Raw genomic sequence first — 72,089 nt, 5'->3', positions numbered from 1 at the left:
TATCCCCCCCCCCCCCCCTACAGCCTGTAATATCATCTCCCAGACACCAGAGGGCAGCTTCACCATGGTGATACCCCAGCAGCACAGGAACTGCAGCTTCTCCATCATCTACCCCGTGGAGATCAAGATCGCTGAGCTCAGCCTGGGACACCTCAACGACTTCCCCATCAAGGTGAGCCCTGAGCAGGGACATCACCACACAGAACAGAGCTACTCACATCTGAGTCTGGAGGTCTGCAGCACTGTTGGTTTTCTTTTCTCCCCGGTAGTTATTTGGTTGATTAATGCCACTCACTGATTGGCCAGAGATTCCACTCACCATGCGTCACAGGTCTGAATGAAACAGTTCCTGATTGGAGGCTTCAAGGTCCAGATTTGAGTAAAGGGGGCTTAGATGTTTAGGGAGTTGTAAGGGAGGTGGTTTAGTGAACTACATTTACATTTTACATTTTAGTAATTTAGCAGACGCTCTTATCCAGAGCGACTTTACAGTTAGTGAGTGCATACATTTTTTATTTTTTTTCATAACTACCCTTCCAAAGACCTAAAGACTTGTGTTAGCTCCTAGTGATGATGAGGGGATGCTTTGAGTCAGAAAAAATAAGGGTAGGAAGGGAAGTAAAAATGCTTGTTAATCCACTGAGCTGGTCTCTTTCTCTCCAAAAGTCCATGCCAGGCTGTGCGGGAGCAGGGGACTTTGTGGAGCTTCTGGGAGGGAACGGGATGGACCCGTCTAAGATGTTCCCAGTAGCTGACCTCTGCTACAACATCAATGGCCCCGGTGAGCAACACCCACACCCACATCCACACCATCACCATCACCCAAATCCACACCATCACCAACACCATCAGCATCACCACCACCATCACCATGCTAACTAGAGTAGATCTTTACTACCCACACCATCACCATCCTAACTAGAGTAGATATTTACTACCCACACCATCACCATCCTAACTAGAGTAGATATTTACTACCCACACCATCACCATCCTAACTAGAGTAGATATTTACTACCCACACCATCAACATCCTAACTAGAGTAGATATTTACTACCCACACCATCAACATCCTAACTAGAGTAGATATTTACTACCCACACCATTACCATCCTAACTAGAGTAGATATTTACTACCCACACCATCACCATCCTAACTAGAGTAGATATTTACTACCCACACCATCAACATCCTAAATAGAGTAGATATTTACTACCCACGCCATTACCATCCTAACTAGAGTAGATATTTACTACCCACACCATCACCATCCTAACTAGAGTAGATATTTACTACCCACACCATCAACATCCTAACTAGAGTAGATATTTACTACCCACACCATCACCATCCTAACTAGAGTAGATATTTACTACCCACACCATCACCATCCTAACTAGAGTAGATATTTACTACCCACAGCATCACCATCCTAACTAGAGTAGATATTTACTACCCACACCATTTCCATCCTAACTAGAGTAGATATTTACTACCCACACCATCACCATCCTAACTAGAGTAGATATTTACTACCCACACCATCACCATCCTAACTAGAGTAGATATTTACTACCCACACCATCACCATCCTAACTAGAGTAGATATTTACTACCCACACCATCACCATCCTAACTAGAGTAGATATGTACTACCCACACCATCAACATCCTAACTAGAGTAGATATTTACTACCCACACCATCACCATCCTAACTATAGTAGATATTTACTACCCACACCATCACCATCCTAACTATAGTAGATATTTACCACCCACACCATCACCATCCTAATACTGTATGTTTAAGCCTACACAGGCAGCCAATTCTGATCTTTTTTCCCCCACTAATTGGTCTTTTGACCAATCACATCAGATCTTTTCACAACAGATATTTTTCAGAGCTGATCTGATTGGTCAAAAGACCAATTAGTGAAAAAATATCAGAATAGGGTTGCCTGTCTAAACGCAGCCTAAGAGTAAATCTTTATGATCCATTGTTGAATGGAAAGTATTATTTTTGCTGACACACTCTCCAACCCCGCTGATACAAACCTGTTATTCATGTCTGACAGTTATTTATTTTTTCTTTCCTTTCCTCATCCTCCAGCCCAGATGAAGATAGGTTGTGACAACACTGTGGTGAGGATGGTGTCCAGCGGCAGGTTTGTCAACCGGGTGGTGTTCCAGTACCGGCTGTTGGACCGGCAGGAGCTGCAGAGGATCAAGGTGAACAGTGTGGAGGATTTCTGCTTCTCTGGCTGAGCTCTCTCTATCTATCTCTCCTACTCCTTTATCTACCACCTAGCTAATGGGGACCACCCATCACTGGCTGCCAAATCTACCATGAGACTGATTACAGAAAATAAATCTTGAGGGTTGCCATAACGTTCTGTTCTGTACTCCATTTTGAATTTAAAGAGATTTATTTATTTTTTACATCGTTTGTTTTTTAATTCACTATATGTTAAATGAATTGTGGCTGGCACTCAAGCTTAATAAAGTGTTATTTTGTGTTTGTGGGCATTTCTGCTATTGGTTTGATTTCATATTTATGTTGTCTAAGTTGTGTGATTATATAAATGACAGTGAAATTAGAACAGTGAGGGTGCTAGCAGGGTGTTTTAGTTCACATTCCTTACAAGGAAGGGTGTTGAAAAACGGAATGTTTCCTTCTATTTATTTTGTGAGACGATGTGTGTTGTTACAGGACTGTGGCAGGAGGCAAGTGTTCAATAGAGTATGTTAAATACATGTTCATTGCTGTTATCTAAATTTATTTGTATCAAACTATTTTTTTGTAATAAAACTGAGCCGCATGAGAAAGCACTCATTGGAGCTGATAATTCATTTAATTTTCTAATCAGTTAAATTATACAGAACTAAACAGGGTTTGTTGTCAGGGAGGATGCTAGGGTGATGGTGGGGGTGGGGGTGGGGTAGGGGGACACACGATGAAGAGAAGTGGACTATGTCAACATCAGTCACGTCTCAACCTAACAAGAAAACCCTCTCCAGTTCACCATTACACAGAATACAAACACTGAAATATCCATACATTGATATTGACTTTAATTAGATGTCAATAAGAGTTGATGACTTGAGTTCCCAGAAATAACACTGTAATATCAAAGTCATTCCATATCTTGAAGAGCAATCCATCCAGTTCATGATTACATTTAGATTATAATGTATTAATACTTTAAATTATTCATACATTGATTTGGAGTATTATCCCACATCGCACATCAAATTATTTTGATGAGCCACTTTTAGAAGCAGGCTACTTTGGATATCTAGGGTCCAAGGTTAAAAGCTTTATTGTTCATTTAGGGTTGTGTGTGTCTGTATGCATACATATTTCTCAGAAGAGAGCTGCTCTTATACATTTTTCAGAGCGAGTTCAACAAGAATGCTTTGACTGTCGCTGTTGGACAGAGAGTTGAGATGAGCTGCAAGACAACCCTATGTTATGAAGCTACATATCACTGTCATAACAGTGACATAACAAACATCATAAACAGTTATAACCTCTCATATCATTATTATGGAAGAGAATAAGGAGAGGACGAGGGAGGTGAAGAGAGAAGAGAAGAAGGAGAGGACAAGGGAGGTGAAGAGAGAAGAGAAGGAGAGGATAAGGGAGGTGAAGAGAGCAGAACAGAGGAAAGGTGAAGAGCAGGAAAGGAAAAGAGAAGAGAGGGAAGGAAGGAAAACAGATGAGAGAAGGAGGAGAGGATCGGAGAGGAGGATGAGTGGGAAAGAGAACAGGAGAAAGGAAGTGGGGATATAGTTACTTTTAGCTGTTCTGGCGGAAAAGCTGCAATTACCAGCTTAGTCATACATCACAGTTTAACCTTGTCTGTGTGTGTGTGTGTGTGTATGTGTGTGTGTGTGTGTATGTGTGTGTGTGTGTGTGTGTGTGTGTGTGTGTGTGTATGTGTGTGTGTGTGTGTGTGTGTGTGATTACGTGCGTGCCTATAGTGAGGACAGCGGAACATGGTGTTGCTGACAAGCGCTGGCTTGATTAAAAGTCGGAGTGTGTATTATCACGGTGAGACACCTGGCGCACCGCACCACCCCAATGAGTAGCACAGGTAATCACCCTGGGAGGGAGTGTGTGTGTGTGTATGTGTGTGTGTATGTGTGTGTGTGGCAGTGTTTGTGCACACAGCTGTTTGAAGATTCCTGCAGTGATGTCACGACTGTAAATCATCTTCAACTGGAAATTGGTCTCACACTGACTCACATCAATGGCTAAACAAGTAGAACAGAGAAAAGGAGCGATGAGTGTGTTGAGGGGGGGGGGGGGGGGGGGGGTATGTGATGGAAGCTCTGAGGCAATTGTGGGGTATGTTTACATCTGGCTGTCCTGAGAGGAAAAAAGTGGATCTGTCAGTCAACTGTCACTATGGGCTCTATTTTCGGCACAATTATTAAATGTAATTTCGACCTCTTAAAGCAGGTGCTCTGCTATTTTCAAACCCTTGCACCAGGGTTGGTAATTCACCTGTCTTATATCAGCTTGCTTGCGCTGAGGTGAGAGGGGTGGAAATATTTGAGGTGTGTCCTTCAAATCGTGCGCCAAAGTGCCAATTTCAGTCAGTGCTGTGGGGATATTTAAGACCAACCAAAAGCTGGTCTTAGCGGTAGGGCAGTTGTCTATGGCATGGATTTTGCCAGCGGAGGCGCACAGTATCCTAATCAATAGAATAGCATATCACCAATTGTAACATTCAAATATCACTTTTGGGAGCAGCAAAACAGTCAACACTCTTTTCTAATTATATTGGATAATATTTATGTCCAGCTCCTGTGAAAATGTTTAGACATGTGCGATGTCCATTGAATGAACAATGTCAGCAAGCCTACAGTGAGGGAAAAAAGTATTTGATCCCCTGCTGATTTTGTACGTTTGCCCACTGACAAAGAAATTATCAGTCTATAATTTTAATAGTAGAAATATTTGAACAGTGAGAGACAGAATAACAACAACAAAATTAAGTATTAAGTATTTGACCCCTCTCAATCAGAAAGATTTCTGGCTCCCAGGTGTCTTTTATACAGGCAACGAGCTGAGATTAGGAGGACACTCTTAAAGGGAGTGCTCCTAATCTCAGCTTGCTACCTGTATAAAAGACACCTGTCCACAGAAGCAATCAATCAATCAGATTCCAAACTCTCCACCATGGCCAAGACCAAAGAGCTCTCCAAGGATGTCAGGGACAATATTGTAGACCTACACAAGGCTGGAATGGGCTACCAGACCATCGCCAAGCAGCTTGGTGAGAAGGTGACAACACTTGGTGCGATTATTCGCAAATGGAAGAAACACAAAATAACTGTCAATCTCCCTCGGCCTGGGGCTCCATGCAAGATCTCACCTCGTGGATCGCACTGTTGGTTAAGGGCTGTAAGTAAGCATTTCACTGTAATGTCTGCACCTGTTGTATTCGGCGCATGTGACCAATAAAATTTGATTTGATTTGATTTGATTTGAGTTGCAATGATCATGAGAACGGTGAGGAATCAGCTCAGAACTACACGGGAGGATCTTGTCAATGATCTCAAGGCAGCTGGGACCATAGTCACCAAGAAAAAAATTGGTAACACATTACGCCGTGAAGGACTGAAATCCTGCAGCGCCCGCAAGGTCCCCCTGCTCAAGAAAGCACATATACATGGCCGTCTGAAGTTTGTCAATGAACATATGAATGATTCAGAGGAGAACTGGGTGAAAGTGTTGTGGTCAGATGAGACCAAAATCGAGCTCTTTGGCATCAACTCAACTCGCCGTGTTTGGAGGAGGAGGAATGCTGCCTATGACCCCAAGAACACCATCCCCAACTTCACCGCATCAAAGGGACGATGGACGGGGCCATGTACCGTCAAATCTTGGGTGATAACCTCCTTCCCTCAGCCAGGGCATTGAAAATGGGTCGTGGATGGGTATTCCAGCATGACAATGACCCAAAACACACGGCCAAGGCAACAAAGGAGTGGCTCAAGAAGGAGCACATTAAGGTCCTGGAGTGGCCTAGCCAGTCTCCAGACCTTAATCCCATAGAAAATCTGACCAAAGCCCTTCTCCCCTGGTTGCTAAGTTTGGCCAGGCGGCCAGCTCTAGGAAGAGTCTTGGTGGTTCCACTGTGTTCTTGGGGACCTTCAATGCTGCAGACATTTGTTGGTACCCTTCCCCAGATCTGTGCCTCAACACAATCCTGTCTCGGAGCTCTACGGACAATTCCTTCGACCTCATGGCTTGGTTTTAGCTCTGACGTGCACTGTCAACTGTGGGACCTTATATAAACAGGTGTGTGCCTTCCCAAATCATGTCCAATCAATTGAATTTACCACAGGTGGACTCCAATCAAGTTGTAGAAACATCTCAAGGATGATCAATGGAAATAGGATGCAGCTGAGCTCAATTTCGAGTCTCATAGAAAAGGGTCTGAATACTTGTGTAAATAAGGTATGTGTTTTTATTTTGAATACATTTGCAAAAAAAATCTAAAAACCTGTTTTCGCTTTGTCATTATGGGGTATTGTGTGTAGATTGATGAGGAAAAACATTAATTCAATACAGTTTAGAATAAGGCTGTAACGTAACAAAATGTGGAAAAAGTCAAGGGGTCTGAATACTTTCCGAATGCACTTAAGGCTTAAGACCGAGACGATAAGACACAGTGGAAGAATAAATTCAACCACAACTTTGTTTCATCACAAAACCGGAGAGCAACCTCTAACCGGTGAAGTCCACAAAGCATATTGCATGTAACAAACAGTTACATGACCTACAGCATGGTCAAGCAAGTTAATTTTTCTGACATTTCCAGACTACTAAACAACTAATGAGTTTGAACCGCAGAGAGTTACTGCAAGTCGCAAAGAAAACAGTTGCTGCCTCCACTATTCCAGCACCATTTCAACTTCAACATTTCAACATCATCAAATCACCTATGTTTAGTCTAATATAGTGACAACAAAAAGATACCAGAAACAATTTAGTCCAATCACCTAAAGCTAAATATGATGTGGCTGTCCATGGTTCTGATTTCTCTCTCTGTGTGTGTGTGTCAAATCAAATCAAATCCAATGTATTGGTCACACATATATGGTTAGCAGAGGTTATTGTGAGTGTAGCGAAATGCTTGTGCTTCCAGTTCCGAAGTGTCAAATCAAATCAAATCAAATGTATTGGTCACATACACTTGGTTAGCAGATGTTATTGCGAGTGTAACGAAATGCTTATGCCTCTAGCTCTCTCTCGTGTGTGTGTGTGTGTGTGTGTGTGTGTGTGTGTGTGTGTGTGTGTGTGCGTGCGTGCGTTCGTGCATGTAGAAAGACCATGTTGACTCACCCTACTTGTAGAGAAACGTGCCATCCTCCTCTCTTTCATGTTGACGAAACGGTCTATGACTCTGTCACACAGTACAGGCTTTTATTTTTTGTTGTCCTGGCTAAAATGCTTGCTTGCTAGCCTAACTTCCTTTCATGGGCAACGTTAGCTAGTTAACATTAGCCTTCTACGTCTAGTTACATATTGAACTTCCATCCTCTCAGGCCAAGAGCACAATATATTAATTTATGGTTGGATCAGAATCGCCGTTATAGTCATTGGGCAGTACGGAGAATTAAGTAAAACCACAAGTCTAAATCCCTATCTCCATCCATGGCTAATTTAGGAAAGGGCCCATTTTAGCTAGCTAGCTAGCCACCAGAGGACAACAACACAACAAGATGCAACAATTCAAGTTATTTCTGTCAATGACGTATTCCTCTCGATGTGAAGTGATAGGAGTGAAGCATCCAAATTGGCTTCCCTTGACACTTTTTTGGGTGCGCCAGGACCATTCACAGTTGAGCTCACTCAGTTTAGCTCAATGCTGATTGGCTATTATTTTGTAATTTTCTTATCAAAGGAGGTCAAATGCTCGCTGTCTTCCCTTGCATTCAATGCTATGGGCGGCAACAATGTCATACTATTTTTGGCCAGACAGCATCAGATAGACTGCCTACAAACACAGAGACAGAGGGGCGCTGTTTCGCTCACATGCTTTCTCCGGTGAGGTACATTCAGCCTCTTGCGAATTGAAGGAAAATTATGAAACAGAGAGACGAAAGATACATTATTTCATATATTTTTGCACACAGAGTGAGTCCATGCAACTTATTATGCAGTGTTGTAGTACTCGAGACCAGTCTTGGTAGAGTAGGCTAATAACAGCAAGGGCGCTGCAATAAAAAACACAGTTCCACTCACCAGATGATGATAATTTGAAACTTAGCTTCTTGTTGAAAGTTATTCTTGAAAAGGGAGAAGCCAACAAATGAGCAACAACATCCCCTTTGATAACACCTGCTGCAGCCGTTGCAAACTAGCCGACAACAAAAGCTAGTTAGCTAGACCGTGGGAAAACTACTGCTCACTATTGCGCAGTGATCTATTGGCCTTCAAGAAGGCAGAAGTTTCCATATGTTTTTGTAAAAACGGTCCCACTCATGAAGTCAAAATGTGATTGGTTGATTCCACTGTCACTCCAAAATGTTGCCCTAATACAGTTGAACAGCAGATGCCTTTATCTAGCTTCTGATGGCCTAGCCAATGGCTGACTTAGCTAGCTAGATTTATCTCCCCAGAGACCAGCAAAGAAAAATCCTGATTGGATATTTTTTTATCTTCAGTGTTAACCCTTTCCTTTCCAACAAACGCTGAAGAGATTAAATCAGGAAAGCATGGAAAATTATTATTATAATCGTTCTTTTATAAATCCATAGCCCTTCTCTGAAGATGTAGAAGGCCCATTGTTCCCCACTGTTTTTGGGTTAGTAATAATTTGTTGAGTGGCTCTATTTTCCCTCAGCATGTATTTTTTCACTATTCTGAAAGTCTAAAGAATCCATACAGTATGTTGGTCTGAAACATGAACACAGAAATACTAGATATTCTGAACTCTTATTTACATTTTAGTCATTTAGCAGACGCTCTTATCCAGAGCGACTTACAGGTAGTGAATGTATACAAGTTTTTTTTTTCATACTGGCTCCCCGTGGGAAACGAACCCACATCCCTGCCGGCCAAACCCTCCCCTACCTTGGACGACACTGGACCAATTGTGCGCCGCCCATGGGTCTCCCGGTCGCGGCCGTCTGCGACAGAGCCTGGACTCGAACCAGGATCACAGTGACCACTGCGCCACTCGGGAGTCCTTATTATGATGGTGATTTGACAAAATTACAATCATGGTCTTGAATTGGACTCGCATTTTGCTGGTCTCGGTCTTGACTCCGTCTCCGACCCCTTGTCCCTCTCCCGGTCTCGGTCTTGACTCCGTCTCGCCCCCCCTCTGGTCTTGGTCTTGAATCGGTCTTGCTTTAGGTGGTCTCGAACACAACACTGTTATTATGTGATTTGTTAAACACATTTTTACTCCTGAACTTATTTAGGCTTGCCATAACAAAGAGGTTGAATACTTATTGACTCAAGACATTTCAGCTTTTCATTTTTAATTAATTTGTAAACATGTCTAAAAACATAATTCCACTTTGACATTATGGGGTATTGCGTGTAGGCCAGTGACACATAATCTAAATTTCTGTAACCAAACAAAATGTGTAAAAAGTCAACGGGTATGAATACTTTCTGAAGGCACTACCACACACATTGACTCGGTACTGGTACTGGTACTCCCTGTATATAGCAATGTTACTTTTACTCATTATTGTTATTTGTTATTCACTGTGTATTTATTACTCATGTCACTATTTATTTTATTTGAAACTGGTGTTTAGAGAACACAGAGAAAACAAGGGAGAGAGAGAGAGAGAGAGAGAGAGAGAGAGAGAGAGAGAGAGAGAGAGAGAGAGAGAGAGAGAGAGAGAGAGAGAGAGAGAGAGAGAGAGAGAGAGAGAGAGAGAGAGAGAGAGAGAGAGAGAGAGAGAGAGAGAGAGAGAGAGAGAGAGAGAGAGAGAGAGAGAGAGAGAGAGAGAGAGAGAGAGAGAGAGAGAGAGAGAGAGAGAGAGAGAGAGAGAGAGAGAGAGAGAGAGAGAGAGAGGAGAAAAGTGGTCAACTGCTCCTATGACTGGTTGAACAAATCAACTAAATGGAAATAAATCTCAGAAGAGATATTCATTAAAAAAAAAAACGTTTAGTCAATTTTGAGGGTTGAAAAATCATCCACGGCCCAGTCTGCACTTCAACAGTTTGAACTAATCGAATGTCATCTGGACATTGGATTATCGACATCCATTTTCTCTCTGACTGTTTAAGAGTGTATTTCTCCTGTATCACTGGACTAATCTCTCTTCCTCCACTGGGTTGTGTCTCTCCACCTCCTCCTCCTCTCCAGTATCACTTGCTATCAGCAGGAGCCATCTCATCTCCTCTCTTCTCTGGCATATTTTATCCCCTCTCCTCTCCCGTATCTCTAACTCTCCTCCCTCCTGACAGTGACCCCTGTTGTATCTCCACCCCCCCATTCCCCCGTCCTACCCCCTGACAGAGTGACTCTGATCAGGCAGGGAGAGCAACATGGCCAGGGTCTCCTGGATCCTTGTCTCCAGATAACAGTGTAACCTTACATGCCTTTACTCTGATCCCTGCTTCCATGGTCCTTTCTGCCTCACCGATCCCCTCTTAGGACAGGAATGATTCCTGTTGACATTTTTGAAGGCCGGTAAACGTTCTTCTAATTCTTTCTATTCTATAATTTTTTATTTTGAATAGATATATTCTCAAATTGAGATAAACAATCAGTCGTTTTCTCTCTATAGTTATTCAAGTCCCTTGATTCTCCCATGATGACATTGACCTTTTAGTGCAGGTGGAAAAACTGCAGCAATCCTGTCTATTCAATGTCATCAGTCACCATGTGACCTCTCAATGGAAACTGTCCCATTTGTCCTGCATTAAACAAGTCATACGAAGTGAAAGTCATACAGTACAACAGGAATCACAAGGGACGTCATAAGTGATACAAAGAACATGCAAACACTTCGGTTCCACTGAAATAAGAAGATTATCCCTCTTAACACTGAAACCCATGGAGAAGGAGGGAGACATGGTGTGTGTCCTACACACCTCTTTCCACCCTAATCTATCTCTGAGGAAGTATATTTTGTCTCAGGACCTTATGTCTCTACGTACATGGCATGCAATGGTGTGTAACGTAGAATGGTCAGATAGTGGTGACCATAGAATTAGGAATTAGAATACTAATAATTAATAGTAGTAGTCATTTTTTAGGATCTCTATGGTGGCCACAGAGCATAGATTTCAGAGCCATGTATTTAGACTAAATACATGGCTCTGATAGATTTGAATGGGGATTCTTTTTCTAGTCGCCTGGTCTACTTCATTGTATTTCTATGATGGCACCTCTCTCCATCTCTTTCTCTCTGCCTGTTATTAGGCCCCAGGGGATGACCTTGCTGTTTGGCAGAACATACCGACCTGTCCTGGAAAACTGTCCTGGAGGCTGGGCCTCACGTGTTGTTTGTTAGCATCATCTTCCATCTGTCGCTGAATTAGAGCACTATGGTGTGGAAACGTCTGAACGATCCGTCTCTCTTTCCATCCAAAACCCCCGGGAGGAAAATATCACACTTATTCTCTCTCTCTTTCCCTCTGTCCCTCTCTTTCTTTCTCTTTCTCTCTCTTTTTCTCTCTCTTTCCCTCATTATGTTATTTTAGGGGCATACGGAGAGAAACTGTAAAGGACAACCTTGGATGTTGTGGTTCGTGTGTCTTTTTCTAATAGGCTGATATGCCGTCTTTGAACAGACAGTCCTTAGTCCCCAGTGAAGGAAACGTTTCCCTGTATCTGCAGCAGCCTACCGATGGCTTTTTATGTAGTCCTGTCCTTGTGTTGTACTAGTCTATTAATGTTATGTATTATGCAACGTTTTATGTTTTGTGTGGACCCCAGGAAGAGTAGCTGCTGCTTTAGCAGTAGCTAATGGGAATCCTAACATAGTTTTTATGTTCTGAGTTCTGGTCCTAGTGTCTATAGAGCATGCTCTGTCATGCTATCTGGATGGGTCCAGGCCCAATAACTCTCTACTGTAACACCCATGCACGCACATACGCACACACACGCACAGGCACACACACACGCGCACACACATTCACATGTTATGTTCTTCTCACACACACACACACACACACAGCTGACGTTTCTTTCAGCTGGGTAAAATGAATCGTATATGTTTTTTTAAATTGAAAACTGACACGCTTGATCCACCACAGATACTGTGTTCAGGCAGTCTTGGAGGGATATGGATGATCAATTAAAGGTGTTTCTTTGGCGTACCAACGGGTGACTCTTCATGATTCTCTACAGGGGAAATTATGTAATGTTTTATGTTTTGTGTGGACCCCAGGAAGAGTAGCTGCTGCTTTAGCAGTAGCTAATGGGGATCCTAATAAAATACTACAAAATACTAAATGGCTGATCCCTGGTCATTGGGATTTAAATATACCCTGGTTGTAACTATCGCTGACACACAGTCAATCAGTACCCTGTCAGGCTTTGTTGGTGTACACATCACTTCCTTGGCGTACACATCACTGACAAACTGAAATGGTCCACCCACGCAGACAGTGTGGTGAAGAAGGTGCAACAGAGCCTCTTCAACCTCAGGAGGCTGAAGAAATTTGGCTCGGCACCTAAAACCCTCACAAACTTTTACAGATGCACAATTGAGAGCATCCTGTCGGGCTGTATCACTGCCTGGTACGGCAATTGCACCGCCCTCAACCGCAGGGATCTCCAGAGGGTGGTGCATTCTGCCGAATGCATTACCGGGGGCAAACTACCCGCCCTCCAAGACACCTACAGCACCTGATGTCACAGGAAGGCCAAAAAGATAATTAAGGACATCAACCACTGCCTGTTCACCCTGCTATCATCCAGAAGGCGAGGTCAGTACAGGTGCATCAAAGCTGGGACCAAGAGAATGAAAAATAGCTTCTATCTCAAGGCCATCAGACTGTTAAATAGCCATCACTAGCACATTAGAGGCTGCTGCTGCCTATTGAAATCACTGGCCACTTTAAGAAATGGAACACTAGTCACTTTAATAATGTTTACATATCTTGCACTACTCATCTCATATGCTATACTGTATTCTATTCTATAATATTCTACTGTATCTTAGTCCATGCCGCTCTGTCATTGCTTGTCCATATATGTATATATTATTTAATTCCATTCCTTAATAGATTTGTGTGTATTGGGTATATGTTGTGAAATTGTTAGATATTACTTGTTAGATATTACTGCACTGTCAGAGCTAAAAGCACAAGCATTTCGCTACACCCACAATAACATCTGCTAAACATGTGTATGTGACAAATAAAATTTGATTTGATTTGATTTGTCTTCATTTAGCATTCAGGATTAGAAAGAGAAGGATCCCATATCTACTATAGATAATTGCCACCACTAAGAGCCGGTCCACCAATTATGAAGCCCCATTGTTAGGTGAAAGACATGGAGACAGACACAAAGACCGAAACCAAGGGACCATCTGAAAGTATTCTAGTGTGAGTGACGGGCTGTCGGCTGTGAAAATAAAAATCTACCATCACAACCCTCCATCTCCCCATCCCAAACATAGCATGATGGGAGGGGAGTGATCGATGATAGTAGTTTACGCTTGAATGGCAAAACAAGCCCTTCATCATCAGTTCTGTAGACGTCACAGACTGAGGGTCCGATCACGACAAGGAGAGAAAGAGATAAATGTTGCCACCAAAGAAATAGTGGCTTTCTGACAGCGAGAGAGAAATGTGTATGATGGGGAGAGACAGCGGTCAAAAGGAAGGGTGTGTGCATGTGTGTGTGCCTGTGTGTGTGTGTATGTGTGTGTGCCTGTGTGTGTGTGTGTTTATGTGTATGTGTGTGTGCCTGTGTGTGTGTGTGTGTGTTTTTTATGTGTGTGTGTTTATGTGTGTGTGTGTGTGTGTGTGTCCTAAAGACATCTTTCCACCATAATCTATCTCTGAGGAGAGTATCTCTTTGCCTCAGGATCTTATCTTCCTTATTCTGTACCTTCTCTCCCTCCGCAACTCTGTATATCACTCGTCACTCCATCTACATGTAGGTGTGTGTGTGATCTGAGGGAATCATCTTTAGGGACAGGTAATAGTTTTTATGTTCTGAGTTCTGGTCGTAGTGTCTATAGAGCATGCTCTGTCATGCTATCTGGATGGGTGCAGGCCCAATAACTCTCTACTGTAACACCCATGCACGCACATACGCACACACACACACAGAAACACACGCGCACACACATTCACATGTTATGTTCTTCTCACACACACAAACACACACACACACACACACACAGCTGACGTTTCTTTCAGCTGGGTAAAATGAATCGTATACGTTTTTTAAAATTGAAAACTGACTCGCCAGATCCACCACAGATACTGTGTTCAGGCAGTCTTGGAGGGATATGGAAGATCAATAAAAGGTGTTTATTTTGCGTACCAACGGGTGACGCTTCATGATTCTCTACAGGGGAAATGTGGTTCTGCTTGCCTCATTAAATAATATTGAAGACTAGCACGTTCTCCATGTAATACACAAGTGTTCTATGGAACCTTCTGGCCAACACTGCAATGCACTGCAGTACGTCGCGGGCTCCTGAGTGGCGCAGCGGTCTAAGGCACTGCATCTTAGTGCTAGAGGCGTCACTACAGACCCTGGTTCGATTCCAGGCTGCATCACAATTCGGCTGTGATTGGGAGTCCCATAGGGTGGCACAATTGGCCCAGGTTTGGCTGGGGTAGGCCGTCATTGTAAATAAGAATGTGTTCTTAACTGACTTGCCTAGTTAAATAAAGGTTAAATATTTTTTTTTAAATAAACAGAAATGCATGTATTAGTTCAGCATGCTTCCAATGGAAAGATGACGCAACATCACTCTAAGGAGTTGATAATAAAAGATAAGAAGGGTGTTACACCAACTACAAGTTCTTTAACAAAGAGAGAATCTATGAATCATGGAAAATTAAGTATAATTTCTAAGTCGATGATAGGGCCTCTATGATTACAGCTGTCACCCAAAAACAATATCCAGGGGGGACAGGCTCATTATCTCGCTCAATTACAATCAATCACACAGAAATGAGAAATTAACTTTCTCTGTGTGTGTGTGAATCCGTGCATATGTAGATGATGGTTCATGAATGTTTTTCCTTCAGGATCCTCAATAACAGATCTCTGTGTTGGAGTAAAGAGAGGGGGTTGTGGGTCTGAAAAAATAAAGGAAGACTTTACTAATTCTAAATGTTATGGTTTCAGCTCAGACAACAGAGGATATTGTTAGGACTGTTGAGATAATTCATGAGGTACTGTATACAGTATGTTGTTGTTGTTAACAATACCCCCCTCTTCTACAGCGCTTTTCTAAAACCTAAAGACCCTTTGTTGCTTGTAATTGATCAGGGGTTGGGTGTAAGGTTAGTGTAAAAGCTCAGGTTCAGGTTAGGGGTTAAAATCACATTTGTAAAAATAAAAATGTGTTCTTCTGCACTTTCTAGCATGGATATACTTTATGAATCCCCAAGGAGAAACTGCGACTGTGACTGCTGCTGAAGTAGGGATGTCATGCGTCACTTTGACTGACAGGTGGTGGAAAGTCCAGGTGGTTAATGGGGATTGCATCATCATCATCATGCGTCATCGAACGCATCACCAGGCGTGTTATACAGAGACCACCCAAAAGCACAGCACAACCTCTCCTTGAGAAATATTCAGAAGACTTTACCAAGAGGAGTGATGGGGAAGGAGACACAGGACAGGCACATACAAGCACACATACACATACACACACATACACTCGCACACACACTAACACACTAAATCTAAAACACACACACACTCAAGGTTTTGGGATTAGAACTTTATTATGCTGTGTTACTGTCACAATATAAAACCAATATTGTCAAGCTAATAATTTTCATACAACTGCTTGACAATATCATGTTGTCATAATCATTTACATGTGATGGATACTTAATCATGAATAAGAAACATGCTCAAGCAACTGTAATTCAATTTACATTTCTCATTAAGTGACACATAGTTTATGTCAGAAAGGGTTTCAAGAAACAAGCTAATTTTTGAATGGAAGGAACATTGATAGTTACAATACATTGCAAAAATCAATGAAAAGGTGGATGAATGACAGAATAAATAAATCAATCAATCAATTAACCAAGCAGACAGTTATTCTGACATCAAATTATTATTATATTTTTTTGGCCTCAGGGTATGTGACGATAGCTTGGGTACCAGTCTGTTTCTGCTCTAGCCAGATCTTTGTGGTTATGTTCTCTGGCGAGAAGTGTTGTAGAGAGAAGAAACAGTCTGGCACTCAGGCTAGTGTGACACCATGTTTACAACCGTTTTAAATCATCCTTTTTGACGCGTTGGAGGGACAGAAGTATCCTATCTCTAGTAAGAGTATGTTGATTGATGATTTCTACTTTAGTCTAGTCTACTTCTGCTGTTGACAAACATATAGTGTAGTGGTTTTAGTAGCACTGAGACCATGGGGAATTGGGAAGTGATCACAGTAAATATTAAATGTTCAGCATGATGGGTGTGGTTGTAATTCGTTACTTTCTACCTCTGTTGGTTTGTAATTCTATTTCTATCCACGGGCCAATCTGAAATGGCTCCCTATTCCGTGTGCACTGCACTACTTTTGACCAGAGCCCTATGTACAGTCGTGGTCAAAAGTTTTGAGAATGACACAAATCTTAATTTTCACAAAGTCTGCTGCCTCAGTTTTTATGATGGCAATTTGCATATACTTCAGAATGTTATGAAGAGTGATCAGATGAATTGCAATTAATTGCAAAGTCCCTCTTTGCCATGAAAATGAACTTAATCCCAAAAAAACATTTCCATTGCAATTCAGCTCTGCCACAAAAGGACCAGCTGACATCATGTCAGTGATTCTCTCGTTAACACAGGTGAGAGTGTTGACGAGGACAAGGCTGGAGATCACTCTGTCATTCTGATTGAGTTAGAATAACAGACTGGTTGCTTTAAAAGAAGCTTTAAAATCATTGTTCTTCCTCTGTTAACCATGGTTACCTGCAAGGAAACACGTGCTGTCATCATTGCTTTGCACAAAACGGGCTTCACAGGCAAGGATATTGTTGCTAGTAAGATTGCACCTAAATCAACCATTTATCGGATCATCAAGAACTTCAAGGAGAGAGGTTCAATTGTTGTGAAGAAGGCTTCAGGGCGCCCAAGAAAGTCCAGCAAGCACCAGGACCGTCTCCTAAAGTTGATTCAGCTGTGGGATTGGGGCACCACCAGTGCAGAGCTTGCTCAGGAATGGCAGCAGGCAGGTGTGAGTGTATCTGCACGCACAGTGAGGCGAAGACTTTTGGAGGATGGCCTGGTGTCAAGAAGGGCAGCGAGCAAGCTACTTCTCTCCAGATAAAACATCAGGGACAGACTGATATTCTGCAAAAGGTACAGGGATTGGACTGCTGAGGACTGGGGTAAAGTCATTTTCTCTGATGAATCCCCTTTCCGATTGTTTGGGGCATCCGGAAAAAAGCTTGTCCGGAGAAGACAAGGTGAGCGCTACCATCAGTCCTGTGTCATGCCAACAGTAAAGCATCCTGAGACCATTCATGTGTGGGGTTGCTTCTCAGCCAAGGGAGTGGGCTCACTCACAATTTTGCCTAAGAACACAGCCATGAATAAAGAATGGTACCAACACATCCTCCGAGAGCAACTTCTCCCAACCATCCAATAACAGTTTGGTGACGAATAATGCCTTTTCCAGCATGATGGAGCACCTTGCCATAAGGCAAAAGTGATAACTAAGTGGCTCGGGGAACAAAACATCGACATTTTGGGTCCATGGCCAGGAAACTCCCCAGACCTTAATCCCATTGAGAACTTGTGGTCAATCCTCAAGAGGCGGGTGGACAAACAAAAACCCACAAATTCTGACAAACTCCAAGCATTGATTATGCAAGAATGGGCTGCCATCAGTCAGGATGTGGCCCAGAAGTTAATTGACAGCATGCCAGGGCGGATTGCAGAGGTTTTGAAAAAGAAGGGTCAACACTGCAAATATTGATTCTTTGCATAAACTTAATGTAATTGTCAATAAAAGCCTTTGACACTTATGGAATGCTTGTAATTATACTTCAGTATACCATAGTAACATCTGACAAAAATATCTTAAAACCCTGAAGCAGCAAACTTTGTGAAGACCAATACTTGTGTCATTCTCAAAACTTTTGACCACGACTGTAGACCGGTCATAGCCCTATGAGACTTTGGCCAATAGTAGTGCACTAAATAGGCAAGGGGAAGCCATTTCGGACTTAACTGTTAGTTGGCTTTCTTCTTCTGCTTCTCCTGGAAGAAGTCGTTGCAGGCTACGGTCAGGGCCGCCACCAGAACCACAAACTCATTAAAGTCCACCTCGTTGTCTTTGTTGGAATCCAGATCATTCATGATCTTCTCCACCAGCATGGGGTCTTTCTGAGACTGGAAATGAAAACAAACAACAATTAATCAATCAATCATTAAATCAATGAATCAAAGAGCTATCCACCAATCAAATAATTTAAAACCTTGATACCGTCAATTTGATAATCTGAAGGACGGGGCTAGGGGAATGTAAACACTCTCAAATTCATATACAGATCTATGGATGCAAGGACTGACAGTCCATGAGATCGACATAGTTTTGAGTCTAAAGATTTAGGCATATCTCATAATTAAAACAACCATTGAACAGCAGCAAATCTTCTAGACTATGACTCTAATGTGTTCTGTTCCACTGAGCTTACTCCAGGCCTCCGACTCACTCTACTACTCTACTCAACAGGAAATAGACCGTCCTGAATCGTGTCTCATGTCGCCCATTGACCGGTCTAGATTCAGCTGCCTGGCCAATAAATAAGTCCCCTCAGGACAGCAGGCTGCAATTAGGCCCTGTGTCAATCTCCCAGCCAGAGATCTGAGATGGAGATGGGGGAGATCTGAGGAGAGACGCCTCAGGCTCTGAGTCATTGGATTCATGGTGCTGGAGCCCCATCCCGGATGTTAGACTGCCTAAGGCACTGACTGGGCACCGCACAGCACAGCAGGGCACCACACCACACAGCCAATGTCCATTGGAAGCCAGAGTGACGGTGGCGATAATCAATGACCCATAAACTGAGAACCATCAGAGGTGTGTGTGTGCCCTTGTGTGTGTGTGAGATGGTGACTGTTGGATGGTTTCTGTCAGTCAAGCCAAGTCAGCCCGTGATACAGAGCCCTGTGGTGACATGGTGCTAATGGAGGTATGTAAGACACACACACACACATACACACACACACACACACACAGCTTGACTGTATATGTGCAAATGTAAATGAAAAGTCAGTATTTGGCCCCAAGGTGACAACAATGGATCTAAATAAGCAGTAATATCTATCGCCTCAGCATACAGTGTGACTGTGATCAGTGAAAGAGTTACTCAGTGATAGGTTACAGAAATAAATCACATAATTAGCTCAATGTTGTCTTCAGGATATGAAACGACAGTATGAGTCTCTGTCCAAAATGGCACTTTGACAAGTAGTGCACTAAATAAGGAATAGGGTGCCATTTGTGGCGCGTCCTCAATGTGTATTCAACTGTTACCAGTCTCTATACTTGTCAGAGGCACGTCGGTGGGTGGAGACTAGTGACATCAGAAGAGAGTAGTCCAAGTCTATATTTGGAGGTGATATGGGTCACTGGTGATGATGCGTAGGCACCTGAGGCTTCCTTCCATCAGAGGGAGGGAGAAGATGTAGAGAGAAAAAACGGAGGGGGAGAGATTTGTCTCTTCAACCCCTCACTCCATCTCTCACAGTATGAAGCTCATCCATTAGAACACAGACAGGCGGGTTCACTCCCCAAACACACTCGCATTCACACAGTCTTGTTTAACTAACCTTGTGGGAACACAATTTATAACCATTCAAAATCCTATTTTCCCTAACCCTAACCCTAACCTTAACCCCAAAACCTAACCTTAACCCTAACCCTAACCTTAACCTCCAAACCTAACCTTAACCATGACCCTAACCCTAAAACTAAACCTAACACTAATTCTACCTTAACCATAAACACCCTACAAATAGCATTTGACCTTGTGGGGACTAACAAAATGTCCCCAGTTGGTAAAAAATAAAATAATGTTTACTATTCACACACACACACACACACACACACACACACACACACACACACACACACACACGTGTGCGAGCACAAGCACATGCACGTGCACATGCACATGCACACACATACACACACACCTGTCCACTCCTCTGCACCGTCATGGCCACTACAGCATGGTAGGTTATCTACAACAACCTACTACAATCACAGAGGGCAGTGAAGAGGAACTACTATCTTGCCTGCTTTCACAAAGTTACAAAAGCAAGAGACTTATACTCAACTAAACCAGAAATGTAGAACCCTTTCTACAGAGGGTTCTACCTGGAACCAAAAAGGGTTCTACCTGGAACCAAAAAGGGTTCTCCTACGGGGACAGCCGAAGAACCCTTTTGGAACCCCTTTTCTAAGAGTGTAATTGTATGCTTTCTAGCCACTGAGGCATATTGAAGAACAGAAAAACAACATCGCCACGTCTCTGATAATCATGTAAATATTGTGTAGTAGGTCTATAATTTGAATAAATTAACACAACAGACCACATGGATTTCTACAATCCTGACATGAGTGAGTCTGTTTTTAAATGCTGGACATTTGCAAATTCAGTATGTACTTGGTTGTCTAATTCATCTTTCAAGTCTCAATGTGTAATCAAGTAGCATCAAAAAGCCCCCCAACATATCCAAGTACAGCATAAACATCACTAATGTTCATCATGAAATTAATGGAAGGAAAGAATACAAGTTGAAAAGGTCACACTTCACTAAACCAAACCATTTCCAATAATTATAATTTTGTTTAACATGACGACGGCCGGATGTTATGTGCTGTTGTGATTTATCTAAATGTGTGGGCTAAATGTCACAAGGAGGTTTGTAATTAAAGACAGCTAACTTATTATTTGAGGTTCAACACACAGCTAATGTGGTTCATCTATTCATAAACATGTCACTGTGAGGAGGAGAGGGCAATTTAAATTATCCATAGCGACTTACAGTTAACTTGTGACACTTCTTACGACATGGTGCCAAATAAAAACAGATTGATATAAATATAAATTATACAGTTATTGTTTTCTATTCAGACTCTACCCACACAGGCACATATACTACACTGACACTCCAACACACACACACAATTCGCTTACACACAAAAAACACACACACATGCATATTGACGCTACACACACACTCACACATAGACACACTTTCACACTCTTCACATATGCTGCTGCTACTCTGTTTATTATATATCCTGATTCCCTAATCACTTTTACCCCTACCCACATGTACTTACTGTATTACCTCAATTACCTCAACTACCTCGTACCCTGCACATTGACTCAGGACTGGTACTCCTTGTATATAGACTCATTATTGTTTTTATTGTGTTACTATTTCCTTTTTTATTTAGCAAATATTTGTCTTACCTTTTTAACTCTGCATTGCTGGGAATGGGCTCGTAAGCAAGCATTTCACTGTAAAGTCTACACCTGTTGTATTCGGTGCATGTGACCAATACATTTATATTTTATTTGATTCACAAATAATAGTGTCAACTCAGAAATATACCCATGTTTAGGGGCCTTTCAATTGCTAAATACTGTCTAGTGAAGAGAATACCAAAACATTGTGAAACTATGTTGAGATTGATAAATTATGAATATGAAACAGCTTCTTTACCATGAGAAAGTCAGTGAGTTCACTGTTCAGTAGCTGTTTCAGCTCTCCCTTGTTGAGCTTGTATTTGTCGCCGTCGTTCCCGGAGTATTTGTAGAAAACTGTTATAAGTGCGTCCATGGCACTCTGGAGTTGACTTGGCATGGTGCTGATAGGAGGGCAATGTCTCTCACCACCTACTGGGGAAAAGTGTAAGGGAAAAACTATTTAATTCTATGGCTACAATTATTCAAAAGCATGCAATAGGCGACATGTACAAATATTAGATATTACTCTACAGACAGACATAAAACAACATATGGGTAGACATAACAAAAGCTCTATAGGAGAGGTGGTGTACCTACCTGGTTAGAATCCTGGGCTAGTGTGATCTGAGAGAGGTTGCAGCGTGGCTTGTTTATCTAGAAATCAGTGGCAACATGACGCTGCATCCTCCATCGCCATGGCAATAATTAATTCCACAGGTGAGAGACCCATGGTAACATGGTAACTGTGTCTTCCTGCCCTGCTTTTAATCAAAGGCCCAATGGTGGCGCCGTGAAAAACAAAACATATTCCCATATAGGCCCTGGTGTCCCCTGTGGGTTCACCATAGTCATAGGAGGCCCTCAGTGTTACTCCAGTGGAGAGATACTGCACCACGCCAGCTGAAAATAGATCTATGTACAATATGTGTCTCAGCTGCAATGAATGGGATTGTACAGGATATGTTCTTATTGAAGAATATGGGAGAACAAGGTGAAGTGGTTTTCAGTTGGAATTGTATGGCGCTACTTCGTTTCACTGTGTTCATCAGTCACTGTTCTGAATGTGTTGTTTCTAGGTGCGAGAGCAGCAGATGTGGATTTAGAACTGAAATAGGCAATAACTTATGGACCTGCTGGTAAAATATAGGACAAATCTCACATTGGTATTTTGATATGATGATATTAAATATAGGTAGGCTATTTGCTTTTGTTTCATGGAGAGTCAAACACTTTTTGGACAAATTGGATCACCTGTGGACACACCCATCTCTCTCTCTTTCTCTCCTCTCTCTCTCTCTCTCTCTCTCTCTCTCTCTCTCTCTCTCTCTCTCTCTCTCTCTCTCTCTCTCTCTCTCTCTCTCTCTCTCTCTCTCTCTCTCTCTCTCTCTCTCTCTCTCACATGCGTCCTGATCATGTCAACATTCTGATTGTGCACAAATTCTTGGGGGTCTACACATGGTCCCTCCCTGTATGCAAATAGCACCGGTAGGGAGACTAAGCCTTAGGTGCTTCAACAACGCAGGCTGGTTCTTTTTTTAGCCTCCATGCCCCTACAGACCTCACCTGAGGGAGGGTGGATGCCATCCTCTTCCACAGCTAAAATACATTTCCGTTAGTTAGGGTGATTAGGGTGATGAAACCGCTCCCTTCAGAGTTGGCCAAGCTAAATTAAAAAATGCTACGCAGAAGAAACATGTAATGTCCCCATGGAGGTGGTGAGAGGGGAAAAGCATAAGAAGTCCTAATGAAATTATATCTGTAAACATGATTGAATTACTCTCGCATTGCATAGAGACCACTGAGTCCCCCTTCGAAGTTTAAATGAAAATATTCTGTAAATTGGAGAATTAGATTACTTTGTTGTTGTGTCATGAGTTTATCTTGTTGTTACATTTGTGGTCTCTAAAAGGTATGTGGAACAGCTATGGACCAGACAACAGTAACACACAGTAACATACATTCTCATTGAGATACGTTCAAATCCCACAATGTGCTCTATCCTTCAACTTGTTCTAATACATATATAAACAAAGATTAATGGAGCTTCACATCACTCAGTTTCAGGTATTCGTGAAACAAATAGAAATAAGGGAGATTTTTAGTTGCAGCCCTCGAAAAGGGTTGTGTATACACAAAATTAAATGTTTTGGAATGAAGATTCCAATGACATAAGTGAAAAACCCCTTCAGAAACAACTATCTATGTTCCAGAGCATAGAGGGCTTTCTTCCAGTGGTACTTGTCTGCCCTCTAGTGGTGCCATACAGTGCACAATATTGTGGTGCCATTGCCCATAAACACAGTGTTGATGTGCAATTATCACAAAAACTGAAGCAGAATTCATTGCCCATTATTGGGTTAATTTAGATAATATGATAAATAATGATATAAAGCCTTGTTTGAATTAGAAAGGGATTACTTGAGCTCCACCATAGAAACATCTCCGTGGTTAGTTCCAGTTGCCTCTTTTCACTTCCAACAATCAGACCTTATTCTCAGCAGTATGATGCAAACTGAACCATACAAAAAGCCAAGTTTAATTCAACATTAATAAAGTAGAGCCTTTGAACTCAATGTCACTTCTGACAGCTTTCTATGATTTATTACTGTTTACCCTCACAACAAGTCAATAAGAGAAAGAGAGAGGAAGAGAGAGAGAGAGAGAGAGAGAGAGAGAGAGAGAGAGAGAGAGAGAGAGAGAGAGAGAGAGAGAGAGAGAAATAAAAAGAGAAAAACATCTTTAAAAATGTTGTTTTTAATAAAATAATCAACAGGTTTAACCAAAGTGATCAATTTGACAGATTACTACCCATTGAGCAAAACCGTCTTTTGGACGTCGTTTCAACAAAAAAAATATGTATTTTCAACAAAACCAAGATGTCTTTTCAGCTTCTTGTGCTCATACGGCAGTGTTTGCATAAAACAGACATTGCACCAAAGTCTGGCTTTGACCACAGTTTATTGTTGCTCCTCAAAAAAAAAAAAAAAAAAAAAATGACAGTAATGAAAACACACTGCTCTTTTGACAAAGACAAATTCAAGTCATTTCTGATCGGTGGGAGGCAGCTCTCTAAGATCTGGGTCAGGAATAAGAGCTGCTGTGACCCAGGTCCTGAGTCCTGGCAGTGATCCTCTTGCCAGAGAAAGAGGGGTCTTTACAGACCACCTGCTTTAAAACCCAGGGGGGGGGGGGGGGTGGCGCCTCGATGTACATAAGAGGCTAAGATCGAAAGCCAAACCAAGTTGGCACGACGGCATCAGATTATTTGCCTTTTGCAAGTACGTTAGAGCTGTAAGGATCTTTGCTATTCTTGTGGACTCTGCTGCAACCAACCCAGTTACATATAAATGAATCCTCTGTGATAATTAAACTTTATAGAGAACCACCAATCCTAGTTGTGGTAATAATGACTGCTGGCGGTTTGTTCAGTGATGTGGCTGTCCCCTGGATTCCTCACCTGGATGTGGCTAACCTGACCCTGGGTCTGGGGCTCCCGGAGCCATCCGTCCTCCAGCCAGTGTGGGACTACCTCCTGCAGTACCACCAGGCTGAGCTGCGGAACCCTCTGTTCCCTGTGGTCATCTCCGTCTCCACCTACCTCCTCCTGGTGACCCTCTACACCCTGTTGGACGTCCTGGCCCCCAGCTGGCCCACCCTCAACCGCTTCAAGCTCCACCCAGACAGACCTGTCACCTGGGACAACATCTGGACCACGCTGGGTCTCACAGTCTACAACCACCTGGTCTATGTCTTCCCCGCTGCTGTGGGCCAGTGGCTGTGGAGGCCACCCGTACCGCTCCCTCGCGAAGCCCCCACTCTAACGAGCTTCCTCCTGGGCATCCTGGGGTGCACGGTGGTCTTTGACTTCCAGTACTACCTCTGGCATCTCCTCCACCACAGAGTCCCCTGGCTGTACCGTACCTTCCACGCCATGCACCACCAGTACCTTCAGCCCTTCAGCCTGGTCACCCAGTACCTGTCCGCCTGGGAGCTGATCAGTGTGGGCTTCTGGACCACTGTGGACCCCCTCCTGCTGCAGTGCCACTGCTTGACCGCCTGGGGCTTCATGGTGTTCACCATCTGTGTGTCCACTGAGGACCACTGTGGCTATGACTTCCCCTGGTCTCTGCACCGCCTGGTACCCTTCGGCCTGTGGGGCGGACCCCCCAAACATGACGCTCACCACCGGATGCCTGGGACAAACTTTGCCCCATTCTTCTCCCACTGGGACTGGCTGGGGGGGACTAACATGGTGCCTACCGTCCCTTCCAGAGATAAATCTGTTACGAAAGGTCTGAAAGGAAGGAAAGATAAAGGGACTGCTTAAGTCTTGCTTTTTCTCTCTCTCTCTCTCTCTCTCTCTCTCTCTCTCTCTCTCTCTCTCTCTCTCTCTCTCTCTCTCTCTCTCTCTCTCTCTCTCTCTCTCTCTCTCTCTCTCTATCTCTCTCTCTCTCTCCCTCTCTCTCACTGCCTTCCCCCCTCTTTTGTGTGTACTTCATCCAACATCTCTGCTCTGCTTACTCTCTCTATACTGTCTCTCTCTGTGTCCACCTCTCTCTCTCTCTTCCCATTTTCCACCTTTCTTCTGTGTGTTTGTCTTTACTGACTTCATACTAACTGTGCTCTGTTGCTGTCTTTCAGATCTCTGGTTTTGTATGCAGTGATATAGAGCTTTTTTGGGATTACTCAGTGGTTTTTGATTGGTTTCCATGGCATTCTCAGGTCAGACATCTGTGCATTTAAAATGTGTGTGTGTGTTGTGATTGTCTGTTTTTCAGATACTCTCAAAACAAATACTCAATGTTTCACTAATACCTCTAAAATCCTTGCTGAATGGAATTTTATATTTTTGCTATGTTGTTTGATATCAAAATGTTCTTATGTTTCTCTGTTTCGAACTCTTTGAATAAACTTTTATTGTAAATCCTATGACATACAGTACTACATGGATAATCTGATATAGCTATAACTGGATGTTGCTTGATGTGAGACAGGTAAACATAACACATATTTTATAGACATTCTAATAACTGATCATAAATAGTTATTTCCTTGTTTTGGAGTATTTTGGAATATTTGGGCTCTGTTAGGAGTATTAACACAGAGGATTACAGCACAGCAATTCAAGAAGGGTAATAAAAGGGAGTTGAGCACACACACACACACACACACACACGCACACACACACACACACGCACACACACACACACGAACCAGTGAGCTGAATGACGGTCTTTTCGCTGTGCCCAGTGGCCGCCAGAGTGATGCGTGGGGCCAATACTAATGTATCATCCTCTCATCCAGAAGCTGTCAATGCTTTTATTGGCTGAGACCTGAACACCGCCTCTCCCACCTTCTTTGTGATCCATGATCTTCAGCTGTGATCCAAATAAAAACCAAACACAACTATTTCTCTTTTCAAGCGCGTCTTTGGCAGATCACCAATAATAATTGATGTTCCCAGAAAGTGTGCTTGTTATCTAATAGATGTATAATATGGGAAACTGCAGCGTATTTGTACTACTGATGATTGGAGCAGAGGGCTCATGGAGGGTTAGAGAGCACCCAATGGGCACAGAAGTCAATTCAACGTCTATTCCACGTTGGTTCAACGTCGACGTGGAAACAAGGTTGATTCAACAAGTGTGTGTCCAGTGGGTAGTATCAAATGTGAGCTGTGTTTTAAGCAGATTGTCAAATTAGTGTTGGAAAATTTGAAACAATATGAAACAAAAATGAATGTTGATTGTCATTTAAACTAGTCATCATCCACTGTGAGATGAAATCCTTATATTTCAGCATATGACCTTCCATTCATAATGTTAATTTTTTCACTGTGGACATGTAGTATCTCTCGTCACAAATACATGCACTTGCACAAACTATCCAACATGTGTCCCCCTAAACGTAATGTACAATTTTAGACACCATAGATTTGTTGAGAAATGGGAAGAGAAATATACACACACTTCCACTCACACCTGGACTGCCATATATAGGAAATGGTCAGAGAATAGTTTATATATACAGTGGGGAGAACAAGTATTTGATACACTGCCGATTTATCAGGTTCTCCTACTTACAAAGCTTGTAGAGGTCTGTAATTTTTATCATAGGTACACTTCAACTGTGAGAGACGGAATTTAATTAATTAATTTAAAAATCCAGAAAATCACATTGTATGATTTTTAAGTAATTAATTTGCATTTTATTGCATGACATAAGTATTTGATCACCTACCAACCAGCAAGAATTCCGGCTCTCACAGACCTGTTCGTTTTTCTTTAAGAAGCCCTCCTGTTCTCCACTCATTACCTGTATTAACTGCACCTGTTTGAACTCGTTACCTGTATAAAAGACACCTGTCCACACACTCAATCAAACAGACTCCAAACTCTCCACAATGGCCAAGACCAGAGAGCTGTGTAAGGACATCAGTGATAAAATTGTAGACCTGCACAAGGCTGGGATGGGCTACAGAACAATAGGCAAGCAGCTTGGTGAGAAGGCAACAACTGTTGGCGCAATTATTAGAAAATGGAAGAAGTTCAAGATGACGGTCAATCACCCTCAGTCTGGGCTCCATGCAAGATCTCACCTTGTGGGGCATCAATGATCATGAGGAAGGTGAGGGATCAGCCCAGAACTACATGGCAGGACCTGGTAAATGACCTGAAGAGAGCTGGGACCACAGTCTCAAAGAAAACCATTAGTAACACACTACGTCGTCATGGATTAAAATCCTGCAGCGCACGCAAGGTCCCCCTGCTCAAACCAGCGCATGTCCAGGCCCATCTGAAGTTTGCCAATGACCATCTGGATGATCCAGAGGAGGAATGGGAGAAGGTCATGTGGTCTGATGAGACAAAAATAGAGCTTTTTGGTCTAAACTCCACTCGCCGTGTTTGGAGGAAGAAGAAGGAAGAGTACAACCCCAAGAACACCATCCCAACCATGAAGCATGGAGGTGAAAACGTCATTCTTTGGGGATGCTTTTCTGCAAAGGGGACAGGACGACTGCACCGTATTGAGGGGAGGATGGATGGGGCCATGTATCGCGAGATCTTGGCCAACAACCTCCTTCCCTCAGTAAGAGCATTGAAGATGGGTCGTGGCTGGGTCTTCCAGCATGACAACGACCCGAAACACACAGCCAGGGCAACTAAGGAGTGGCTACGTAAGAAGCATCTCAAGGTCCTGGAGTGGCCTAGCCAGTCTCCAGACCTGAACCCAATAGAAAATCTTTGGAGGGAGCTGAAAGTCCGTATTGCCCAGCGACAGCCCCAAAACCTGAAGGATCTGGAGAAGGTTTGTATGGAGGAGTGGGCCAAAATCCCTGCTGCAGTGTGTGCAAACCTGGTCAAGACCTACAGGAAACGTATGATCTCTGTAAATGCAAACAAAGGTTTCTGTACCAAATATTAAGTTCTGCTTTTCTGATGTATCAAATACTTATGTCATGCAATAAAATGCAAATGAATTACTTAAAAATCAAACAATGTGATTTTATGGATTTTTGTTTTAGATTCCGTCTCTCACAGTTGAAGATGATAAAAATTACAGACATCTACATGCTTTGTAAGTAGGAAAACCTGCAAAATCGGCAGTGTATCAAATACTTTTTCTCCCCACTGTATATGTATAACTCCCATTACCTGAAGCAGACCTGACCACAGGCACAGTGACTTCCTTATTTGAACAGCTGCCAGTTTGTCATGAAGTATAATATTCAAATCAAATCAAAGTTGCATACACATTTTAGCAGATGTTATAGCAGTTGCAGTGAAATGCTTATGTTATTAGCCCCCAAATGTCAGTAAAAAAAGTACAAAAAATAGATTTCAAAAATACGTCACAACTAATCCAATTAACAACCCAAATAGAACTGTAACAGTAATCCAAATGCAATCTATACGCATATACACCGGATGAATTTACCCAAGATATACTAAGAATTATACAATATGTACAGCAGTAGATATATTACAACAGTACCCATTAAGCACTAAGCAAATATTAGTAGGCCTATGGCATTCATGTAAAATCTCTTTCTGTTATTACAGGAAAAGAGCCGTTACTGTGATTGTGGTTGATAACCTTGGTAAAGCATGTCACAATACACTGTTCCTTTGCTTGTTGTTATTCACAAAGTGACAGTACTTGCAGAACTGGTTTGGCGTGTCGAGGCATGAAGATGGACTCAAGCGTTGCAACACAAGGTGAACATGAGTCACTTGCTGAAACAGAGACTGTGTGTGAGTGGGTTAAATGAACCAAAATAGGTGAGTCATGGGAGCTACAGATTGGACTAAGCGGCTGTATCTCCCTAGGCACCTCGGGACTAGGTTGAAGATAATTAGCCTCAGGACAGGTCATGCCCTTCCTGCCCTACTATCAGCTTGAGAACTACTGTAAACACTTGTTGGTGACGTGAATCATGTGATCTGATTGACTCAAAAACATGTCACCCTTTTACTCTCTCTCTCTCTCTCTCTCTCTCTCTCTCTCTCTCTCTCTCTCTCTTTCCTCTCTCCACCCTTCCCTCTGCAAACCATCTGTACTTGTAGAGACTGCTCTTCTTGTACCCTATATTTAAATGTATTCACACACGACTGTAAGTTGCTTTGGATAAAAACATCTGCTAAATGGCATATGTTATATTATTATTTTATATTAAATGCAAATTAATCAGCCATTGGGAGAATACTAGTCCCTGTAAACAACCCTCCCTCTCAGGGGATGAAAATCTACTGACGTCTGCCTCGTGACGGGAAGGGCTTCAGCATACTGTGACCTTGGGACTACAAGATTCTATCTGACATTTTGGTCAAAAATGAGTTATTCACATAGAGTTGCTCTTTAGGATGTCCTTTGCATGTGATATACAATATGTCAGATTTGTGAAAAAGTCAATTTCTTATGAAAATAAATAAAAATCTGAAACTTCTATCTGCGCTAACACCTTTTACCTTGGTGCTATAAGGTTCTATCTGCAATCCAATCACAAAACCCACTGGGCACAGACGTCAGTTCAACGTCTAGTTTTGATTTAAAGTACTTGAGTTGTCAACTAACGTGATTTAAACACGAAATCAAAAACAAATGTCACCATGTCATTAACAAAATATGAAATTCCCTTAGTTGATACTGAAGATAAAGCCATAGGCTACTACTCACGGTGATGGCCGATGCGCTACTTTGAAAAACAGTGCTGCTTTTCGCAAAACATTGGGAGTTGTTGGCATGGTTTAGGTCCCCTTGTAGAATCTATGCCAAGGCGCATTGAAGCTTTTCTGGCAGCTCGTGGTGGCCCAACACCCTTTTAAGACATTTTATGTTGGTGTTTCCTTTATTTTGGCAGTTACCTGTATGCACTTGTGATAAAATGTAATCCACCGTTATTTTTGAGAAACTATTGAACTTTTGTAGCTAAATTATGCTCTCTAATGTATTTTGAATATTGTGAGCGGGCTCCTGTGGTTGAGATGTGTCTGTTACTTGAACTCTGTGAAGCATTTATTTGGGCTGCAATTTCTGAGGCTGGTAACTCTAATGAACTTATCCTCTGCAGCAGAGGTAACTCTGGGTCTTCCATTCCTGTGGCAGCCCTCATGAGAGCCAGTTTCATCATTGCACTTGGTGGTTTTTGCAAATGCACTTGAAGAAACTTTCAAAGTTCTTGAAATGTTCTATATTGACTGACCTTCATGTCTTAAAGTAATGATGGGCTGTCATTTCTCTTGGCTTATTTGAGCTGTTCTTGCCATAATATGGACTTGGTCTTTTACCAAATAGGGCAATCTTCTGTATATTTTTGTTCAGTGTATAAGCATATGCGCCTGTACTGGTCAATACTGTGTGTGTGTGTGTGTGTGTGTTTTTCCCCAGCTAGCACATTTGGTTCCTTGGAAGTTGTGGGAACCTATGTTTTTGGTTTCCCATTGTCTCTGGGAACGAAGCCATAAGTTTCCTGACCAGTAAAACAACGTTTTTTAAACTTTCTGAGAATGTAAGTGAACATTTCTGGGAACGTACTCTTCTGGGGACGTACATTGTTTTATTTTATAATTTTTTTATATATTTTTTTATTTTTAATTTAAAAAAAAAAAATTTGGGGGGGGGGAATGGATCAGCTTAATATTGCAGATAGATTGTATCTTCTATCAATGTAATTGTCTGCATCACTTCCAATCCCCCATGTTTTTTTTTTTTTTTTTTTTTGTATATATATACTCCCCTTTATTACTTTTCAACCCCACCATCCTTTCCCTACTTGGAGTAATTAGTGAACAACAATGCCCAGGCCTCTACTTCCGGTCTATACTTACTATCTACACCTTATGGACAGAGTTAATTTTACAATAATTCTATTATATATATATTTTATTTTTTATTTTTTTATTGCTCCTGAACTTCTTCTACTCTCAACCTCTCCGATCATTTTCATGATGTCCATCCGGTTTGCTTCTATATGCCATATCTTTCTAACTGTGCTCTTTCCCAAAAGCTCCCAACATACAACCTATATACTTATTATGGACACAGTATGCTTACATTATTAGCTATCTTTGTTATTATTTGTTGTTATTTGTTATTAGTCCCATCCTTCAACTCTATTCAATACCTCCCATCTATCTCTTAACACCATCCATATAGGATTTCTATTTGCCATATATATTTCAACCGTACTGTGATGTTTTACAAAAGTTCTGAACCTTTCTATTCTCATTGCTTCTACAGATTGTGAATTAAAAATAAACATTTTTGCTAAAAGTATTATTATATTATTGATTGATTGACTATGACTTTTCAGATCACCCAGTAATGCTATCTGCAAGGTTAGTTCCAGGTAAATATTGCAATCCTTTAGCCATTCCTGGACCTGTGTCCAAAAACAAGCTACAAATGGACAGAACCAAAAAAAATGATCTAATGATTCTGTCTCTTCACAGCAAAATCTGCAGATCTGGGAAGATTGTATCCACCATATAAATAACATTCTATTGGTAGCAAGAATTTTATATAATAATTTAAATTGAAAGATTCTAATTTTTGAATCCGGTGTCGTTTTGCATGTCAGTTCATAAACACTATGCCATGGGATCGGTACGTCAAAGATCTCTTCCCAACTATTTTGCAATCTATATGGGACGGCTGTCAATCCTTTGGTCCTTAAGTGAAACTGATATAGTTTTTTATTTATCACAGTTTTCCTTAACCAATTATGTTCTTTAATGCAAGGCCGACAGACAAGTTCCTTACTTTCTCCCCCTTCCACTTTCCTCTTCCACTTTTGCGGTAAGGCTGCAATTATTTGGTTGTAATTTTGGGTAGAGCAGACACTTCCATATGTTTTTGTCAGCTGCATGTGCGACATAACTCAACCAGTCCTACCGATGATATCATTTACGAAGATTATACCTTTTTTAAACATTCTTTCAAAAAAGAAAGGTTTTTTGTCAATTAGTATATTTGAATTCAACCACAATATTTGTTGCATTATTTGTTCTGTCGTTTCTGGAGGATTAAATTGAAATTGCAACCAACTTTCTATGGCTTGTTTTAGAAATAGTGACATTTGGGAGATTATTTCCTTTTCAAATAACTGAAAGTGAGAGGTTGTAATCTGAATAAAGGGAAAAAGGCCTTTCTTGAACATTGGGTGAGACAATCTTACTAATTTGCTTGAGAACCAGTTCGGATTTAAGTATAACTTTTGTATGACTGAAGCTTTTAGTGATAGGTCTAATGCTTTAATATTTAATAATTTCTGTCCTCCGAATTCATATTCATTATAGAAATATGCTCTTTTAATTTTGTCTTGCTTGCTGTTCCAAATAAAATTGAATATTTTTTTCTCATATAATTTAAAAAACTGTTCGCTAGGCGTAGGCAAGACCATAAGCAAATAGGTAAACTGGGATAATACTAAAGAGTTAATCAGGGTGATTTTTCCACAAATTGACAGGTATTTTCCTTTCCATGGTAGTAAGATCTTATCTATTTTTGCTAACTTTCTATTAAAATTTATTGAAGTGAGATCATTTATTTCCTTTGGGATATGTATTCCGAGTATATCCACATCACCATCAGACCATTTTATTGGTAAACTACATGGTAATGTAAAAATTGTATTTTTTAGTGATCCAATACGTAATATAGTACATTTGTCATAATTTGGTTGTAATCCAGAGAGGTTAGAAAATGTATCTAGATCCTCTATGAGGCTGTGGAGGGATTCTAGTTGTGGATTTAAAAGAAAACATGAATCATCAGCGTACAATGACACCTTTGTTTTTAAGCCCTGTATTTCTAATCCTCTGATATTATTATTGGATCTGATTTTAATAGCTAACATCTCGATGGCCACAATAAATAGATATGCCGATAGTGGACAACCTTGTTTCACTCCTCTTGACAGTTTAAAACTTTCTGAGAAATAGCCATTATTTACTATTTTACACCTAGGGTTACTATACATGATTTTGACCCATTTTATAAGAGATTCTCCAAAATTGAAATGCTCCAGCATTTATATATAAACCCCAGTCGAACTTTATCAAATGCCTTTTCGAAGTCTGCTATGAATAGCAGGCCTGGTTTCCCATATTTTCCATAGTGTTCTATTGTTTCCAATACTTGCCTTATATTATCTCCAATGTATCTTCCATGTAAAAAACCTGTCTGATTAGAATGAATAATATCCGACAATACCTTTTTAATTCTATGCGCTATACATTTTGCTAGGATTTTTGCATCACAACACTGAAGTGTAAGGGGCCTCCAATTTTGTAAATGGACTGGATCTTTATATTTTCCACTTGTATCCTGTTTCAGTAATAATGAGATCAGACCTTCTTCTTGAGTGTCAGATAATCTACCATTTACATAGGAGTGGTTAAAACATGCTAATAACGGTCCTCTTAGTATATCAAAAAAGGTTTGGTATACCTCGACTGGTATGCCATCCAACCCTGGAGTTTTCCCAGACTTAAAGTCTTTAATTGCATCCAGAAGTTCCTCCTCTGTAATTTCACCTTCACATGAGTCTTTCTGTGTGGCTGTTAATTTGACATTATCAATAGAAAAAAAATTCTCTACAATTAGCTTCAGTTAGAGGAGATGGAGGCGACTGAAAAGAAAACATATGCTTAAAGTACGTTGTTTCTTCCTTCAAAATATCATTTGGTGAATTATGGGTGCGTACATTGTTAGGTTGCAGGGAGGTTCTGAGAATGTTTCACTATGGTTCCCTGAAGGTTTTCCTGGGAGGTTTTATTAACGTTCTCAGAAAGGAAATTATAGGGTATTTGAAAGTAATTAAGTAACGTTCTGAGAACATGTTTCAATAAGACTTTTAACTTTAATGACACTACTAGCTTAGTTTAACTGTTTTGAACTCCAAGCACAGATAGGACACATGTAAATTCATTTGCTTTGGCATTAATCATGCAAACACCATTTTTTTTTTGTGGCATGGCATCAGTGAGATTCAAACCTATGATCTTCCATTCTCTATCCATGGAATTAGTCCACTGCACCACCAGGATGGAGCTAGCATGCCAAAGCTGTTCATTTTTGTCTATTCAAACAGACAGAGCCCATTTCAAAGGAATCAAGCACTCATTAAGATCAGGTGTGACCAATTACTGGGTGCAGCCAACACACCTGAACACGCTTAATAAGATAGAGGATAGAGAGCATTTTGTTGACAGTAACCACATTTCCATTCACAGTTTTTATGTGAGCAAAGTCATACCGTATAAAATAAAATCACGACAGCTGTGATGGAAACAGGAAGTTTCGGTACAATTTTAGAAATGCCGACAGATCATTTGTTAGTTCGACATGGTGGGATCTTTTTGTGTCCGTAAAATGAATTATACGCAAATATTGATATAATAATCATAATCTCAAAGTAAACTTGGAGTCACGTGATGACGTGTGTGCTCCTCCCACTACGGCTCGGGAAACTATGCAGTTCATTAGGCTACAGATGAAATAAGTTATGATGAACTTCACAGAATGGTGAAAGTGCACGGTATGAGCTTGATGATCCTTTCCATTAAATGTTGAGTGTCTTATTCTGGTGACATGATGATCGATGCTTGACTGACGTTTGACAAATACAAATATTATATCATATAATAATCTCATCATGTAGACTAACCTACCCACAGAGCCTACCCGCGCTGTATCTGAAAGCTTTTGGCTAGAGCGCATGGGCCAAGACCAGACTAGGCACATTTGCTATTTAACGTAACAGTTTTTGTGACAAAACTATCGTTAGAGTTGAACATGTGATGGAAAGACATTGAACATTAGATTTTTATTCGGTACATGAAAACTTAAGGTATATTTTGTGTGCACTACGTCGTCACATATAGATTTTTTATCCGCAACAAGTCAGTATGTTGGACACACCACTGGTGAGAAAATCCCCATATTTTCTTTTTCAGATTTTAGAATATTCGCATGAAAATCTAACGCCAATTGGATGGAAACCTAGCTACTGAGAATGGAATGTATATGTTTTTAATATGTACAGTATACGTTACTAATGTTTTCTATGCAAAGTTTTCTTAAAGCTGCAATATGTAGCTTTTTGGGAGACCTGACCAAATTCACATAGAAATGTGTGTTATAGATCTGTCAACCCTGTTTCCATTGGCACTTTGAAGTCAACCCGGGTTGGGCTGGCCTCCAGAAATGAGAAATGATGTCATGCTGCTAGGTAGCCAATATGTGACTGTGAAGCTGGCATCGCTTATGTTGCTAGCGAGCTAGCAAGATTAAGAATTTAATTCACCCTCACTGTACTGTAACTAACGTTACCCCAAACTCCTGCTAGTGCCAGCCAGACTCAGAGCCATGTATTTAGCTTGCTAACGTTAGCTAGCTAGCTAACCAAGCAAACCAGACGACAGGCTTGATATGATGTAGCTAGCTAGCTAGCTAGCTAGCTGTCAATACGACCTGGCCAGCTAAAATTCCTGCTAGTTAGCCAGCTAGCTTGTTTCGACTCTGATTTTCTAGCTAACGTTAGGTAGTTAGCATTCGGGGCTGACTGTTCTCATAAAAGTTTGTTGTGTACTGCAAAAATGTATGAAGGACCCAGCTATGGTGGTAATTCGTCCATGTGCTAGCTAACAGCAACAAGTCCAGATGAGCTAGCTAAACGTTGTGTCAGCATCCAGAAGTGATCAGCTGGTGGTCACCAGCCCAAATTCTAATAGAGCTGCCACCAGTTGTGAAACTGAGCTGCACTGGCCCGGGTTTCCCTCGACCCAGCTCGAATTTGACCCTAATTTTAAGTGCCAGTGGAAACGGGGCTTCATTCTCATTGAAAGCAAGTGTATGAAGCGGCAGATCTGTTTTATGTGCACTATTTCTGTGCCTCCCGTTCTTAAGTTTCATTTTTTGCGTCTTTTACTTTTGGTTTTGTACTACAGCTTCAAACAGCTGAAAACACAATATTTTTCTTTATGGAAAATATATTTCACAGCGGTTTAGATGGTACAATGATTCTCTACACTCTACTTGCTTGTTTTGTCACAAACTGAAATTAGGCAAACTATTAGAATTTTAGCAAGCAGGAAATGGCGGAGCAATTTCTGCATAATGCATCTTTAATGTTCAGAGAACATTGAAATAGAACCATGATGAAACATGGCAGAAAACGTTACGCTGAAGTACTGAAATTCCCACAGAACAACGTTGTTTCTTAACGTTCTTGGAACAATTTGAGAACATTACTTTAAATAGAATGAGGAAACCTGTAGGAAACGTTATGCCGAAGTACTGAAATTCCCATCTAAGAAACATATGGTTCTCAGAACGCTGTTTGGAGGTTGTATGCAAAATATTCATAGGACAACCATGCTCTCACCAAGCTCTAAGAAACATATGGTTCTCAGAACGTTATGTGCTAGCTGGGGTGTGTGTGTGTGTGTGTCTGTGTCATTACCTGCCTAGGGCTCCACATAGCTAGAATAACACAATGGCGACACTTGGGTCATTGTGTTGGTCTACAGGAGATCACTGGGTTGACCTGGTCTGGTCCTTATCTACATATAACAGACAAGATCCAGTGTCTCTCCACTAAACAACCCTGGTATCTTCTGTCCATTGTTACATTTTAACTTACACATATCAGAGGGAAAAGGCACTTTACAAAGGTCATAAATGCAGGAAAACTGAATCATATAAAGTTAGTTTCACGCAGGTTTCTTAACACATGCAAGGTGGTGGATAGATAACGGAGGACAGTGTTCTAACCCACAGATCCCTAAAGAATGTAGGGTATATTTATTGTAGTGTCTAGTTCAACCAGGACAAATTGGGGTGTATGTAAACACAGAGCTAGAGAGTGAGCTGGGTGGGTGGTACATGGACTTATCCCTAGATCCTCATCTTTTCAATCAGTAGACATAGTTTTACTCACAAGGATTTTTCTACAGTACAAACCTATTTTCACAGCTCAACATTGCACAGCTTACTCTATAATCCTCAATCTAAATACTCCTTTCTATCCAATACTCATATCTATCTACCTATTGAGGGAAAGAGAGGAGTAAATCACAGTATAGTAATCAGAGCTTGTTCCTGCCTGCCCTCCAGGGGTTCCTACACAGAGACCAGTTATCTGTGGGAATCACTGACACCATGGAAACAGAAACACAACAGTTCGATATTACTCTGAAACATTCCTCAGCCTAGCCTACCTCAGCTGACTGAAACAGAGAGAGAGAGAGCGAGAGAGTCAAGTCTTCTTTTTAAAAGATGAGAAACTGAAAAATCCCTGTAGTTTCAACGTTGTGTTGATATATTGACCTTCAACAACAGTCAACTGTTCTGAAACAGAAAACAGTCTTCAGGTTGTCATACTGAAAGGTATCGTGACACATTCAATTAATTCCTTACCATGATCACAGACAATGACTCTTGTAACGTCATCTTCCACCAGGCATGTGAGAGGAGTGATTCAGTCTATCCAGTACTATGAGCATTGGAATATTGATAAGGATTACGCAACAGACAAAAAGTTACACATTAGAGAACAATAAGAACTATAGAAACAAACACCTTTAGCTTATCATATTGCAAACATTTATTTAAGAAACCAACAAACTTAAAACAAAAAATAACTTTTCATGGCTTAAAAAATTCACGTGAGCTTAAAACATAATGACACTAAAGTAAAAAAATAGCAGTGTTAATGTTTACAGCCTACTGCCCTATATAATCTCACTGAGGTAAATATAAAGTATATTACACTGTATAAAGGCATATACCAGTGAAGATATGTAGACCATAGACTTAAAGCCAGTTTGACCCCAACACCGCCCCTCTACAATATGGGTAACTCATCATCATGATACTTTTCATCTAAAGGCATGACATTTGAGTTCCTTTACACTAGCACTATAAGGCACAATGTAAGAGTCTATATTTGGGGATTTCATAAAACATGTTGTTAACCATGTGCTAGGCAACATCATGTCCAATATGCATTGATGTTTGACCTCTTGATCTTCAAATTTAGAATATCTAACTAGATCTTTACATCTTTCGCATTAGCCCTTTAACAGCCTATCAAGAATTGTGATAAATACATTCTGCTTTCATTTCATCCATGAGAGATATGTCTATGAAAATCACAAAAGAAGTAGCAAGTCCACGATATTGTCAGCCATTTTCACTACTCTGGAGCTCAGCAGTGTCCAGGCCTAATTTAAAACGTGTTCCATTTCTTGCCAATGCTGTCTATATCCCAACTGTTATAGGAGAGATCCCTCTAGTCTCTTTATTTTCATAAGGCACATTCAGCCAGTTCCAGTGCATCACAGTCCACATACATACAGAGAAATATTGTATTTTCAATGAGCCTCTCCCAGTGTCTTTACCTAGTCGGCCGAATGGCTCCCATGCACTATTAGCAGGTACTGCTCTGTGTGTTCCCTGACTCAGACACATAGGCCTTGCTCTTCTTGGAGTACTTCATGGAGCTGAAGGAGACCCTCATCCTCTCCACCGTCCTGCTGCTTCTACACAGCAGTGTGTTCTTCACATGGTCCCTGAAGTCCTCAGACACAAAGTAGTAGATGAAGGGATCCAGACAGCTGTTGAGGCTGGCCAGACACAGGGTGGTGATGTAGAAGCCGTAGCCGTTGTTGATCACCCCGTCCTTGAGGAGGGTGTAGTGGATGACCAGCATGATGTTACTGGGGACGAAACACACCAGGAAGGTGACCAGCACGGTCACGATCAGCACCACGGCTTTCTGACGGTTCTTCCCAGCGTTCCCGTCCGTCATGGAGTTCCCCAGGGCCTTGAGGAGGAGAATGTAGGCCAAGATGATGACCAGGGAGGGGACTAGGAAGACAATGCCGGCCATGAGGACGAAGTAGAAGTAGGGGAGCGCTACGTCAGGGAAGGGGTTCTCCAGGTCATGAATGATGTTGACGTCATGGCAGGTGGTGATGTTGAGGTCCATGAGCTTGGCCGTGTGGTCGTAGAGGTACAGGGGGGTGGTGGTGAGCCAGATGAAGGCCCAAATAGAGACGGAGACAGTGATGGCCATTTTGCTGTTCTTCTTCTGGTGGGACAGAGGATGAGCCACCACCCAGTAGCGCTGCACACTCAGACAGGTGATAAAAAGGATGGAGCAGTACATGTTCCCGTAGAAGAAGCCCACCAGCACTTTACACAGCCTCTCTCCATAGATCCAGTCATTGCCGTTGAAGTGGTAGGCGATCTTCAGGGGCGTCCAGATGACAAACAGCAGGTCGGACAGAGCCAGGTTGGCCATGTAGATGGCGGCAGGGTGCTTCTTCTTGGTCCTGAACAGGAAGACCCAGATGGCCATGGCGTTGGTGGGCAGCCCCACAGCAAACACCACTATGTAGACAATGGGGAGGAACACCGTGGTCAGACTGCTCCGCAGCGTTTCCGCGGTTGCCTTGTCCACCGTGACGCGGTCGGCATCCTGAGGGTCGACCACCCCGATGAACGCACGTCCTATACCTGTGATAAGAAACAGGAGAGAAACATCACTGATAAAGATCTGTAATATTGGACAGTGTGTTGGCGATTCCCAACATACAATAAGCTACTATAAATAAGCTACATTTAACATAATCATCTTGAGCAGAGTTCTTTGAGTTTAAACATGTAACAGAAATTGTATTGTTAAAAAATGACATGATAAAAATAAATGATCCAAATATAGTTGAATTATGAGGCTATTAACTTGAATTTCCCTCTCTTATTCATTGGTCTGATTATCACAAACAGGGTCATGTTCTAACTAGGCTACTCATTCTAAAAACACACAAAATACATATTCCAGGCAGGTGAAAAAACATTGACACCTACAATAAACAGCTGCACCATACTTCTTTTTATGTTAAATGATAAGACAGAGTCATTGATGCGACTAACCAGTGGGTAAATCCATTTGAATTCAATCACTTTTTGACAGCACCCCAAAATATTCAAGAGGTAAAGGTGCTCAAAGTTGACTTATTTTGCATACCCCACCATACCATTAGACATCCATGTCTTCATCAATGGAAAATATAAACGTTTGAGATTGATCCCATTTAAAAGCTTACAAATTGGGTTGTCAAACTATTTAAACATTCCTCGATAAAAACAATTCATAACAATTTTCGCATATGTTGTAGTTTGTAGACTCTATTTTACATAATCTGAGGTTTTTGTGTTGTGTCCACCATCGGTTGCTCGAATACAGGGTGGGTGTAATGTTTTGGCTGATAAATGTACTAAAATGGGAATAAAATTGATGTTTCAACTTTCAACGATTGTTGGAGGTCCACACATCTGAGAATGTTGACTTGAATGGGAATATCTGTTGTTTTAAATTATACTGTCAATCCTCCATAGGAAACCTATTGAAATCATAGAAATATAGGTAATAGATTAAAGTAGGTTTACCTAAATATCAAAATAAAAGTCCTGCACGTGCACCACATGTGGATAAAAAAAGGAATAACTTTTATTTTGACATGAGGTAAGCAGAGAAGTACGTCTACAACAGACCCACGTTTGAAGATCTGTTTAATAATACGATCCTTTAGATATTTTATCTCAAATTCCACCCGTCATAATGACCAACCTTCCTGCCCACCGACACAGTAAATTGAAATGGAATTGTATTTAACTTCTGGCTTCCCATGGACTATTTTTGTGCAACCCAATTGAAAGAAACGCTGGTGTATATAAATACTTTATCTCCTGAATGTTTTAGCATTCAGGTCCAAAAAGTCACATTCTGACCACTTCTTCCATGGGCAAAGACGTATGGAAAGTTGTTTAAATCAAAAGGGATGCTGTCAAAAAGTGTATTGAATTCAAATGTATTTACCCCAGTACAAGTACGCTAACTCAAGATAATACAATGTGTCTATAGGTAGGATACTGACAAAGGCATGAGATCAACTATAAAAGGTAAATCTTACCAATTGCATTTGCTGCACACACGCAACCGAACAACAATAAGCAGGAAAGTATTTGAGATGAGGCCATTGTCCTTGAACTTTGTACAGTATAAATGGTCGGTGTCTATGAATTGTCTTCGTCCTCCCGCGGTCGAGATGGTAGTTAACTTACTCCGATGTCCGATACATTCTCTATTGCATAAACAGAAGGACACACCCTAAAAACAAGAGACTGACGGAATCAGGTTACCTGCGTGGCCTCTCTCTCTCTCTCTCTCTCTCTCTCTCTCTCTCTCTCTCTCTCTCCCTGATCATGTCCACATTCTGATTGTGCACACATTCTTGGGGGTCTACACATGGTCCCTCGACATGGTTTCGAGTGTCTGAATTTACACGCTCTAACCTGTTTGGTCTTATCCAAAAATAACCCAGACAAATCGCAGTTGATTCAATGTAAATCTTATTGGGGGATAGACCTATTTCTAAATAAATCTAATTATTCACAATTTTATGTATGACTGGACTTCATGTTTACCCTCTGTATTTTCAAGTAATGTGGAGGCAGCATTGTGTCATGAGTATGCTTGTCACCAGAAGGGAATGGGGAGTTTGTCAGGATAAAAATAAATATGAAAGAAACAAAGCCCAGGTAAAAAGTTTTACCTTTATTATTTCATATTTTTATTTTTTATTTAATTGCAGCAAAATGACAACTGTGCAAGGGGTGTGTAGACTTTCACTAGGCACTGTACAGTAGGTCAAGAATGGCTCCCTTGATAAAGAACAGTACCCATTACCAGAAGTGTAGGGTCAGTGCTGGGCACTGAGAACTAAGTTTACAGTTTCAGAGAGCTCAGTGCTGGAACAAACTTAATGGATACATCTCTGACTGTCTAAATGTGGGGGATGGATCACATTTTGTCTTCTAGATAAAACCAACAAAATCTGCACTAAAATTGTATGAGGGGAGAGGGGGCAATGCAACAAGCACATAGTCTGAAGTAGTCTGGGGTTGCATCTCAGTTTAAAATGGCTTTCTCTCCATTGATACTGATGAAAACAAAATGTCAGGTGAAAGAAACATAGTAGATTGAGAGCAACCCGGTATTGCCTTTAATCCGTCCAGTTCTTTAAAAACATCAGTACAGCCAACTTCCATCTCCACATGACAACCCCCCTAACAGGAGCTGCTCTGTGTGTTCCCTGAGTTTGAGGTGTAGGTGCCAAGGTTGGAGTCAATTCCATTTTAATGCCATACAATTCAGAAAGTAAACAAAATCAACCAATCCAATTCCACATTTTCCTAATCAGTATTTACTGAATTGACTGGAATTGAAATGGAATTGACCCCAACCCTGGTAGGTGCTGCTCTTCTTGAAGTACTTCAGAGCACTGAACGAGACTATCATCCTAATCATGTCCTCTGGCTGCGGCATCTCAGCGTATTCTTCACTTGCTCCCTGAACTCATCTGAGATGAAGTAGTAGATGAAGGGATCCACACAGCTGTTGAGGCTGGCCAGACACAGGGTGGTGATGTAAAAGCCATAGTCATTGTGCTCTACTCGAACCAGCAGGAGGGAGTAGGTCACCAGCATCATGATGTTACTGGGGGTGAAACAGACCAGGAAGATGACCAGCACAGTGATGATGAGCACCACAGCCTTGCGCCGATTATTGGTGATGCTGGCGTCCGTCATGGAGTTCCTCAGGGACTTGAGCATCAGAACATTGGCCACCACGCACACCACGGTGGGAACTACAAATCCCAGGGTTCCCATGGTCATGAAGTAGCCGACGGCCATGCTATTCTGGCTGGGCCGGGTGACGTCGTGGCAGGTGGTGATGTTGAGGTTGGTCACCTTGACTGTCTGGTCGTAGAGGTAGAGAGGGGTGGTCAGAAGCCAGACCCCCACCCAGACTGCGACCGAGATACCGATGGCTACCTGATTATTCCTACAATTCTGGGAGAGGGGGTGAACAATAGCCCAGTAGCGCTGGACACTGATACAGGTGATGAAGAGGATGGAGCAGTACATGTTCCCGTAGAAGAAGCCCACCAGGACTTTACACAGCCTCTCTCCATAGATCCAGTTGTTGCCGTTGAGGTGGTAGGCGATCTTCAGGGGCGTCCAGATGACAAACAGCAGGTCGGACAGAGACAGGTTGGCCATGTAGATGGCGGCATGGTGCTTCTTCTTGGTCCTGAACAGGAAGACCCAGATGGCTATGGCGTTGGTGGGCAGCCCCACAACAAACACCACTATGTAGACAATGGGGAAGAACACAGTGGTCAGATGACTGTCCAGAACCATGCGGGCGTCCAGGGAGATCTGCACCCCCATCGCTGTCTCGTCCCCCGTGAATCCTCGGTCTTCAACGTCAGCATCAAACCGCTCTGAGAAAGAGAGGAGAGGTGAGTATAAAACACGGCTGTTTAAGGACTTCTAACAATGGGGTTAGAATGTATGCCATTTGAATACAATAGCCATTTGTGATTTATTGCATACTTCAATTATAACTTTTCTATTGTTCTTATGCAGTGGTGTAAAGTACTTAAGTAAAAATACTTTAAAGTACTACTTATGTCGGTTTTCTTTTTTAGGTATCTGTACTTTACTACTTACATTTATGACAATTATACATTTACCCTGACACCAAAAAGTAGTCATAAAAATGTTTTATGTTGAGGCAGGACAGAATCATGGTCCAATTCACACACCTATAATGCGTTGTCATCCCTACTGCCTCTGATCTGGCATACTCACTAAACTCAAATACTGTATTTGTAAATGATGTCTGAGTTCTGGAGTGTGTAAATTTTTTTATTGTACTGTCTGGTTTGCTTAGGATAAGGAATTTGATTGCATTTGCTTTTACTTTGCACTTTAACTCAAGTATGAACATTTTGTATGTTTTCCACCACTGCACTTAAGTACATTTAGAACCATATACTTTTACTCAGGTAGTATTGTACTTGGTGACTTTTACTTGTAATTTTTATTAAGGTATCTTTACTTTTACTCAAGTATGACAATTGAGAATGTCGTGTATGAAGATTATGACTATTCTAGAGGAACAAAGAGTGAATGTTTATCTTAGTTCAAAAGTAGCCAGTTGTAGGGTGACGCCCCAGGGGAGACAGGTGATTGGACGGCAGAGGGAGCAACCCATATTTTGGCATTGTTTATAAATATGGGCTAGACAAAGAGGGGGTCAGAAACAGGCAGATTATGTTTGGGACGCTGTTTCTCCAGACCCTGCAAGTCTGTAACTCATGCTGAAAGCTTGTGATATGAATAAACTTTTAATTTTTTACATTACATTTACATTTTAGTCATTTAGCAGACGCTCTTATCCAGAGCGACTTACATTTTTTTTTTTTTATACTGGCCCCCCCTTGGAATCAAACCCACAACCCTGGCGTTGCAAACGCCATGCTCTCCCAACTGAGCTACATCCCTGCCGGCCATTCCCTCCCCTACCCTGGACGACGCTGGGCAAATTGTGCGCCGCCCCATGGGTCTCCCGGTCGTGGCCGGCTACGACAGAGCCTGGATTCGAACCAGGATCTCTAGTGGCACAGCTAGCACTGCGATGCAGCGCCTTAGACCACTGCGCCACTCGGGAGACTTTTAGAAGGATAAACTTAAAATCGGCATGGTCTACTTAAGGCCATGCACCACAGGCTAAAATAAAATGTTTGCATCTACCTGTTGTTAGTATTTCGGTCCATTAATATTAGTATTTTCAAGTGTAAACATAAAAAATAAAAAAAACTTGACAAATGTATATTTATCATACGACTGTCATCAACATTTCAATGAAGTTGAACCACTTTAAAATGGACATACATCAATAATTTCAAAGCTCACTACATTAAATTACACAATTTAAAAGCCCATTTCATAGTGTTACAAACTCGAACATATTTAGTTACTTACTTTGATGTGATTGGGTCTAAATAGGTGTTTCTTGTTTGGTAATCTAAATTCAGTGTACATGTCTGTAGCTGCCATTTCCTGAAAGCCAGACTCTTTCCACACCCCAACTCATTGTTCTCCGCTTCAGAAGCATCTGCTTTCACCACATTTTGTGTGGTTAACCTTAGATGTATTCTCCAGACTTGCCCACAGAGAATTGTTGATATGTTGTCCATTTTGTATTCTAGATAACATTTTCTTAGGAAAAATGCACCAAAAATGGATTTTACGTACGTCTTTAGTATTTTACAGACAGAAAGATTCATAAAGTATTTATCCACAATCTGCTCTACACAAGTCATGGAGTGTCTTAAAAAAATGAATCCAAAGTATTTAGGCAGACTTCATCCAGTGTCCAGAAAAATGTATTTGCGCAATATGCAAATCGGCGCATATTTAATGACAAATAGCCTAATTCGCCTATTTTAATACAATATTTCATTAACATTTTAATACTAAAAAGTATTATATTAGGGTTTACATTCAACTGGTAAACGTTGATTGTGATATGATTAAGGGGAAACAATTACCTTTTGATGGTGTGGTGCCTGGCCTTAACTCAACAACCAAAAACGCATATTTAAGTTTAGCTTTCTTTATTAAATCAGACAATAAATAGTTATTTCTGGTTGTTTATAAAAGTTAGCTGGCTAACTCATTGCTCCTCCTTTGTAATATACCCTTCAGGTGGTCATTTCCCCTTAACCATCTCGATTTTGGGAAGATCAGCATGCCATTGACATGTGGAATGATGACATCATGACTCATTGCTGTCTTGAGGTTTGTAACCACACCGACATAGGAAATACCATCTCAACATGACAAGCAGGAGTATTTTACAATATCTGTATTCATTTAGGAATCAGAGGGGATCCGACTCAATAAATTGTCCATCAAAGCATTAAATAATATCACAATGTCGTTTATCTGATTTGAAGAAAAAAAAACATAAATAATTAGAGAAATAGAGGGGAAAATGCTTTCTCTCACCATTTTTCTGAGACAGACAGAGCTCGGCGCAGGCCAATAAAAAGATAAGATTCAGCCAATGTAGCTTGAAACTCATGTTAATTTACACAAAACCTTCCAACAATAATCTATCTGCGATGTATGAAGAGCACTGAATGCTGATTCAAGCGTTTGTGTATTCCTTTTGTCTGTGCAACTTAAGTCAACTGTAGCCAGCAGATCCGACTCGCTTGCTTATAGCTGCACTAAGTTCAGACAGGCTTACTGTATAGATTAAGACTCAGCAGAGCCAGCGCGAGATATGTCTCAGAAAATGTACCTCAATCCAGGGATGAGAAATGCGCTGCACTCTGAATTGTCCCATTATCCCAACTGTTTTACCGAGAAGATTTAAGATAGAAAAATGTCAATTTGTCCTCATGCTAGGTAGCAGAAGCCACAGCAGCCATTTTGGAATGACAGTGTCAGCCAATCAGCTCCTTTAATTAATCAACACGACGTGCCATTCCATAATGGCTGCTATAACTACTGCTAGCTAGCATGAGGACGAAAATTGCAGTTTACTTAACTAGCAGTTGTTCAATATTACCCGGTGTAACAGTTGGGATAAACGGACAATTCAGAGTACAACGCATTTCTCATCCCTGGATTGAGGTATGTTTTTTCCGAGGCATATCTCACACCAGCTTCGCGGTATCTTAATCTACACAGTAAGCCTGTTCGACCCTAGTGCATCTGTAAGCAAACTGGTCGATCTGCTGGCTACAGTCAACTGAAGAGGTAGGGTACACACCCCTCCCTCACACAATAGGTGGGAAGAAAAAACCTGTGTGATGTCATAAGTCATGTGACCATACACGCCTGTGTTGACACTGATCTAAGGTCAGTTTTGTATATTTCCACTAAGGCTTCAAGTTAGAATTTGGTAAGGTATAAGCTGATCCTAGAGCTGTGCCTATAGGGGCAACTTCACTACCACCTGCAGAAAAACAGATGTGCAAATGTGTCTGTTACGAACCCCGTGGCTTTAAACGTCTAGGGTGATGGACATGAGACCCGTAACATAATTCATGCAAATTATAAGTGTGGCATGGAACAGTGAGAACGAAAAACTACACGACAACCATAAACTACCGTCAAACATAAAAGGTTTATTGCTGAACACACGGTAAAGGTTTGGGAAAAAGGGCTGAGCAGGACCCAAGAAATGAAACAATAGTGTAAAACACCCCTAAACTGATCTTGCCTGCCTCAAGAACCGCTAGGCTACTGCTACTCATACAAAAATACAGTGGGTGGTCCGCTCAGGTCTAACTAGTGTTTATAGACAGTTCTTTCTACGGGAAATGTATGCCCAAGGGCAGCTTGCTTAACTTCCCCTTTTCCCATCAACACACAAAGTTACCAAACAGAGTAACCAGCAAATTAATGAGTACTCTAAACACAGGACATCACAGTATCCATTACTCACATACAAAAAAGTAGTCTAACAAAATTACCAACCAGAGTAACCAGCAACTTAGTGAGTAAACAAAAACAGGACACCACAGTGTCCATACTCACATACGGAAATAGTCTCTCTCTAACAACAAACACAAGTGACTGGTTTTTATACAATGGGATGTGTGATTGAAAAAACGAGAAACAGGTGGTGCAATGCAGAGGAATGTTCACTGATTGGTCCACCTTAGCAATCAGCAGACACCTCAACGATCACCAATCAGGAACATACAGGACACCTGTGATTAGGGCAGAAGGAGAGAAAAAACACAAAAAGACACAGGATACCTGTATCCGTAACACTCCCACCCTTAAAAGAGCAAACCACAATGGTTTGCGACACACGTACCATCACAACATCCAAAATTCACAAATCATCCTGCCGGGATAACAAAAAAAACCTAGATCATTAAACACGAGACAAAGCATCTGCCAACACATTATCCAACCCCTTTTTGTGGCGGATCTCCAAATTATAATTTTGCACGACAAGTGCCCAACGCATAAGGCGTTGGTTCTGGTTGTACATCCGGTGGAGAAAAACTAAGGGGTTATGGTCAGTATACACTATCACTGGTAATGCACTGGAACCAACATAAACTTCAAAGTACTGCAGAGCTAACAACAAAGCTAGAGCTTCTTGTTCAATGGTGGAATAGTTTGTCTGACATTTGTTAAATTTCCGTGAAAAATAACAGACAGGATGGTCCACTCCACTCTGGTCCTGCTGCAGTAGAACAGCACCAGCACCTCTGGCACTTGCATCTACCTCCAGTTTAAACGGTCGTTCAAAATCTGGCACAGCAAGAACAGGAGTACTACATAAGAGTGCTTTAGCAGTGTTGAAAGCAGTACAACAATCTTCAGACCATACAAATTTTCTCGCCGGACTGAGCAAATCCGTTAATGGAGCAACTACCGCAGAGAAATTTTTACAGAAACTACGGTAGTAGCCAACCATCCCTAAAAAGCGGCGTAGCTCTCTTCTGGTGGTAGGTGCGGGAAATGCATTTATAGCTGAGACCTTGGCATCTAGAGGGCGCACCTGACCATGGCCGACCTGTTTACCGAGATAAGTAACAGTGGCCTTCCCAAACTCGCACTTTGCTAAGTTCAGGGTTAGAGAAGCGGTGGCTAGACGTTCACACACTACCCTTAGAGTGTTAACATGATCAGACCACTCAGTTGAATAAATTACCAGATCATCAAGGTAAGCACTACAATCAGGAACTCCAGCCAATACTGTGTTAACCAGGCGTTGGAAAGTGGCTGGTGCGTTCCGCATCCCAAATGCCATGACAGCATATTGTAGGAAGTGATCTGGGGTCACAAAGGCAGAGATGTCGGAGGCACGTGAGGTTAACGGCACCTGCCAGTAACCTTTTAGAAGATCTAGTTTGGTTACATAAGTAGCAGCACCAACAGTATCAATACAGTCATCCAGTCTGGGTAACGGGAACGAGTCGGGCACTGTGACAGCATTGACCTTCCGATAGTCCGTACATAATCTGGATGTCCCATCAGGTTTAGGAACCAGAATGCACGGAGAACTCCAAGGACTTGAACTTGGCATAGCCAGGTTATTCTCCAGCAAATAACCGACCTCATCCCTCATTATCTTTCTCTTAGAGACGTTGACACGATAAGCATGTTGCTTGATAGGTGCAGCGTTTCCAACATTAATGTCATGTTCTAACACATTTGTGCATGTAGGAACATCATTAAAAAGACATGGAAAGCTGTGTAATAGTCTCATAATATCATCTGACTGTCTGTCCGTTAAATGAATCAGGCTTGACGGGAGAGACAGCAGCATCTCTGAATTGGGCAATCTAGCACACTGCTGCTGAGTATTGCGCAACTCCAAACCATCTCCGTCCACATCATTAACATGACCTCCCACTACAGCCATAGCAGCAACAGAGACAGCCGACTCGGCCAGTTTCTCTGGACTGTCTACCTGAGTGACGGGTCTGGTGTGGTATGTCTTCAACATGTTAACGTGGCACACACGAGATTGGCGTTTTCTATCAGGAGTCTGTATCACGTAGTCAGTTTCACTTAGTTTCTTTTCAATGACATAAGGACCAGAGAAACGTGCTGACAATGACGCTCCTGGCACAGGCAACAATACAAGAACTTGGTCACCTGGCTGCAGTGAACGAGAAACAGCCTGTGTGTCATAGTGTCGTTTCATCCGTTTCTGTGAGGAAGACAGCGCTTCCTTTGCTAGAGCACAGGCAGCATGTAGGCGCTCACGAAAGCGACTAACGTAGTCCAACACATTTTCTTTCACACACAACTCTTGTGACAAAAACTGATCCTTAAGGACTTTCATAGGTCCTCTCATGGTGTGTCCAAACACCAGTTCAGCTGGGCTGAACCCTAGGGATTCCTGTACTGTCTCACGGACAGCAAACACTAGAGGAACTCCCTCATCCCAATCTTTCTCAGATTCCAAGCAATATTTACGGAGCATAGACTTCAGGGTCTGATGCCAACGTTCAAGCGCACCCTGAGACTCTGGGTGATATGCGCTTGACACACGGTGTGTAACTGACAAGGATTTTAACACTTGTTTGAAAAGTTTAGAAAGGAAATTCGTACCCTGATCAGTTTGTATCACCTTAGGTTACCCAAAAGTGGAGAAGAATTTGATCAACGCTTTACTCACCACCGGAGCAGTAATCCTTCGCAGAGGAATGGCCTCTGGGTACCTGGTGGCCACACACATAATTGTCAACATAAACTGGTTACCAGATTTTGTTTTTGGTAATGGTCCAACACAATCAACCATCACATGTTCGAAGGGTTCACCTATGGCCGGTATGGGAGAGGCGCGGGGGAAATAACCTGGTTCGGTTTCCCAGTTACTTGACAGGTGTGGCAAGTCCGACAGAACTGAGCCACATCTTGTTTTAAACCAGGCCAAAAGAAATGTCGTAAAACTCGATCATAAGTCTTGGTGACTCCCAGATGTCCGGACCACTGGTGATCATGAGCGAGGGATAAAACATTTTGTCGAAAGGCGGTAGGAATCACTATTTGGTAAACCGCATTCCAATCTCCGCCAGCGTCAACATGGGATGTCCATTTACGCATGAGGAGATTACCATCAATGAAGTATGCCATGTTTTTCTTCTTTAGCTCCTCCTCTGAGACAACACTAGAAAAACATTTAGCCAGGCTAATGTCAACCTGTTGGTTAGCGATCAGCTGCTCACGAGTAACTGGTAACTGTATTGCCTCAGCAACAAGTTCCACATCCTTCTTCCTTTCTCTGGGCTGTTGGTCAGACTGCACCAGCTTACCAGAGGTAGCACCCGAACTATCCTCTGGGTCACACTCTCTGAATAGAATCGTGTCTGACAAATCTATCACTTCACCCACTTGTCGTGCTTGAGCACGTGTGACAGCACAAGCGGGGAACACATCTGGATAACCCTGTGCCAGCTCCTCGGAGAGAGACTGGTCACCTTTATCCAATACCTCCAATACGGGTATCACCTTTCCTCCGGCAATATCGTTGCCCATTATAAATATCACACCTTTTACTGGCAACATAGGACGTACGCCCACTCTGAACAATCCACTGACTAACTCAGAGTGTACGTTCACAAAGTACAATGGCACTGGGACAAATCCCATTTCAATTCCTTGTACTAACACACTGGAACCACAATATGTATTATTAGACAAGGGCAACACATCAGCTAGTATGAACGACTGCGCCGCACCAGTATCTCTGAGGATTCTAACTGGACGCTGAGACGCTTCGTCATCTGATATAGAAACAAACCCCTCAAAAATGAACGGTTCATAACTGTGATCTGGGACAGGGACTTTCAAACCACATTCACTATGAGGCCTCTGTCTTGATTCCGGCCCCACAACCGTACGAATCAGCCCAACACCCGTTGGCGGCCTGGCGTGCTGAGGCATCCCCTGTTTGCGTTTAAGCAAAAAGCAATCACTAACCAAATGTCCCACCTTATGACAATAGAAACAGTGACGCACATCTTTTGGGCGTGCTGGATGTACTGCTGGTCGACTAGGACTAAAAGTTAGCAACTCCGCAGCCCTGCTCTCCGTACGAGCCGAAAACACGCTCTTATGCGTCAACACAAACTCGTCTGCCAATACAGACGCTTCCGACAGTGAGGATACTTTCTGTTCGTTCAGATAAACTACAATATGTTCGGGTAAGCAATTTTTAAACTCTTCTAACAAAATTAACTCCCGTAGAGAGTTAAAATTAGTTACTTTACTAGCACTGTGCCATTTGTCAAACAGATTTCCTTTGTCTCTAGCAAACTCCACATAAGTCTGAGTAGGAGACTTTTTATGAGACCTAAATCTCTGTCGATATGCCTCAGGAACAAGCTCATAGGCACGAAGAACAGTAGCTTTGACCACATCATAATTCAAACTGTCTTCAAGAGGTAGCGCTGCCAGAACCTCTTGGGCTTTACCTGTTAGTTTACACTGAAGTAATAGGCACCATACCTCTTCGGGCCATTTCAATGCTACCGCTATACGTTCAAAAACACTGAAATAGGAATCAACCTCTGACTCCCTGAACACAGGTACCAAGGTGATCTGCCTACTAATATCAAACGTAGCAGCCGACACAGCTGGTGAGGATGGCGCACTAGCAGGCATAGTATGAGCAGAGACTAACCTCGCTGTTTCTGCCTCCAGTTCCATTTTACGCACCTCCAGTTCCATCTTACGCGTCTCCAGTTCTTGATCAAGCCTACGCGTCTCCAGTTCTTGATCAAGCCTACGTGTCTCCAGTTCTGCCTCTAGCTTACGCATCTCCAGTTCTGCCTCTAGTTTACGCATCTCCAGCTTGTCTTGCCTGATTTGTGCCCGCTCTTCCGCCTCCATTTGGAGCCGTGTCGAGCGGACATCGATCCTGGCATCACTGTCAGTCAGTGGGGAGAGTGGGTCATAACGGGGCAATGTGGCTGGAGCCTTAGCCTCGTCCTCAGACACTGATGGGCTTACAGGAGCAGCAACCAAATCCCCTACAGGAGCAGCAGGGTCAGGCGGCGGTGATTCAAGCACTCGCTCGTTCAATAATATCGCTAACACTACTTCCCTAACTTCTGCTTTCACTAAACCCCTTGGTATGGGTACAGAAAAGTGGTCAGCCAAAGCCTGTAGATCCACTCTACGGCAATTCTCAAAAATCTCCCACGTGGGGTTTTCCAAAAAAGAACTCAAGAACCGCTAGGCTACTGCTACTCATACAAAAATACAGTGGGTGGTCCGCTCAGGTATAACTAGTGTTTATAGACAGTTCTTTCTACGGGAAATGTATGCCCAAGGGCAGCTTGCTTAACTTCCCCTTTTCCCATCAACACACAAAGTTACCAAACAGAGTAACCAGCAAATTAATGAGTACTCTAAACACAGGACATCACAGTATCCATTACTCACATACAAAAAAGTAGTCTAACAAAATTACCAACCAGAGTAACCAGCAACTTAGTGAGTAAACAAAAACAGGACACCACAGTGTCCATACTCACATACGGAAATAGTCTCTCTCTAACAACAAACACAAGTGACTGGTTTTTATACAATGGGATGTGTGATTGAAAAAACGAGAAAACAGGTGGTGCAATGCAGAGGAATGTTCACTGATTGGTCCACCTTAGCAATCAGCAGACACCTCAACGATCACCAATCAGGAACATACAGGACACCTGTGATTAGGGCAGAAGGAGAGAAAAAACACAAAAAGACACAGGATACCTGTATCCGTAACAGTGTCTCCTTGACAAGCATAGGCCTAAGGAAATGTACAGCTCAGCACTGCAGTAGAGTAGGCCTACCAGCATGTGTAGTAGGTAGGCTAGTTAATAGTGGGATAACCTTTTAGTGGAAAATAGTGCATCAAGAAGATTTCCCCACAAACCACGTTTCCATCCACAGTTTTTATGGGAGTAAAGTCATACCATATAAAAAAAAGTCACGACAGCTTTAACAGGAAGTTTCGTAACAATTTTCTAAATGCCCACAGATAATTCCTTTGTTCAACACGTTGGGATCTTTTTGTGTTTGTTGTAATATTCATGTGTCAGCATACTGAATTGTAATTGGATGCATTCTTCCGTCGTATCATACTGCGCTATGATTGGTTAAGACCACCCAGGTGGTGAGGTAATCTTCAAGATGATCATGGCCGGAGACACATGAACATGCCAGTTATAGCTAGCTAATAAAGAGCTACATTTATAAAGGTCCTGTCATGCTGCATTTTATTATTTTGTACAAAGCATACAAAACAAGACATGGTGTCAGAGTAAAAGGACAAAAATATGGATTTTGCTGGAGTGCCTTCACCTCGAATGGATTGGGGGTCTACAAATCTACCCGATGCATGGCGTAAGTTCAAACAGCATGTGGAGTTGATGTTCACGGGTCCTCTGAAGGAAAGAGGAGAAGAGGAAAAGTGCAGCTACCTGCTCCTCTGGATCGGTGAAAAAGGGAGAGACATTTACAACACATGGACACTTACCGAGGCTGAATCAAAGGTACTGAAAACATACTACGATAGTTTTGAAGCATATGTTATGCCAAAGACCAATACAATGTTTGCTAGGTACCAATTCCATGAGAATGTACAGGGAGCTAGCGAATCGTTTGAACAGTTTGTCACTGAGCGGCGTCTGCTTGTGAAAGACTGTGATTATGCAAACAAGGATGAGTGAGAGAGAAAGAAACTGAGAGAAAAACTTTTGAATGTTGGGTCTGAGCTAACGCTGGACAAAGCTATCGACATAGCCAGATCTCACGAGCTAGCACAGGTTCAGATGAAAACCATTTTGGGCGGCAGCACAAGCGCATCATGTGAACAAGCAGTGCACGCAGTCAGGCAGACATCAAAGCACACCTCCGATGCCCAGAGAGCATGTTTCAGAACGGAGAGAGACAGGATTCCAAAACAGAGCGACACAGATTCCAAACACCCCAAAACATGTGGATACAAAGTGCATGGCGAACAGGATAATTGCCCAGCTAAAGGCAAACAGTGTACTAAATGTGGAAAATGGAACACTTTGCAAAAGTGTGCAGAGCTTACCGTGGAAAAACAGTACAAACAGTGAGTGAAGATGAAATGTCAATCAAAGAGTCAAATGCTGATGAACTGTTTATTGATTCAGTGACACAGAAAAGTCAGATATCAGAGACAGAGCAAGCCTTTGCTGACATTGAGATAGGAACACAAGGTTTTGGGCCAGTCTGGCTTTATTCATTCCTTCTGCTTTTGAATGTTGAGAAGTAAAAGGCCTTGAAATATACCTGTGCATCAGATTGTTTATGTCCTTATTTTGTCTCTCTAAAACTAGATTGCACACTGTCCATGACATTCAAACTACACACTGGTGCACAAGTAAACATTATTCCTCTGAATAAGTACTGACGCTTGACATCTGAGTGCCAGCTACAGCCCACCACACGCAGACTGACTGGTTATGGTGGTGAACAGCTCCCAGTAAAAGGCACATGCACTTTCAAATGCAAATACAAGGAAAGTGACATGATGTTGGACTTTTACATTGTTGACACTCGAGCACCTGCAGTGCTAGGTCTTAAAGCATGTTTAGAGTTTGCTGATGTTTTTTCAGGAATAGGACTATTCCCAGGAGAATGTACCATTCACCTTGACCCAGATGCAACCCCTGTGGTCTACCCACCGAGAAAGATTCCCTTGCTCTCCGCGCCCGTCTGAAGAAAGAGTTGGAGAGCTTGGCGCAATCTGACATCGTCACCAAGGTTACAGAATCCACGGATTGGGTCAACGCGTTAGTGGTGGTGGAGAAACCATGCCCAGGCAAGCTCAGAGTATGTCTCAACCCAAGAGACTTGAACAAGGCTATCAAACACCCCCATTACCCGTTACCGACGCTAGATGGCATCACACACAAGCTAGCGGGCGCACGCTACTTCAGTGTCATGGACGCCAGATCAGGCTACTGGGCTATCAAGCTCACAGAAGAGTCATCTAAGCTCACAACGTTCAACGCACCGTTTGGAAGCTACAGGTTTCGTCATCTGCCTTTTGGGATTATCTCAGCCCAAGACGAGTTTCAGCGAAAGATCGACGAGGTGTACGAAGGCCTCGACGGAGTTGTGGCAATTGTGGACGACATCCTTGTCTATGGTCGAACCAAAGAGGAACACGACAGAAACCTCAGCGCGATGCTGCAAAGGTCCCACGAGAGAGGAGTCCGGCTCAACCCCGAGAAGAGCACAGTCTGCGCTACAGAGGTCAGCTACTTAGGACATCTTCTCACAGCGAATGGAATCAAGCCAGATCCGCAGAAGATCTCAGCCATAAAGGAAATGGAGCCACCAAAGAACCGCGCAGAGCTGGAAACAGTGCTTGGCATGGTTCTACTTAGCCAAGTTCGCACACAGCCTCTCCAATGCTAATGCACCCCTGCGTCAGCTGCTAAAGCAGTCCAGTGAGTTCCTCTGGGACAAGCAACACAACATCGCTTTCCAGAAAGTGAAATATTTGGTCATGAGAGAACCAGGACCAATCCTTGCCTACTACGACCCCAACAAAGAGCTCAGACTCCAGGTGGATGTGTCGAAGTATGGACTAGGTGCAGTGCTACTGCAAGAAGGAAAACCCATCGGCTAAGCTTCCAAATCTCTCATAGACTGTGAAATCAACTACGCTCAAATCAAAAAGGAGCTGTACGCCATTCTGTTTGGATGTAAGCGTTTCCATCAGTATGTCTATGGACGACAAGTCATTGTGGAATCAGACCACAAGCCCTTCGAGTCAATCATGAGGAAACCGTTAGCCGCAGCCCCGCCAAGGCTACAGAGAATGATCCTTCAACTACAAAAATACGACTTCACAATCACTCACCGTCCAGGCAAAGACATCCCTGTCGCAGACACACTCTCCAGGAAGTTTCTTACCTACAAGGACAGCAGCCTCAGTGAAGGCATGGACATGCAGGTGCACACTGTGTACAGCAACTTACCAGTTAGTGACACAACACTGAAGGAGATCCGAGCAGAAACAGAAAAAGACACACAACTCACACAGCTGAGGAAAGTCATACAGTCAGGATGGCCTGAGGAGAGGAGAAAATGCCCTCAGAGCGTCTCAGAGTTCTGGAACCATCGTGACGAACTATCACAGATCAACAGAATCATTTTCAAAGGAGAGAAAATCATCTCGTCTCGGAGAAGAGATTTTGACAAAAATCCATGCTGGACACATGGGCATGGAAAAGTGCAAACAGAGAGCATGGGACATTTTGCTTTGGCCCGGAATATGCAAACAAATAGAGGACATGGTTGGTAAATGCCCCACCTGTCTTGAACGATGCCCCTCAAACACCACAGAGCCTATGTTACCTCACCGTATCCCAGACCGACCCTGGCAGGTCATGGCAACCGATCTGTTCACCTGGAATAACGAGGACTACATCATAACAGTGGACTACTACAGCAGATACTTCGAACTCGACAAGCTTCACAGCACCACATCTGCAGCTGTGATACACAAGCTGAAAGCAGCCTTTGCCAGGCATGGCATTGTAGAGACTTTAATATCTGACTTTTTTTACCTTTATTTAACTAGGCAAGTCAGTTAAGAACAAATTCTTATTTACAATGACGGCCTACACCGGCCAAACCCGGACGACGCTGGGCCAATTGTGCGCCGCCCTATGGGACTCCCAATCACGGCCGGTTGTGATACAGCCTGGAATCGAACCAGGGAGTCTGTAGTGACGCCTCAAGCGCCACATTTGCTCCTGTTACAAATCAAATGAGTTTGAATCCTTCACAAAAGCATGGGAGTTCACACACGTCACCACAAGCCCACATTACCCTCAAAGTAATGGCCTTGCTGAAAAATCTGTGCAGATTGCTAAATCACTCATGGACAAAGCAAAAGCAGACAAGAGAGACCCCTACCTCAGTCTCCTTGAATACCGCAACACTCCAGTTGACAACTTCAAATCACCAGCCCAGCAGTTGATGAGCCGCAGGCTTCGCTCAATCCTTCCCAGCACCAACCAGCAGCTGCAACCTGAGGTCATCAGCTACAAGGAAATGCATGCAAAACGTGCACAGAGACAACAACAGCAAAAGCGATACTATGACAGGTCAGCTAGACCACTGTCACCACTGAACGACGGAGAGTCAGTTAGAATCCAGGAGCATGGCTACTGGAAGCCAGCAGTTGTCATCCAACCAGCTGACACTGAACGTTCATATCACGTTCGCACCGCAGAAGGAGCGGTGTACCGCCGCAATCGTCGTCATCTACTGAACACAAAAGAACAACACACTGACGAGATGAACTGTTCCCCTGAAAGAGAACGGGATGGACTAAACACACACACAACACAACATACTTACCTGCAACACCACAATAACGGTTGACTGACACAGAATCATACTCAGTTTCATATCACACAAGGTCAGGAAGAGAGGTCAAGCCTAGAGCTGTCCTAGATCTGTGAAATGTCAAAGGGTGTAGGCAGATCGCTGCCCTAAAAGAGTTCCGGACTGTAAACTTGTTATTGAAAAGTTAACTTGAAATGCTTTGATATTGTATTTGTTTGAAATGTTGAGATGTCATTGCTACAGTGAAAAGCTGAGTTGCTGAGAAATATTTGTTCTAAAAGTAACAGTATGCTAAATCATTGTTTCAGAGTCTGTTATGTTGATGCAGTCAGTGCAGTATAAATGGTTACTTACCTCGAGTTCAAACTACAGACCATGTATTCAAAAGAAACGCTTAAAATCTGTAGAACATTTTTCATTTTTTTTAAGAAGGGGGGTGTAATATTCATATGTGTCAGCATACTGAATTGTAATTGGATGCATTCTTCCGTCGTATCATACTGCGCTATGATTGGTTAAGACCACCCAGGTGGTGAGGTAATCTTCAAGATGATCATGGCCGGAGACACATGAACATGCCAGTTATAGCTAGCTAATAAAGAGCTACATTTATAAAGATCCTGTCGTGCTGCATTTTATTATTTTGTACAAAGCATACAAAACAAGACATCAGTAAAATTAATTCTGCGAGAAATGGCAGTGGAAACGCCTTTATGCACAAATAATTATATAATAACCATCATATCGAAGTAAACTAATAGTCACGCAATGATATGTAGTGTGGTCCTCCCACTACGACTAGGGAAACCATGCAGTTTATTAGACTACAGATTAAATAACTTAAAATGAACTTCACAGGGTGGTGAAAGTCCACGGTTATCTTGATGCTCCTTTCCGATAAATATCGAGGGTCTGATTCTCATGATGATCGATGCAAGACTGCCATTTGACAAATAAAATATTCTCGCTCTTTTCCATAATAATCTCATCATGTAGACTACCTGTATCTGCTAGCTGTTGGCTAGAGTGCACGTACCAAGACCAGAGTAGGCACATTTGCTATTTAAAATAAATTGTACAATACATGATTCAACAAAGGCTATTTTGTTATTGGCTAAATCCAAATCACTATTTGACAGCATCCCTTTTGATTTGAATGGAACCAAAACCTTCAAGAGCTAAAGGTGCTCAAAGCTGACCTATTTTACATACCCCACCATACCATGAGACATCCATATCTTCACCGGAAAAGATAAACGGTTGAGATTGATATAATTTAAAGCTTACAAACAGAATTGTCAAGCTATTTTATAAGTTCTTGAAAAAGATGATTTTTTAAAATAAAAATTGTCCTTGTTTTACCTTAAACGCCGATGTTTTTCATATTCGCATATGGGTCATTCTTGGGCTGCGGTAATATTTTTTACAAATATATATATATATTTTTTTTACTAGAATAAATACATTTTCTGAACACCCCACAACATTAAGGGCATATTAAACCTTCAAGAAAACATATTTTCCCACCTCAGGCATTAAAGCCCTTTTATTATTGTCAATTTTTGTCTGATATGGACAACATGTACAGTGGGGAGAACAAGTATTTGATACACTGCTGATTTTGCAGGTTTTCCTACTTACAAAGCATGTAGAGGTCTGTAATTATCATAGGTACACTTCAACTGTGAGAGACTGAATCTAAAACAAAAATCCAGAAAATCACATTGTATGATTTTTAAGTAATTAATTTGCATTTTATTGCATGACATAAGTATTTGATCACCTACCAAGCAGTAAGAATTCCGGCTCTCACAGACCTGTTAGTTTTTCTTTAAGAAGCCCTCCTGTTCTCCACTCATTACCTGTATTAACTGCACCTGTTTGAACTCGTTACCTGTATAAAAGACACCTGTCCACACACTCAATCAAACAGACTCCAACCTCTCCACAATGGCCAAGACCAGAGAGCTGTGTAAGGACATCAGGGATAAAATTGTAGACCTGCACAAGGCTGGGATGGGCTACAGGAAAATAGGCAAGCAGCTTGGTGAGAAGGCAACAACTGTTGGTGCAATTATTAGAAAATGGAAGAAGTTCAAGATGACGGTCAATCACCCTCGGTCTGGGGCTCCATGCAAGATCTCACTTCATGGGGCATCAATGATCATGAGGAAGGTGAGGGATCAGCCCAGAACTACACGGCAGGACCTGGTCAATGACCTGAAGAGAGCTGGGACCACAGTCTCAAAGAAAACCATTAGTAACACACTACGCCGTCATGGATTAAAATCCTGCAGCACACGCAAGGTCCCCCTGCTCAAGCCAGCGCATGTCCAGGCCCGTCTGAAGTTTGCCAGTGACCATCTGGATGATCCAGAGGAGGAATGGGAGAAGGTAATGTGGTCTGATGAGACAAAAATAGAGCTTTTTGGTCTAAACTCCACTCGCCGTGTTTGGAGGAAGAAGAAGGATGAGTATAACCCCAAGAACACCATCCCAACTGTGAAGCATGGAGGTGGAAACATCATTCTTTGGGGATGCTTTTCTGTAAAGGGGACAGGACGACTGCACCGTATTGAGGGGAGGATGGATCGGGCCATGTATCGCGAGATCTCAGTAAGAGCATTGAAAATGGGTCGTGGCTGGGTCTTCCAGCATGACAATGACCCGAAACACACAGCCAGGGCAACTAAGGAGTGGCTCCGTAAGAAGCATCTCAAGGTCCTGGAGTGGCCTAGCCAGTCTCCAGACCTAAACCCAATAGAAAATCTTTGGAGGGAGCTGAAAGTCCGTATTGCCCAGCGACAGCCCCAAAACCTGAAGGATCTGGAGAAGGTTTGTATGGAGGAGTGGGCCAAAATCCCTGCTGCAGTGTGTGCAAACCTGGTCAAGACCTACAAGAAACGTATGATCTCTGTAATTGCAAACAAAGGTTTCTGTACCAAATATTAAGTTCTGCTTTTCTGATGTATCAAATACTTATGTCATGCAATAAAATGCAAATTAATTACATAAAAATCATACAATGTGATTTTCTGGATTTTTTGTTTTAGATTCCGTCTCTCACAGTTGAAGTGTACCCATGATAAAAATTACAGACCTCTACATGCTTTGTAAGTAGGAAAACCTGCAAAATCGGCAGTGTATCAAATACTTGTTCTCCCCACTGTATCTTCAACCCCGTTACAGACAATATGGAAGTTGTCTGAATATGATTATAAAAGAAACTTGTTATAAAATCAACATTTTACCTAATGGTCATGTGTCCCCCAAACCAATTAAATTATTATAATCATAAAATGTATGTAAAATCTCAGAATTGTGCTATATTAAACCCTGAAATAGACACATTATGTGTCAGCAGGCTCATCATTTAAATAAAAAAATGCTTTAAATTCAGAATTTAAAGATAAATCTAATCTTCTTGGGATTGTCCTTAACATTTCAGACTGAGCTCAGAAAACATTAAATTCATATTTATTCATCTTTGCCATTTTATTTAACAAATATTGTCATGTGACGGGATTGAGACTACGGTGACAGGGTTGAATACTGTAACACGGTTGAAGAGACACATCGGTTTCCATGTAAACTAGTTTAGTTTACTATCAAAATTCCTCCAAGATTTATCCCAAAACATTGCATTTCATTGTATGCAACCATGTAATAAGGACATTCGATATATTTAGAATAATCTGGGTTTTATTAACCAAACTTGTACACTCATTTCATCCATGCCGAGGATGATGCCTGGATAAAGGTCATCATCATATTCCACTACACATCACTGCCCAAGAAGACCTAGATATCCCCACTGAATTTTGTCCACAGGTTGTGGATTTTCCTCATTGGCTGGCTGTTCTGGAGCTGCCAGGACCTTCTGCCTGAAACTGAAGTGTTGTATGTTAAAGGATGTACAGTTTAGGTCCTTCTTTGTTGAACAAAAGCAGCTGACATCACGAGACATCAGCTCACCAGGAGCAAGGGTGATGACCTGGTGTATACTCATGGTGGAGGGCACCGCTTTTATCAGGTACTGATATCACTGCCCTTAGCCACCAACCTGTCTGCTGTTCTCTTCAACGTTCCTCCCACACCATCAGGAGCCCCTTTTCCATGGCTTGACTCAAAAAAGATCCATGTACCAGCTTTGAATCCACGTTTGTGTAATTCTGTTGTGAAAAGCAGGAATGCCTCTCTGCTTATACTGTGTGCAAGACTCATCACTAAAAAAGTGCAATACAGACACTTGTGGATGTGTGGCCTGAAGGTAGTCTAGCACTGGATTGAGGTGTTTCCATATAGCAGGAGGGCCTTTGTGCCTAGAGGGGGGAGATAGTTGTGAAGCATATAGGATCCTGTTGGCCAACATACAGTACCCCAGTATGTAGAGTGGCCTGCTAGTGTGAGGCCCCAAAGTGAACTGCTTGGATCTCCGATGTGTATTTGCAGACATACACTACCGTTCAACAGTTTGGGGTCACTTAGAAATGTCCTTGTTTTCGAAAGAAAAGCAATTTTTTTGTCCATTAAAATAACATCAAATTGATCAGAAATACAGTGTAGACATTGTTAATGTTGTCAATGGCTATTGTAGCTGGAAACGGCTGATTTTTAATGGAATATCTACATAGGCGTACAGAGGCCCATTATCAGCAACCATCAGTCCTGTGTTCCAATGGCACGTTGTGTTTGCTAATCCAAGTTTATCATTTTAAAAGGTTAATTGATCATTAGAAAACCCTTTTGCAATTATGTTAGCACAGCTGAAAACTGTTGTGCTGATTAAAGAAGCAATAAAAATGGCCTTCTTGAGACTAGTTGAGTATCTGGAGCATCAGCAATTGTGGGTTACAGGCTCAAAATGGCCAGAAACAAAGAACTTCCTTCTGAAACGCGTCAGTCTATTCTTGTTCTGAGAAATGAAGGCTATTCCATGCGAGAAATTGCCAAGAAACTGAAGATCTCGTACAACGCTGTGTACTACTCCCTTCACAGAACAGCGCAAACTGTCTCTAACCAGAATAGAAAGAGGAGTGGGAGGCCCCAGTGCACAACTGAGCAAGAGGACAAATACATTAGAGTGTCTAGTTTGAGAAACAGACGCCTCACAGGTCCTCAACAGGCAGCTTCATTTAATAGTACCCGCAAAACACCAGTCTCAACGTCAACAGTGAAGAGGCGACTGCGGGATGCTGACCTTCTAGGCAGAGTTGCAAAGAAAAAGCCATATCTCAGACTGGCCAATAAAAAGAAAAGATTAAGATGGGCAAAAGAACACAGACACTGGACAGAGGAAGATTGGAAAAAGGTGTTATGGACAGACAAATCGAAGTTTGAGGTGTTCGGATCACAAAGAAGAACATTTGTGAGACGCAGACCAAATGAAAAGATGCTGGAGGAGTGCTTGATGCCATCTGTCAAGCATGGTGGAGGCAATGTGATGGTCTGGGGGTGCTTTGGTGGTGGTAAAGTGGGATATTTGTACAGGGTAAAAGGGATCTTGAAGAAGGAAGGCTATCACTCCATTTTGCCATGCCATACCCTGTGGACGGCGCTTGATTGGAGCCAATTTGGCTACAACAGGACAATGACCCAAAGCACAGCTCCAAACTATGCAAGAACTATTTAGGGAAGAAGCAGTCAGCTGGTATTCTGTCTATGATGGAGTGGCCAGCACAGTCACCGGATCTCAACCCTATTGAGCTGTTGTGGGAGCAGCTTGACCGTATGTTACGTAAGAAGTGCCCATCAAGCCAATCCAACTTGTGGGAGGTGCTTCAGGAAGCATGGGGTGAAATCTCTCCAGATTACCTCAACAAATTGACAACTAGAATGCCTAAGGTCTGCAAGGCGGTAATTGCTGCAAATGGAGGATTATTTGACGAAAGCAAAGTTTGAAGGACACAATTATTATTTATATTAAAAATCATTATTTCTAACCTTGTCAATGACTACATTTCCTATGCATTTTGCGAAATGTCCTATTCAAACTCATTTCATGTATGTTTTCATGGAAAACAAGGACATTTCTAAGTGACCCCAAACTTTTGAACGGTAGTGTAGTTCTCTGAAAAGTCACATGGATCAAGGCCTCCTTGATATTCATAATTAAAGTAAATAACTCAACCCTGTCACAGGTTTACAACCCCGTTACAATGAAACGTGACGGGGTTGAGTGTGACGGAGTTGAGTTATTTGGCTCAAAATGGCCTCTGCTCCTCATGTGGTGAAGGACAGGAGACAACATGGTGTGCATGACATTAATAGATTGTATATTTTTATGGGTTAAAGTATAATTTTGATAAGTACTAGTTTTCCATCTTTATTTCATGTAACGGGGTTGAGTTGGTCAGCTCGACAATTCCCACCTGACAAAATAAAAAATAACAAATAAAGATATCAAATAATGTGATTACTTGCCTGTTTCTGTACCATGCAGTTGAAAATTGAATGATGTCACTTCCTGTTAATGATGGCACATAAGGGTGGACTGAACATTTTTATTGGCAGAGTTTGGTTGGCGTGACGGGGTTGAGTGTAGACTGAGGGACAGAGCTAAATTGTGTGTTTTTAATCAATAATCATGCATTTATTTGATAAAAATACTTTCTCAACAAAATAACAAATATATGTTTGCATTAATGGCAAAAGTTATTAATTATGTGCACATTTTAATATTAATTTCCCAAGTAAAAATTAAGTGAAACGCCTGGGAGACATGACACAATTCTTAGTGTCAGTTAAAAAATAAGATTTCTTAAATAATAACGTTTAAATTAATGCTATAGTTATTTCAATTCATTATACTGGACATTTAAATTTATATACAAAATATTTTAACATTTCATTTTGGTGACCCACTCCTTGCAAAATAATATAAAAAGTCAGAGGGACTGAAATATTACCAGAGCACAAGAATGAACCATATGTTGTAGCTTAGACCCTATTTTACATAGGGTCTGCACGACACAAAAACAACAACATGCATGGTCTTGTGTCTCTACTGAATACAGGGTGGGTGTCATGTTTTTTCTGATAAATGTACTAAAATGAGAATCAAATGGAAATCTGAACTTTCAAATGGTACCACAAAGATGGTTGGAGGTCCATACATATTTATTTTTTTACTTGAATGGGAAAATCTGTAGTTGTAAAGTATACTGTCAATCCTCCATAGGAAACCTATTGAAATCATAAAAGTATAGATCAAAGAATAGAAATGAGCATTTAAAATGGAATTCGACAGTGGGTGTACCGGCGGCCATCTTTGTGGTAGTAATTAAAAGTAACAATTTCAATTCAGTTTTCATTCAATGGTTTAGGGTAGGCCTACCAGCTAAATTGCCGTGGTTTGAAGGGATGTCTTTTCTATGAGTTTTATTTCTATGATTGAAATGGCACACACCCTGTATTCAAGAGCATGTTGTGTCAACTGATAGCGGGCACAACACAAAGGAGTGACTGAGGAGTGTTTTTCTCTGTTCTGCTGACGCTCACACAGAAGTAATAAAGGCCTAGTTCAATACATTTGTGTGGGGAAAAAATGGCTTCATTTTATATACACTACCGTTCAAATGTTTGGGGTCACTTTGAAATGTCCTTGTTTTCCATGAAAACATACATGAAATGAGTTTGAATAGGACATATAGCAAAATGAATAGGAAATGTAGTCATTGGCAAGGTTAGAAATAATGATTTTTAATATAAATAATAATTGTGTCCTTCAAACTTTGCTTTCGTCAAAGAATCCTCCATTTGCAGCAATTACAGCATTGCAGACCTTTGGCATTCTAGTTGTCAATTTGTTGAGGTAATCTGAAGAGATGTCACCCCATGCTTCCTGAAGCACCTCCCACAAGCTGGATTGGCTTGATGGGCACTTCTTACGTACCATACGGTCAAGCTGCTCCCACAACAGCTCAATAGGGTTGAGGTCCGGTGACTGTGCTGGCCACTCCATTATAGACAGAATACCAGCTGACTGCTTCTTCCCTAAATAGTTATTGCATAGTTTGGAGCTGTGCTTTGGTTCATTGTCCTGTTGTAGGAGGAAATTGACTCCAATCAAGCGCTGTCCACAGGGTATGGCATGGCGCCGCAAAATGGAGTGATAGCCTTCCTTCTTCAAGATCCCTTTTACCCTGTACAAATCTCCCACTTTACCACCACCAAACACCCCCAGACCATCACATTGCCTCCACCATGCTTGACAGATGGCATCAAGCACTCCTCCAGCATCTTTTCATTTGGTCTGCGTCTCACAAATGTTCTTCTTTGTGATCCGAACACTCAAACTTCAATTTGTCTGTCCATAACACTTTTTTCCAATCTTCCTCTGTCCAGTGTCTGTGTTCTTTTGCCCATCTTAATATTTAATTTTTATTGGCCAGTCTGAGATATGGCTTTTTCTTTGCAACTCTGCCTAGAAGGTCAGCATCCCGGAGTCGCTTCTTCACTGTTGACGTTGAGACTGGTGTTTTGCGGGTACTATTTAATGAAGCTGCCAGTTGAGGACCTGTGAGGCGTCTGTTTCTCACACTAGACACTAATGTATTTGTCCTCTTGCTCAGTTGTGCACTGGGGCCACCCACTCCTCTTTCTATTCTGGTTAGAGCCAGTTTGCGCTGTTCTGTGAAGGGAGTAGTACACAGCGTTGTACGAGATCTTCAGTTTCTTGGCAATTTCTCGCATGGAATAGCCTTCATTTCTCAGAACAAGAATAGACTGACGCGTTTCAGAAGGAAGTTATTTGTGTCTGGCCATTTTGAGCCTGTAATCGAACCCACAATTGCTGATGCTCCAGATACTCAACTAGTCTCAAGAAGGCCAGTTTTATTTCTTCTTTAATCAGCACAACAGTTTTCAGCTGTGCTAACATCATTGCAAAAGGGTTTTCTAATGATCAATTAGCCTTTTAAAATGATAAACTTGGATTAGCAAACACAACGTGCCATTGGAACACAGGACTGATTGTTGCTGATAATGGGCCTCTGTACGCCTATGTAGATATTCCATTAAATATCAGCCGTTTCCAGCTACAATAGCCATTGACAACATTAACAATGTCTACACTGTATTTCTGATCAATTTGATGTTATTTTAATGGGCAAAAAATTTGCTTTTCTTTCGAAAACAAGGACATTTCTAAGTGACCCCAAACTTTTGAACAGTAGTGTATATACACATACATACACACACACACACACACACACACACACACTATATATACAATGCCTTCGGAAGTATTCAGACTCCTTGACCTTTTCCACATTTTGTTACATTACAGCCTTATTCTAAAATGTATTCAATTGTTTTCCCCCCTCATCAATCTACACACAATACCCCATAATGACAAAGCAAAAACAGCTATTTAGAATATTTTTCTAATTTATATTCTAAAATAAACTGAAATATCACATTTAAATAAGTATTCAGACCCTTTACTCAGTACTTTATTGAAGCACCTTTGTCAGCAATTACAGCCTTGAGTCTTCTTGGGTATGACGCTACAAGCTTGGCACACCTGTATTTCGAGAGTTTCTCCCATTCTTCTCTACAGACCCTCTCAAGCTCTGTCAGGTTGGATGGGGAGCATCGCTGCACAGCTATTTTCAGGTCTCTCCAGAGATGTTTGATCGGGTTCAAGTCCGGGCTCTGGCTGGGCCACTCAAGGACATTCAGAGACTTGTCCCGAAGCCACTCCTGCATTGTCTTGGCTATGTGCTTAGGGTCGTTGTACTGTTGGAAGGTGAACCGTCGCCCCAGTCTGAGGTCCTGAGCACTCTGGAGCAGGTTTTCATCAAGGATCTCTGTACTTTGCTTCGTTCATCTTTTGCTCGATCCTGACTAGTCTCCCAGTCCCTGCCGCTAAAAAACATCCCCACAGTATGATGCTGCCACCACCACACTTCACCGTAGGGATGGTGCCAGGTTTACTCCAGACGTGACGCTTGGCATTCAGGCCAAAGAGTTCAATCTTGGTTTCATCAGACCAGAGAATCTTGTTTCTCATGGTCAGAGTCCTTTAGATGCCTTTTGGCAAACTCCAAGCGGGCTGTCATGTGCCTTTTAATGAGGAGTGGCTTCCGTCTGGCCACTCTACCATAAAGGCCTGATTGGTGGAGTGCTGCAGAGATGGTTGTCCTTCTGGAAGTTTCTCCCATCTCAACAGACGAACTCCGAAGGTCTTTCAGAGTGACCATCGGGTTCTTGGTCACTTCCCTGACCAAGGCCCTTCTGGGTTCTTGGTCACCTCCCTGACCAAGGCCCTTCTCCACCGATTGCTCAGTTTGGCCGGGCGGCTAGCTCTAGGAAGTGTCTTGCTGGTTCCAAACTTCTTCCATTTAAGAATGATGGAGGCCACTGTGTTCTTGGGGAACATTAATGCTGCAGAAATGTTTTGGTACCCTTCCCCAGATCTGAACCTTGACACAATCCTGTCTCGGAGCTCTACGGACAATTCCTTCGACCTCATGGCTTGGCTTTTGCGCTGATGTGCACTCTCAACAACCTTATATTAGACAGGTGTTAGACAGGTGTCCAATCAAGTTGTAGAAATATCTCAAGGATGATCAATGGAAACAGGATGCACCTGAGCTCAATTTCGAGTCTCATAGCTAAGGGTCTGAATACTTACGTAAATAAGTATTGCAGCAGAGGTAACTCTGGGTCTTCCTTTCCTGTGGCTGTCCTCAGGCGAGCCAGTTTTATCATAGAGCTTGATGGTTTTTGCGACTGCACTTGAAGAAACTCTCAGTAAAGTAATGATGGAATGTCGTTTCTCTTTGCTTATTTGAGCTGTTCTTGCCATAATATGGACTTGGTCTTTTACCAAATAGGGCTATCTTCTGTATACCACCCCTACCTTGTCACAACACAACTGATTGGCTCAAACACATTAAGAAGGAAAGAAATTCCACAAATTAACTTTTAACAAGGCACACCTGTTAATTGAAATGCATTCCAGGTGACTACCTCATGAAACTGGTTGAGAGAATACCAAGAGTGTGCAAAGCTGTCATCAAGGCAAAGGGTGGCTACTTTGAAGAATCTTAAACAAATCAAAATATATTTTATATTTAACACTTTTTTGGTTATTACGTGATCCCATATGTGTTATTTCATAGTTTTGATGTCTTCACTATTATTACATTTTAGTCATTTAGCAGACGCTCTTATCCAGAGCGACTTACAGTTAGTGAATACATATTTTTTTATACTTGCCCCCCGTGGGAATCGAACCCACAACCCTGGCGTTGCAAACGCCATGCTCTATCAACTGAGCTTACATCCCTGCCGCCATTCCCTCCCCTACCCTGGACGACGCTGGGAATGAGTAGGTGTGTCCAAACTTTTGACTGGTACTGTATTCTCCAGACTTGCCCAGAGAGAATTGTTGATATGTTGTCCATTTCTTATTCTAGATAAAATTTTCTTAGGAAAAATGCGCCAAAAATGCATTTTAATTACATGTCTTTAGTATTTTACAGACAGAAAGATTAATAAAGTATTTATCCACAATCTGCTGTGCACAAGTCCTGGAGTGTCTTAACAAAATAAAACCAAAATATTTAGGCTGACTTCATCAAGTGTCCAGAAACATTGATTTGCGCAATGTGCAATTTGCTCGATTTTGGGAAGATGACATCACTCATTGCCGTCTTGAGGTTTGTAACCACACCGACATAGGAAATACCATCACAACATGACAGGCAGGAGTATTTTACTATATCTGTATTCATTTAGGCATCAGACAAGTATCAGACTCAATAAATTGTCCATCAAGGCATTAAAGAACATCACAATGTTGTTTATCTGATCGAAGAAAAAACAACAAATAATGAGAGAAATAGAGGGAAAAGGCTTTCTCTTACCATTTTTTTGAGACAGATAGAGCTCGGCGCAGGCCAATAAAAATATAAGTTTCAACCAATGTAGCTTGAAACTCATGTTAACTTCCACAAAGCTTTCCAGCAATAATCTACCTGCGATGTATTTAGTGTTGAATGCTGATTCAAGCGTTTGTGTATTCCTTTTGTCTGTGCAATTTTGAAGTCAACTGTAGCAGCAGATTCGACCCGCTTGTTTATAGCTGCACTAGGGTTAGACAGGCTTCCTGTGTAGATTAAGAATAAACAGAGCCGGTGCAAAATATGTTTCGGAAAACGTACCTCAATCCAGGGATGAGAAATGGGCTGCACTCCGAATTGTCCCATTGTATTTTTCCATTAAGGCTACAAGTTAGAATTTGGGGAAGGTATAAACTGATCCTAGAGCTGTGCCTATAAGGGCAACTTCACTACCACTTGAAGACAAACGGATGTGCAAATGTGCCTCCTTGACAAGCATAAGAAAATGACTGCTGAACACTGCAGTAGAGTAGGCCTGCCAGCATGTGTAGTAGGTAGGCTAGTAAATAGTGGGATAAGGTGGAAAAGTCATACCATATACAAAATAACTACTGAAATAGGACGTTTCGGTACAATTATATAAATGCCAACAGTTAAATGTGGTCCTCTGTAGCTCAATTGGTAGAGCATGGCGCTTGTAACGCCAGGGTAGTGGGTTCGATCCCCGGGACGTATACGTAAAAATGTATGCACACATGACTGTAAGTCTCTTTGGATAAAAGCGTCTGCTAAATGGCATATTATTATTATAATTCCTTTATTCGACATGGTGGGATCTTTTTGTGTTGGTAAAATTAATTATGTGAGAAATGGTGGCGGAAACGTCTTTATGCACAAATATTGATATAATAACCATCATATCGAAGTAAATTTGGAGTCACGCGATGATATGTAGTTTGGTCCTCCCACTACGACTAGGGAAACCATGCAGTTTATTAGGCTACAGATGAAATAATTTATTATGAATTTATCTTGATGCACCTTTTCAATAAATAGCGAGGGTCGATTCGGGCGACATGATGATCGATGCTTGACTGCTGTATTGACAAATACAAATATTCTCGCTCTTATCCAGAATAAAATCATAATGTAGACTTCCTTGATCTGCTATCTGTTGGCTATAGTGCACCTGCCAAGAGCAGAGTAGGCACATTTGCTATTTAACGCAACAGTTTTTGTAACAAAACTATCGATAGAGTTGAAAATGCTTTTGATTTTTATTCATTATATCAAAA

At 41.9% G+C, this 72,089-nt stretch overlaps 5 protein-coding genes across 5 annotated transcripts in view; 2 read left to right on the top strand and 3 right to left on the bottom strand.

The window, feature by feature from the left end:
- LOC311128534 (corticotropin-releasing factor-binding protein-like) overlaps positions 1-2,268 on the top strand; it is a gene marked incomplete at both ends in the record, with an annotated part of 3,972 nt that extends 1,704 nt beyond the window's left edge. Inside the window, 3 exons of the mRNA XM_084160725.1 lie at positions 24-172; positions 667-781; positions 2,114-2,268. Coding sequence (XP_084016851.1) covers positions 24-172; positions 667-781; positions 2,114-2,268 — 419 coding nt within the window. The remainder of the gene's footprint in view (positions 1-23; positions 173-666; positions 782-2,113) is intronic.
- Positions 2,269-18,383: 16,115 nt separating this feature from the next.
- On the bottom strand, positions 18,384-22,034 carry LOC311127789 (protein S100-Z-like; the record flags this gene model as incomplete). The annotated part of the gene is made up of 2 exons (XM_084159670.1): positions 18,384-18,542; positions 21,894-22,034. 2 exons carry the CDS (start codon positions 22,032-22,034, stop codon positions 18,384-18,386), a joined length of 300 nt encoding a protein of 99 aa, XP_084015796.1.
- Positions 22,035-25,043: 3,009 nt separating this feature from the next.
- ch25hl2 (cholesterol 25-hydroxylase like 2) lies at positions 25,044-25,964 on the top strand (the record flags this gene model as incomplete). The annotated part of the gene is made up of 1 exon (XM_084160724.1): positions 25,044-25,964. The coding sequence occupies one exon, from the start codon at positions 25,044-25,046 to the stop codon at positions 25,962-25,964; it is 921 nt and encodes a 306-aa protein (XP_084016850.1).
- Positions 25,965-38,726: 12,762 nt separating this feature from the next.
- On the bottom strand, positions 38,727-42,296 carry f2rl1.2 (coagulation factor II (thrombin) receptor-like 1, tandem duplicate 2). Its single transcript, XM_084159132.1, has 2 exons — positions 42,121-42,296; positions 38,727-40,663 (listed from the first exon to the last, which is right to left on the bottom strand). The coding sequence occupies exons 1-2, from the start codon at positions 42,185-42,187 to the stop codon at positions 39,573-39,575; spliced, it is 1,158 nt and encodes a 385-aa protein (XP_084015258.1). The 5' UTR covers positions 42,188-42,296; the 3' UTR covers positions 38,727-39,572.
- Positions 42,297-42,793: 497 nt separating this feature from the next.
- On the bottom strand, positions 42,794-70,946 carry LOC311127322 (proteinase-activated receptor 2-like). Its single transcript, XM_084159133.1, has 2 exons — positions 70,819-70,946; positions 42,794-44,496 (listed from the first exon to the last, which is right to left on the bottom strand). Exons 1-2 carry the CDS (start codon positions 70,892-70,894, stop codon positions 43,514-43,516), a joined length of 1,059 nt encoding a protein of 352 aa, XP_084015259.1. The 5' UTR covers positions 70,895-70,946; the 3' UTR covers positions 42,794-43,513.
- Between the last annotated feature and the right edge of the window lie 1,143 nt (positions 70,947-72,089).

Source organism: Coregonus lavaretus (genome assembly GCF_964263955.1).
Source record: "Coregonus lavaretus genome assembly, chromosome: 4".
Lineage (NCBI taxonomy): Eukaryota > Metazoa > Chordata > Actinopteri > Salmoniformes > Salmonidae > Coregonus > Coregonus lavaretus.
Note: the sequence above shows the minus strand (reverse complement) of the source record. Positions and strands in the feature narration are given on the sequence as shown.

What these genes read in the sequence shown, in the direction of transcription:
- f2rl1.2 (XM_084159132.1), bottom strand. Translation starts at nt 42,187, where the DNA reads ATGGCCTCATCTCAAATACTTTCCTGCTTATTGTTGTTCGGTTGCGTG. An exon ending in GTGTGCAGCAAATGCAATTG is followed by an intron (nt 40,664 to 42,120) that starts GTAAGATTTACC and finishes TTCTTATCACAG; the next exon opens with GTATAGGACGTGCGTTCATC.
- LOC311127322 (XM_084159133.1), bottom strand. Translation starts at nt 70,894, where the DNA reads ATGAGTTTCAAGCTACATTGGTTGAAACTTATATTTTTATTGGCCTGC. An exon ending in CTATCTGTCTCAAAAAAATG is followed by an intron (nt 44,497 to 70,818) that starts GTAAGAGAAAGC and finishes TCTCTTTCTCAG; the next exon opens with AGCGGTTTGATGCTGACGTT.